The following is a 68069-nucleotide window of genomic DNA, read 5'->3' as shown; positions in this document are numbered from 1 at the left end:
TATGTGCTGTTCCAGATGGTAGTTACCTACCCCAAATCCATGTCTTCCCTTCTTTTTTATTATTGTACTTCTATTCTGAATTTGGGAGAACAATGATCACAGTCCTGAGTAATGCATAATGTTTGGTTTAATCCAATTGCTAGAATCCTCTTCTTTGCTTTCCTAATCTTTTTTGAAGTTAAGAATGGCCATTGAGACCTAAAAACTTGTATATTTAGAAGTTTCCTTTCTTAAATAGGGAGCAGTGGTGGCCAACATCATTCCTCCTAATATTTTTTAGTCTTGAAAGCAGATAGGATATCTGAAACTGCAGTAGACATATTTTGATCATAATCTGGTATTCATAGGAAAAGATCACATGATAAAGATGTCACAACAGAAGAGACAGAAAAAACAATTATTTGATGATGTTATAGAGCTGCTGAGCCAACTACAGCTATCTCCTACTTTCTTACTATGTGAGAAAAATAAGCCTCTATTAGCGAGTCATTATAAATTTGGTTTTCTGTTACTTATAGTGGAACACATTTCTAATACATAACATATACAAAAAGATCAATGGAGGGTGTAATATGGTAACATAATGGCAACTCTTGCAGAACAAATTTTGTATTTCTAACAAACACATACATTAAATGGATCATTGGTATGGGCTTGGATATAATTACTTATCACATTAATTTTTGTTTGTATTTGGATTTGAAATGCGGTACAAAATATTAGTAATTTATTCTTAATAGATGGTATAATCTCTTCTGTAGGGATCAGTGGTGGTGGCTACATATTTATATATTTTTTTCTACTGTCCTTTCCTTCAGAACTAAGAGCAAGTTTATTAACTAAGGATGAGAAAAGTTCAGTAACTTGAACTTCAAAGGTACTCAAGGTCTCTCTACAATACGAGTGTTTTTTTCTTTTTTTTGAGACAGAGTCTCGCTCTGTCGCCCAGGCTGGAGTGCAGTGGCATGATCTCCACTCACCACAACCTCCAGGGTTCAAGCAATTCTTCTGCCTCAGCCTCCTGAGTAGCTGGGACTACAGGTGTGCACCACCATGCCTGGCTATGTATTTTAGTTTTAGTAGAGATGGGGTTTCACTATGTTGACCAGGCTGGTCTCAAACTCCTGACCTCGTGATCCACCCACCTCGGCCTCCCAAAGTGCTGGGATTACAGGCATGAGCCACCGTGCCCAGCCTGCAATATGATTTTTTTTTTTTTTTTTTTTTTTTTGAGATGGAGTCTCGCTCTGTCACCCAGGCTGGAGTGCAGTGGCGCGATCTCCGCTCACTGCAAGCTCCACCTCCCGGGTTCACGCCATTCTCCTGCCTCAGCCTCCTAAGTAGCTGGGAATACAGGTGCCCACCACCACGCCCAGCTAATTTTTTGTATTTTTTTTTTTTTTTTTAGTAGTGACGGGGTTTCACCATGTTAGCCAGGATGGTCTTGATCTTTTGACCTTGTGATCCGCCCGCCTCGGCCTCCCAAAGTGCTGGTATGATTTTTAAGAGTAAGACATTTTATCACTCTTGTTCTGGGTCATGAACTGTTTTTCTTTATTTATATGATTATTTATGTGATTTATATGATTATGAGACATTTGAGGAAGAGACAAAGGGCAAGAATGGTGATTGCTATTTTGCGCTTATGAAAAGGGACTCAATTTGTGTTTTAAATTCCATTCCTTCATGGAAAATATTGATGAAGTGAGTCATTAGAGAAATCTTGCTTAACTGAAAGGCAGTTCCAACTTTATTATCAATACAAAGGACTCTATGGGATTTCTATATCTATTTATGATCTGGAAAAGCTAATGCTATATGTACTAAAAGTAGTAGTGTTAAACTTGAGATCTCATTAATGAGCACTTTTCACACTTATTAAAGAGTTAACTGCAAAAAAATAGTTCATATTTGAAGGAACTTTATTCAGTTAAAGCAGATGATAATTGCCATCGTTGTAAGTTGAGGGAATAAGGAGTTGTTGGTATATGTTATTTATATAACAGCTATAATGCTAAGAAAACTCAATAAAAGCTAGAAAGATAACCCTACTATAACTCTGAAGTGTTTTATTTGTGGTATAGGCTCTTGAGATCTCATGGAAATAAACCAAGAACTATTTGAAGTTATTTGGAAGTTATTTTACCTTTATTTAGAATATCGTCCTTTAAGTTGGGAATGTTCAGTTCTCCCCTGGGAGCACTTGTAAGCACATATTTGTTAAGCATGTAGTGTGTTTCAGCCACTGCTTGTGTTATTGGAGAAACACAGGTGATATACACCGCTGCTGGTTGCTCAGTGCTTACAGTTCCTATGGGAGAAAAACACTTTAAAAATCACATGACTCAGTAAGACAGTGGAGCAGAACTCCTGTGTCTGATTGGGAAGGTCAGAAATAGTCAACCACGGCCAGGTGCTGTGGCTCATGCCTGTAATCCCAGCACTTTGGGAGGCCGAGGCGGGCAGATCACCTGAGGTCAGGTGATACAAAAATTAGCTGGGCGTGGTGGCCTGCGCCTGCAGTCCCAGCTACTCGGGAGGCTGAGGCAGGAGAATTGCTTGAACCTGGGAGGTGGAGGTTGCAGTGAGCCAAGATCGCACCACTGCACTCCAGCCTGGGCGACAGAGTGAGATTCCGTCTCAAAAAAAAAAAAAAAAAAAAAAAGTCAACCACCTCTTTCATATCTTATTCAGAACACAATTCTCCATTTGTGCTCTTGATTCAAACTTATTCCATGTCCACTAGAACCCTCTGAGCCAAATTTGTTGTTGTGTTTCTTATCTGTATTTTGAAATGTTTTTTCTCTAGTGTTCTTTTGTCCCACAGCCTAAATATGATCATTCTCACCTCAAAAATATAAGATGTCTTGAGATGGGTCTCTCCAGAACAACTTACTTTTTCTTATCCTCTGCTTTAGGGCCATGATTCTCAATGTTTCAGGCTACAATTGAGGTCTTTACTTCCTTTCATTCCACTCCCACTACCATATTGCTGAGACTTTCCCCTCATCACTGCACTGAAACTGCTTTGTTCAATGTGAGAAATGGCCCACACAGATTGTGAGCTCTGTTAGAATATGAGCTTTTCCTGTTGTACTATGTATTCTCAGCCCCCAGAACAGCACCTCGTACAACGTCAGACCTTAATAAACATTTGTAAATAAATGGCTGATATCTTTTCTTACTTTCTGTTTATTGGTAATATCTTACTCATTCTCTCCTGGTCATTCTTTCTCTCCTTGATTTCTGTTACAGCGTCCTCTTAGTTCTCCTATTACTTTCCAGGGAATTTCCTGTATTTCATTTATTGGATAATTTTTCCTCTGCCCATACATAAAATATTAGTTCTCTTTCTGAATTTTATTCTTTTTTTATTATGACTCTCTAGGTGTTTGTGTTTCTCAAATTCATGGTTCTAACCCCCAAAGTTACTTTGAGTATATCCAGTGATTATTTGACATCTCCATTTATATTTTTTACACTTGCTTCAAAATTGCCTCGGCCAAATCTTCTTGAAAGTTATTTGACCCCTAGAATTTCCCGTCTAATGAAAGACATTATATCCAAAGCCCTGTAATCTATTGATAACCATATAATAATCTCCTTTTTGGCTGAACCCTCCTTCCCAGGCCAAAAATCATTAAGTCTTATAGGTTTCATTTTCTCATTATGTCTGATATCTGACTCTTCAATCAATTGCCCGCAAGAGGCCTTCCTCATCTCTCATGTGGGCTACTGCAGTAGGTTTTTGAGAGTCATCTGACTATAACCTTGTTCTTTTCAAATTCTTTCTATACCTGTGACTTGAATGGCCTTTCTAAAGCATAAGATGTAATAATACATCTCTAACTAAAATATTTCAGTGGCTTCTATGGGGTGCTGTATTAGAAAATTTAACACAGACTATATCTAAATGATAAAATGGACTGAATCTTCTCACTAAAATACAGGATGAGACTTCTACACTTTTTTCCTGCTTTTCTTTTGATTATCTCTTTTCTCTATTAGCTTCATCCTTAGGCTAATTTTGTTTAGCTAAACATGGGACAAGAAACTTTCTTTTTCAGAAGAGGAGTTTCAATCAATTGCCACAACTATGTAAAAAGCCCTTAGCTGCATACTGACTGGACCTTCTTCTTTAAACAAATCCCTTGTGTTTCTCTCTGGACCCTCTACTATGGCAAGGAGAGTGGTGGCCTCTACCTTTGAACTTGGAGTAAGTAAATACCACATGAACATTTTTCAGCAAAATGATAAGAAAATACCTGAGCTTCTGGAATCAGATTAGTTACTTTTTATGGGTGTAATGGAAAAATGGGCAAATTATTTCACTACTTTGCTTTAGATGAAGAAATTGTTCTAATTTATACAGCTGGGGAGCTGGGAAGGGACAGTGATAGTTCTCAATATATAGAACCAAGAAGACTACTTAAGTAGGTGATTCCTTCAGTGACTCTACCTAAGTGACTTGGAGATGTGAGCAATGGAATGCCTTGAACTCTGTAAAAAGGACACGGTATAAATAGAGATTATTAATAGGCATGTATCTTGCCTCAAATGCTTAATAAAATAGTATTTGTTACCACTTTTACATTTACTTTTTCTATTTCAAAACAGTCTTTCTTGTGCTGGTCAGACATTTCCATCTAGGGAGTATAATTCAAATCATCATGCACCAAGTCCACTTTCTTTAACAATTCAAAGGCTTATTCCTACCACAAGCCATTAAAGTAGGAAATAAAAGAGGGTTTAGCTCATTGTGATCTGGAAAAGATTTTGCCACAGCCGCTCAAATGCCACACTCGTGGCAATTAGATGTTTCGTTTTAGGAAATGTGATTATCTGCTTCTGAATAAATCTGAATAACAACTAAGTAAACAATGTGATAATAGACTCAAATGAAATAGCATACAATGCCCATCTTTTCTTCCCCTAGAAGCTCTAACGTAGCTCCTAGAAATTAATTTCAGTCTTTGGCTGTGTATCTGAAAAGAACTTCCAGAATATACTTCATGATTGGAGGAATTAATATGTGAAAATCTACATATGGAGCCGGAGCTGGGCCAGTGCTTACAGCACATTCACTTCACTTCACTGACAGGGACCTAACACCTTTCAGAAGCTCATATAGTGCTCATGTCTTAGAGCTTGAGATGGAGCAGAGACCCTCTTATGGGCCTACCAGGCATCCCCCCACCAGGCACAGAAATAAAGACAAATCTTGAATTCCTCCTAGGGAAATTGCAGACATCTAGCTAGCCCTAGGAATTAAATGAGCAACTTGATAAACAAGATGGTAATAGCAACTTAAAACAATAGCCAAGGAAGTTAGAGTCAGGAGATGTTTTGTTCTCTATAGAAACCAAAGACAACATCTTAACACATTTCCTTGAGTTGTTTTTTAGAAATCCAGATCCCCACCAAATTGGTCCACTGGCACACAGACCTCAGGTAAGGAGGAACAGAAGACTAAACTCTGACCACCATTCTTTGTTATGAATTTCTTCCTGAGGGACCTAGAGAAGGCTCACCCACCCACAAGCCAGAGCTATTCTTTTCTGCTGATCCCAAATTTTAGACAAAGCATCACCTTTTTAACCAATTACAAATCAGAAAATATTTGAATCTACCTATGAACTGTGCCGCTCTACCCTATGAGATGTCCTGCCTTTTCAAGTCAAACCAGTGGGTAGTCTCCATGTCTTGATTTATGACTTTGCCTATAACCTCTGCCTCTCTGCCTTTTAAAACCTCCACCTGAAAGCCATTTGGGAGGTTGGGACTTAAGCATTAGCTGCCTGATCCTCCTTGCTTGATGGCCTGCAAATAAAGGCCTTCTTTTCTCCCACTGCAAATCCTAGGGTGGATATCTAGTCTTAGCGTGTTGGGCAAACAGACTCCAGTTCAGTTTGATAACAAACTTTGTCCACAAGAATCCCACTGCCTTCTCTATATTTGTAAAAATACCAAGTTTAGCATTTGATAATAATTTATAATGTGCATCATTTCTATAAGTAATTGTAAAAATGTAAGAAATCTTATCAAAGATACATAGTCTTTTACCTAACATAAACATAAACAAACTCTCAGTTATTTTTCAGAATAAAAAAATAAAATTTGACAACTATTTTTCTAACTTAATTTTAACAGTGAGAGAGTTATGTTTTTCAGGTTTTGGAAGGGGTTGTTACGTTTCTATAACTTTAAATCTAAAAATAATGAGGCATAAATGAATATTATATCACATTATAATTTTTAATGACTAAAATGATAATCCTGGTTTACCAATACATGGTTAAATTTATTCCAAATACTTTGTTTAAGAAGTCAAGAACATAGGCAATGTATTTTTAAAAGATACCCTTTCCAAATATTTTAAAATATAATACATTTCAATGCTTTTAAAGATACTTCAGTAATCTCTTACACAGTATTCAAAAAGACATTTATTCTCTTAGAAATAGCACTAGTACAGTATTGATCATTTAGTTCAAATCCCTAAGTTTTTTTAGATTCAGGAATTTAAGTAACATGGTTACTTAACCTTATACTGATAAAGGGTTCTGAATGCCCAATTTATATCTAGGATTGTAGATTTCAAAGTCCAATTTATTTTCAGTACATAAGGTAGCACAGGCAAGATTCTCCTTTTTATCCCATCTTAAGGACAGTTAGAAGCTTAAAATTTCAAATAATAAATGACCAAAGAAAAATAATGAACAAACTTACAATTGTATCGTCCAAAATTTTAAGTAAAGCCGGAAAAATGAACTTTATTTATAAGAGCTTTTATAGTATACCAGGAACTGTGACAGATATGTTTGTTTCATTTGTGAGTTTCAGTAACATTATCCACATTTTCAGAGAAGTAAAAAAAAAAACCTGTAACACTGAAGGGTTCTGATTTTCCCAAGGTCATTCCTTTCTTAAGTGGCATATCTGAAATTTGTACCCACGTCTTTCAGATATACTCTATATGATTGCCAAGACCATGGTAGTGACAGAAACAAACTATGGTGACTTGTATCAGATCATGCTGGCCGGTTATGAAAATATGAACAATCCTACACACATTAGTTTAATTTCACAAATTTGTACCACTTTTTCTAAGTGAATGACTTCCATTGTAGGTAAAAATTCCCACATAATACTTGTGAATAATGGGTCAGTTATCTCCCCAGGAAGTTCCCCTAAGGAATTGAGAGTGACCATTTTGAGTAGATTTCCGCAGTCATCACTTACAGGTTACATCAATTAAAGATTGAGTTCCCTTAAAACACTTGAAAGCCTCATAACCACTCCTAAGTTGCACATCACCATAGTTTCTGTAAGGACTGGGCAGAGACAAAGTACCATGCAATTTGGTTTCTTCCATCTTTGGATAATGGCCCAACTTTTGGCAAGAGTCCCAAGTCTGGCATGTGTTGGTTGGCCTCTGCCTCAAGAACAGAATTCTTTCCTTTATGTTCAGCTTGTGATCATGGATGTGTCATGAATTAGTAAGGTGGTGAATCCATGTAGTGATTGTGGCAACCTGGACAATGCAGTCTTGATCAGCAGTGTAATTCCAGCTGGTTTCATCAGAGAATGTACACTTGGCATGGCCATCTACAAAAATGGCTGCAATAGTTCAATTAGCTGCCTGAATTTGTTTTCAAACTACATGGCACCAAAGAAATGTGTCTTTAATCTGACAGTCCATAGTTTTTCAAGTGGCTGGTTAAACCTCTAGCCTTTTGCAACAGGTCAAAAGTCAGTAAAAGTATAGCAAGGTTTATCAAGGGCAGTATTTGACTGATCCTGGGAATGGCTTCAGATCTGCTCACTGAGTTGACCAACCACATCTCTTTTGAGTTTGGAACAGGTGGCAGTGAGGTTGAACACCTGCAGAAGCCTTGTGCACACCATCAGCTTTCAGTTTAGCAGTGCCAGTAAATCAGGTCAGGTATTTTGGGAAATCTCAGCTACATGAGGACTCATTGGGCAGTTGAGTAAACAGCTTTTCTTCTGGCAGTGGAATGGGGAATAAAGTATCCCCTTTGCCTTTTGCCACGATTGTACATTTCCTGAGGCTTCCCCAGCCATGTGGAACTGTGAGTCAATTAAACCTATTTCCTTTGTAAATTACCCAGACTCAGATACTCTTTATGGCAGTGGGAAAATGGACTGATACAGAGTCTATGGCTAAAAAGACAAGGTGTACTCAACAAGCTTCTCTTGTCAAGTGGAAATGGCATATTTATCCTGCTCCCAGTAGAATTTTGGCTTTCCATGAGAAAGTGGCAACTGTACCATAGTTTCAGGAGGGGCTAAAGTTAATAATGGCATAAAAGTACCATCCCAAGAGTGGATATAGATTCTTGAAAAGAAAGTGTTGTTTACAATTTCAAGAATCCCCCATGTGGGACCTATATTAGTCAGGAGATACTAATTGACAATGTCCCTCACAGGGTCTCCCCACAATCTGGTCTAATTCCTACTTCATTCTGAAGAGCTGAGTCTAATTCTTATTCTTGGAGAAACTGCCTTGAGGCAATTTGACCAATTTTTCTGGTTCTGCGAGGCCAGCATTGGCTCCATAGAGCATCAGAGATATAGCTATAAGCATGGGTGTGGGAAAGATGACCAGAAGTATTGACAAATATTGTATGAGAGAGCTGTGGGAGATGGAGCCTTCCTCTAGTATTTCCAATAGACTTATTGGTATGGGTAAGAGAAATGGTGATCAAATCATCATCAGAACCCTTTCAGGAGGATAGAAAACCAACCAGTTTGGAGTTACAACAGAGCATTTTCTTTCACAGGGAAGACTCACAGGGCAATTCTGAAAGGCAAAATATTCATATATCATGCTCACTTTGGCAGCACATGTACTAAAACTGGAACAATATTGAGAAGATTAACATGGCTCCTGTGCAAGGATGACACAAAAATTCATGAAGCATTCCATATTTTTACTGCGACAGGATCAAATCTGGACATATCAGTATTAATCTTGAATGTAAATGGGCTACATGCCCAAATTAAAAGGCACAGAGTGGCAAGCTGGATAAAGAAGCAAGACCTAATAGTATGCTGTTTTCAAGAAACCATCTCGTATGCAATGACACCCATAAGCTCACAGTAAAGAGATGGAGAAAAATCTACCAAGCAATTTGAAAACAAAACACAGCAGGAGTTGCTATTCTGATTTCAGGCAAAATAGAATTTAAACCAACAAAGATTAAAAAAAGACAAAGATGGGCATTACTTAATGGTAAAGGGTTCAGTTATTTCACTGCAGATTATGCTCTCAAGGTTCATCCATGTTGTGGCATCTGTCAGAATTTTCTTCCTTCTTAAGGCTGAATAATATGTCATTGTATGAATGGACCACATTTTGCATATCCATCTATCCATCCACCCACCCATCCATCCATCCATCAGTGAGCATTTGGGCTGCTTCCAAGTTTTAGCTGTTGTGAATAATGTTGATTTGCAGCATTTTAAATAGTAGAAGTTATAGAAGGGATGAGAGAATTTTGATTCACTGGCCCTCTCTTCCATGGACATTCTAGGCTCAGAAAATTTGGTTACTAATAGGCAAAAGCTGAGAAAACACTTTTAAGTGTGTCTTGAGATGCCTGTTGGCTTCTCACCATTTTACTGAACCTGTGATTTAAAATGGCCTCTTCTACCTGCTGATGCTAACAGATGCTCAAAAAGTAGAATAGAGCAAATTCACCTATTTTTTCATGGCTGAGATTCAAGCTGTGTATTTTTAAGCACAAGCACAGGCAGATGCACCCTTGCTACAAGATAAACCAGAATTCTTCATGGCCAGGTAGCTTGGACCTCATTTAAAGGTACCTACAGTAAGTCAAATACCAAAGGGACTTTCTCCTAGGAGTTGTACTCTACAAGGTGGTTCTGGAGGACAGGATTATAGGGGGGCTCTGCTGCTTATGTTATACTTTACCTATAGAAACCTGTGCAATTTCAGAAACAGTGGCCTGCCAGGGGTGGGCCTTCTGGGATCAGTGAACTCTACCAGGGCACTTATATCAAGGATCACTTGGAATTCCTTGGGAAGGACAGTAGGGAGAAAATTTTCAGGGATGCAGACCTGAAGTTACCTGTGCTTCTCCTCTGTGTAGTGAAAACAGTGAAGTTCATAGGAGGATGTCTGTGAGTAGTCCAGCTTAGATAATTTGACTTTGGTGGATTGGAAAGGCAAAACCAGAAATAATTAGTGGTAGTAAGGAAGGAAACCACCCCCATATTGCCCTATGCCCAATTTCTGCCTCAAAGAAAAAGTAGGAGTTAAAGAAAAGACAAGAAATAAAATCAGTCAGACAGCCCTGTGCTGCATTCCAAGCCCAGTAGCTGAAGATCTAACCTAACTGGTTATGTTAATAGATTCCAGACAGCCTGGCACTGCATTCCAGGCCTGGTAACTGAAGATCAACCCCCTTAGAGTTGTGAGCCTTTAAAAGGGACAGGAATTGTGCACTTGGGGAGCTTGGCTCTTGAGACAGGAGTCTTGCTGATGCTCCTGGCTGAATAAACCCCTTCCTTCTTTAACTCGGTGTCTGAGGGTTTTTTTCTGAGGCTCTTCATGCTACATTTCTTGGTTCTCTGACTGGGAAGTGAGGTGATTGGCGGATGGTTAAGGCAGCTCCTTAGGTGGCTTAAGCTTGCCCTGTGGAACAACCCTGAGGGGGACTCTGACCAGCCCGAGCAATGTGGATCCTGAGAGGACTCCCGGGTAGGCATTTGCCCTGGTGGGATGCCTCGCCAGAGCAGTGTGTGGCAGGCCCCCGTGGAGGATCAACACAGTGGCTGAACACCAGGAAGGAACTGGCACTTGGAGTCCGGACATCTAAAACGTGGTAAGACTGGTCTTGGGAACTTGCCCAGTCCATTTGAGTGGAAGCATGACCTGATCACCCACGATGTGCCAGTGCCAGCACTTTGGTTTTTGTTTTTGACTTGACTTGGATTGCTTGATAGTTTGGTTTTGGTTTTGACCTGGCTTGGATTTCTTGATACTCGGATTCTGGTTTTGATTCTGGTTTGGTGTAACTGTAAAAGTGTGTGTGTGTGTGTGGCATTTTTACCCGTTCTTTGTTTTGTGGTGTGCGTGTGGTGTGAGTGTGGTGTTTTGTCTCGAGGAAACATGGGTGAGGCACAAAGAAAGCCTACCCCACTAGGAACTATGTTGAAAAATTTCAAAAACGGATTTAAGGGCTATGGAGTTACTATGACACCAGGAAAACTTAGAACTTTATGTAAAATAGACTGGCCAGCATTAGAGGTGGGTTGACCATCAGAAGAAAGCCTGGACAGGTCCCTTGTTTCAAAGGTATGGCACAAGGTAACCTGTAAAGCCAGGGCACCCAGACCAGTTTCCGTACATAGATGCTTGGTTACAGATGGTTTTAGATCCCTCCACAGTGGTTGAAAGAACTGCAGCATAAGTGGCTGAGAGAGGCAGAGAGGAGAGAGAGAGGCAGAGAGGAGAGAGAGAGGCAAAGAGGAGAGAGAGGGAGACAGAGAGAAAGAGAGAGATAGGCAGAGGGGAGAGAGAGACAGAGGGGAGAGAGAGAGAGACAGAGGGGAGAGAGAGACAGAGGGGAGAGAGAGAGGCAAAGAGGAGAGAGAGACAGAGAGAGAGAGAGAGGCAGAGGGTAGAGAGAGGCAGAGGGGAGAGAGAGAGAGACAGGGGAGAGAGAGAGGCAAAGAGGAGAGAGAGACAGAGAGAGAGAGAGGCAGAAGGTAGAGAGAGGCAGAGGGGAGAGAGAGAGAGACACAGGAGAGAGAGAGAGAGACAGAAAGGAGAGAGAGACAGAGGAGAGAGAGGCAGAGAGAGAGAGAGAGGCAGAGAGAAGAGAAAGAGAGGCAGAGAGAGAGAGAGAGGCAGAGAGGGGCACAGAGGCAGAGAGGGGCCAAATGAGGCCACTGACAACCTGTAGCCTTCTATCAGAAATCCTTAACTCAGTAATCCATGGATGGCCCAAATACATTCAACCTGTAGCGGCAACTGCTTTGCTAACAGAAGATAGTAGAAAAATAACTTTTGGAGGAAACCTCACTTTGAGCACACCTCACTAGTTCAGTTCAGAACTACCCTAAATCAAAAAAGCAAAAAAGTAGCTTACTAACTCAAAAATCTTAAAGTATGGGGCTATTCTTTTAGAAAAAAAAGAAAATCCCCTTAACCCAGCAGGTTTCCTAACAAGGGATTTAAATCTTAATTACCATAAAAAGACCTGGCCAGACCTAGAAGGAACTCCCTTCAGGACAGGACGATCGATGTTTCCTCCCAGGTAATTGAAGAAAAAAAAAAGGCCATCTATACCAATTCTAAGTTAATTTAGACAAAACAAGGTCTTATTAATAGCAAAGGATAATTAAAATCCCAAACTTACAAGGTTTTCAACAAAAGTAAATTTTGCTAAAAGTTAACAGTGTAACATGTATTATAGTAACTTCTAATCTTGTGGCCTTAAGACAGTCTAGTCCACAGACATAAAAGAAGTTTGCTTTGGAAAAGAGTGGTTATCATCTTCGAAAAAAAAAAGAGGGGGAGAAAATGGGGGGCAGAATTTATGTAAAAAGAGTGGTATATGGTAAATTCTTGTCCTGAAATAAATTAACTGGTTGTTTAAAGAAAGAAACGTTTGTAATAAGTCAGAAAGTTGAGATGTGTCGAAGAATTGTCTGTGAAAGTTGTGAAAGAGAAAAATGTTATAAAGAAAGAATTTATGCAAGAAATGTTGTATAATTTAAAAGTTACTAGAATGTTAATTGGAAAGAAAATTCTGTGTGTAAACATTGGTTAAAGTTAAAGAGGTATCATCCAGTTTTTCTGTAAACTGGACATTAAAATAAAAGCATAACAGGTTTTTCTTAAAGCACCAACCTGCTCTTTAGCAAAAATTATATAAGGTTAAAAAGAGTCTATAAAATCTTATCTTATGGTCAAACATTAAAAATTGAGTAAATATGTATACAAAGTTTTATTAAAACTAAGTTTAACATTAATAGCACATTAATGTAAAGGTGAAATTTAACTTATCTGGTATAAAAATCATACAAGAAGCATTATTAAATATAAAATGGTGTTTGGCTTTCTTTGGTCTAAAATCTAATAAAAATAGGTGCTAATGGAAATTTCTCAGTAAGAAGGCACCAAAGACTATAAGGTCCGCTGCTGATGTCCCCACATTTAAAACAAAAAGTCAATTTCTTAGAAATTATATACTTGGTTTATCTTCCACTTTCCTTTCCCTTAAAACTAAAAGTCTTTTAGCACATGTACCACACCTAGAATTTCCAGTAAACCAGCACCAGCCTGAAGATCACCTTCTTATCAAAGTGTAGAAAGAAGAAAAACTCAAGCCGGCCTAGGAAGGACCCTACCTTGTGCTGCTAACCACCGAGACTGCTGTTCCTACAGTGGAAAAGGGATGGACTCATCACATCTGAGTCAAAGTGCCACACCCTCCAGAGTCATGGGCCACAGTCCCAGGGGAAAATCCTACCAAACTAAAGCTAAGAAAAATTTAACCCTTTCATCTATTCTATTACTCTTTCTTCTTTCTTCGTTCTATTGCTGACCATCTGGTTATTAACACAACCAAGTCAATTTTGCCTCAAACTATTGCATTTAATGCTTGCCTTGTTATACCCTGTGGGGACTTGCCAAGTCAGAGACAGCTTTCTACTTCAGAAAAGTACTTCTGTCCCTCCTGACTCTCCTCAGACTGGGCATTAGTAAACTAGGACCATTTAATCTGGGGAGATTTTGATAAAGACCCCAGTGCCAACCAGGAGTCTTGCCCCCCGATGTAGAGCTTTCATGCCATAGTTGGTCCAACATTCTATGGACCACTAAAGAGCAAGGATGGACTGCCCCAACCTGTTTTTATAATTTCCTAAAACCATACATTCATTTTACTAGAGGATGATAGAAGTTAAAGACTTAAAACAAACTTTAGCAATTAAGACAGGATACCAAGATGCAAATGCCTGGTTAAAATGGATCAAATATTCCATCTGCACGTTAAACAAAAGCAATTGTTATGCTTGTGCACATGGCAGGCCAGAGGCCCAGATTGTCCCCCTTCCATTAAGATGGTCTTCTAGTTGGCCAGGCATAGGCTGCATGGTAGCTCTTTTCCAGGATTCTATAGCCTGGAGTAATAAGTCACCCCAAGCTCTCTCTGCTATATCCCAAAGTCCGGCACCCTGTGGGTCAGCCCCCGAGGGCCATCCAGCCTCCCTCTTCCGATACTAAGTTCACTTCGTGTCTCTCATGACAGGGAGGAAACTTAGCATTCCTTGGAGACCTGAAAGGATGCCATGAGCTTAAAAATTTTCAAGAGCTTATCAGTCAGTCAGCCTTTGTTCATCCCCAAGCAGATGTGTGGTGGTATTTTGGTGGACCTTTACTGGGCACTCTGCCGAATAACTGGAGTGGCACTTGTACTTTAGTCCAACTGGCTATCTCTTTCACCCTGGCATTTCATCAACCAGAGGGAGGAAAAATAAGACTTCATAAAGTGAGAGAAGCCCTTTATGGGTCTTTCGACTCTCACGTCCATTTAGACACAATTGGAGTCCCACGGGGAATACCGGATCAATTTAAAGCTTGAAATCAAATAGCTACAGGATTTGAGTCAATATTTTGGTAGGTGTCAGTTAATAAAAATGTAAATTGGATAAACTACATCTGTAACAACCAACAGCAAAGAGCTTTTCATGAGTTAAAAGAAAAACTCATGTTGGCCCCAGCCCTGAGGCTACCTGACCTGACAAAACCCTTTACACCCTATGTGTCAGAAAGAAGAAAAATGGCAGTTGGAGTTTTAACCCACACTGTGGGGCCCTGGCCAAGGCCAGTGGCCTATCTCTCAAAACAACTAGACGTGGTTTCCAAAGGCTGGCCCCCATGTCTAAGGGCCCTGGCAGCAATGACCCCATTAGCACAAGAAGCAGATAAGCTAACACTTGGGCAAAACCTAAACATAAAGTCCCCCTATGCTGTGGTGACTTTAATAAATACCAAAAGACATCATTAGCTAACGAATGCCAGACTAACTGGATACCAAAGCTTGCTCTGTGAAAATCCCTGCGTAACCATTGAAGTTTGCAATACCCTAAACCCCGCCACCTTGCTCCCGGTATCAGAGAGCCCAGTTGAACATAACTGTATAGAGGTATTGGACTCATTTTAGTCTGGTGGGCCCAACCTCCAAGACCATCCTTAAACATCAGTAGACTAGGAGCTGTATGTGGATGGGAGCAGCTTTGCCAACCCTTGCAAAATGACTCTGAAGAAGATGACAAGCCCTGCTCCAGTCACACCCGGAAGCTGACTGGTCCATGCATGGCCGAAGCATGAGGAAACTCATCGCGGGACTCATTTTCCTTAAAATTTGGACTCGTATAGTAAGGACTTCAACTGACCTCCCTCAGATTGAGGACTGTTCCCAGTGTATACATCAAGTCACTGAGGTGGGACAAAAAGTTGCTACAGTCCTATTATTTTATGATTATTATAAGGGTACCGGGACTCTAAAAAAAATTGTTTGTATAATGCTATTCTATGCAAGGTATGTTGCCCAAGCAATGACCAACCTGATGTGTGTTATGACCCATCTGAGCCTCCCATGACCACAGTTTTTGAAATAAGATTAAGGACTGAGGACTCGTAGAGGCTCATAAATGATATGAGTAAAGTGTTAGCCAAAACAAAAGAAAAAGGGGTGCCCAAACAAGTCATCTTAAAATTTGATGCCTGTGCTGTCATTAATAGTAATAAGTTAGAAATAGGATGTGCTTCTCTTAATTAGGAAAGAGGCTATATGGCAGAAAATAAGCACATTTGTCATGAATTAAGACTGTGTAGAAATGAATGTGGATGCTGGTCTTGTGTCATTTAGGCTACTTAGATAAAAAAGTAAAAAGGATCCTGTCACCTTCAGAAAGGGAAAAGTGGCCCTTCTTGTACCAGTGGTCAGTGTAACCCCTTAGAATGAGTAATAACCAACCCCCTTGATCCTCGCTGGAAAAAAAGGGAATGTGTAACCCTAGGAATCGATAGGGCTGGACTGAATCCTCGAGTAAATATCATGGTTTGAGAAGTTTATAAATGCTCTCCTGAGCCAGTATTTCAAACCTTCTATGATAAACTGAATGTGCCAGTACCAGAAATTCCAGGAAAAACAAGAAATTTGTTTTTGCAGTTAGCCGAGCATGTAGCCCAGTCTCTAAATGTCACTTCAAGTTATGTTTGTGGAGGAACTGTAATGGAAGGTCAATGGCCATGGGAAGCCTGAGAATTAGTGCCTATAGACCCAGTTCTTGATGAATTCCCAGCCCAAAAGAATCACCCTGATCATTTCTGTGTTCTAAAAGTCTCAATTATTGGACACTATTGTATAGCTAGAGAAGGAAAAGAATTCACTCATTCTGTAGGACGACTTAGTTGCCTGGGACAAAAACTGTATAATGGTACCACAAAAACAGTTACACGGTGGAGTTCAAACCACACAGACAAAAATCCATTCAATAAATTTCCAAAGTTGCAGACCGTTTGGGCCCACCCAGAATCCCACTGGGACTGAACGGCCCCCACTGGGCTATACTGGATATGTGGACGTAGAGCCTACACTAAGCTGCCTGATGAGTGGACAGGAAGTTGTGTTACTGGCACTATTAAACCATCTTTCTTCCTACTGCCCATAAAAACAGGTGAACTCCTGGGCTTCCCTCTCTATGCTTCCTGCGAAAAGTGAAACATAGCCATAGGTAATTGAAAAGATGATGAATGACCTCCTGAAAAAATTATACAATACTATGGGCCTGCCACTTGGGCACAAGATGGCTCATGGGGATACCGGACCCCCAATTACATGCTCAACCGAATCATATTGTGGCAAGCTGTCTTGGAGATCGTTGGTAAAGCCTTGACTGTTCTGGCCTGGCAAGAAACTCAGATGAGAAATGCTATCTATCAAAATAGATTAACTCTCGACTACTTGCTAGCAACTGAAGGAGAAGTCTGTGGAAAATTTAACCTTACCAATTGCTGCCTGCAGGTAGATGACCAGGGGCAAGTAGTCGAAGATCTAGTTAAAGACTTCATGAAACTGGCACATGTGCCTGTACAAGTATGACACGGATTTGACCCTGAGGCCTTGTTCGAAAATGTTTCCCAGTGCTAGGAGGATTTAAAAGTCTTATAATAGGAATTATAGTAGTAATAGGAACCTGCTTACTGATCCCTTGTTTACTACCTGTACTCATTCAAATAGGTGAAAGGTTTCAACACTACTCTAGTTCACCAGAATGCTTCAGCACAAGTGTACTACATGAATCACTATCGATCTGTCATACAGGAAGACGCAGGTAGTGAGGATACAGATGAGAACTCCCACTAATAAAATAAGTGAGAGTCTCAAAGTGGGGAATAAGGAAGGAGACCACCCCCCATATTGCCCTATGCTCAATTTCTGCCTCAAAGAAAAAGTAGGAGTTAAAGAAAAGACAAGAAATAAAATCAGTCAGACAGCCCTGCGCTGCATTTCAAGCCTGGTAGCTGAAGATCTAACCTAACCGGTTATGTTAATAGAGTCCAGACAACCTGGCACTGCATTCCAGGCCTGGTAACTGAAGATCAAACTGCTTAGAGTTGTGAGTCCTTAAAAGGGACAGGAATTGTGCACTCAGAGAGCTCGGCTCTTGAGACAGGAGTCTTGCTGATGCTCCTAGCCGAATAAACTCTGTCCTTCTTTAACTCGGTTACTGAGGGGTTTTGTCTGCGGCTCTTCCTGCTCCAGTATATTTAACATATTTATTAGGAACCAAAGCCAAGAATCCTAGTGATGCTAAATGGCCCTCAGTGGTGTTTGGTTTTGCATTGGGACAGGAAATGTTCCTCATGTCTAGCGATTATTAATTTTATTATTTATATCAGGTTTACATGTTTAATGTTACATCACTTTTTGAGATCATTTTTACTAAATCTAAATATTTTTTGTTGTTTTCTGTAAACATTGTATACAAAATCAATGTCACACTTGGCAAAAATGAACAAATTTTATTATTTAAATAACTTCAAACTGATATTCTCTATAGGCATTTTCTTATCACTGTTAAACACTATATGTTGCTGTTTATTCAGTTTTCTTTCAGTTCTAATAAATGCACCTGCTCCTTTTTGTATGCAAGTGACACATTTAATGTTCTTTTAATCAAGAATGATTAAGTGAAATTGCAGGATTTTCATCTGAACTGTTCAAGTTCTGAATTTGAGGTGATACTTTTTTTTTCTCATTTTCATTATTTTGATTAAAAAATAAATCTTCATTAAATTAATCATTTGTAGTATCCTGTATGCTAAACTTAGGTTGGTCATGTTTAAGTAAAATCTAGTTTCTTTCTTTTTTTTCACTTAAATAAAAATAAACAAGCTACCATTCTAAAGAGTTTTTTTATTGTTTTCAACTTCTTTGGCTCTTCACGTTTATGTATACTATGATGTAAACGTGAAGTTACTTTCAATCATCTAAAAGACTGTAATTGCTTTCCCAGTATAAGAAATTAAATACATTTTCACCAAAGTATAGTAATGTAAAAATAACTAAAACTTATTTTCCAAAAAGTTTTATCTTGAAATTAAAATGCAAAATATAACTTCTAAATAATAATTTCAAAAATTAATTCAAATAATTGTATTAAACTGAACATTTTAATTTAATATTCTCAAACATTTAGTTAAATCCTATTAAACATTTAATAAAATAATGTTCTTTTACATACTACATGAAAGTGAAGTATTCATATGATAAGTCTAGACCTAGTAATGAGAATTGTGTAATATAGTAAATTTGTCATGTCTACCTTCTATGACTGTTAGGGTTTATGTACTAATGGGAAATTTTTTGCTCTGTGAGAATGTATTGTGTTCATGCTGACAGGAAGGAATTGACTAGGTAATTATATCGGTTTTTCTCCTATTTAAGCACCTCTGCCATTCATATCTTCCTCCTTCTCAAGCTGTGTTTGTGTCAGATAGGGAAGCTATAGAATTCACAGACTTTCCTGGCGACTGGATGCAATCATCTTTTGTTTTGGAGGACATAGGCAAGAAATGTTTCAAAGCTTTCTCTTGGGGCCTGAACAATTGTTAGGCGTAAGAGTTGATGCTGATGTTTAGGGTTATAGATTCGGCTATCAGCACTGAGTGTTGAATTCTGAGAGTCAGAACCCATATGTTTTTTAATAAATGATATTTATGATATGTGAGACTCTTAAAAACTTATGACCCTGACCAAGGATTTCCTTTTGCCTAGGTCTATGGGCAACAATAGGGAAAATGTCAATTTTATTTTTTCTAGTATATAAGTGAATAAATTGATCTATTCATTTTATCATTCTATTTTTTTAATTGTTCAATATTACCTGTACCATGGAGAACATAGTCACACTTATAAAGGCTTTATTTTCAGAGAAATAGTTGAGATTCATTTCAAAGAGTGTGAAGTTAAGCAGAATTTGATGATAAAATCTGATTTTTCCCTCCTCATTTCCATTTCAAAAATAAAATCCTGCAAATTTTGGCTAATGTAAAATATTTTAAATATACTGTATGACGTTCAATTAAGTTACTGTATTCAATTTAGTTGAATAAACGTTCAATTCAATTTTTAAAATGAGTTAAAAATATTTCAGAATGTGTTTTTTTTTTTCCTTGATAGTGATTCTCCAAGGGCAAATGAATTTTGACCAGGAAGACAGTGAAGAAATTTCATAAAAGTGAAATACTAATTGGAAGCTCCTATCGGCATTGGTTGATCTGACAAGTTGTGTGTATAGAAACTAGCCTATATGGAGACACGAATGTCAAAAGAAGTTTTACCGATGATAGAAATATGAGAGGATCATTATGTATTCTTCAAGAAAAAGAAATATGGCAAAGGATAGTAAAGGTAATACTGCCAAAAATATCCAGATTGTATTGAAGAAAATTGTGAAAAAAAGGACCAGAGTCAAAGTTATTTTTCTAGGTAAGTACACTTGTTAAAACATAATCATGGCCGGGCATGGTAGCTCACGCCTGTAATCCCAGCACTTTGGGAGGCCGAGGCAGGCAGGTCACAAGGTCAGGAGATCGAGACCATCCTGGCTAACATGGTGAAACCCCATTGCTACTAAAAATAAAAAAATTAGCCAGGTGTGGTGACATGCACCTGTAGTCCCAGCTACTCAGGAGGCTGAGGCGGGAGAATTGCTTGAACCCAGGAGGTGGAGGTTGCAGTGAGCTGAGATTGTGCCACTGCACTCCAGCCTGAGTGACAGAATGATACTCCATCTCAAACAAAACAAAATAAAACATAGTCATATTGGCCAGGTGCAGTGTTTCACACCTATAATCCCAGCACTTTGGGAGGCCCAGGTGAGTGGATCACCTGAGGTCATGAGTTCGAGACCAGTCTGGACAACATGGTGAATACTAAAAATACAAAAATTAGCTGGGCATGGTGGCAGGTGCCTGTAATCCCAGCTACTCAAGAGGCTGAGGCAGGAGAATCGCTTGAACCCGGGAGGTGGAGGTTGCAGTAAGCTGAGATTGTGCCACTGCACTCCAGCCTGGGTGAAAGGGCAAGACTTCATCTCAAAAAAACAAACAAACAAAGAAACCAAATAAAACTATAATTATATAAATGGATGAGCCCACCAACCAATAATGCAAATAAAATGCAAAGCTAAATTTATTGCTTACTTAGGTAAACAATAGTTATGAGAGTCCAGCAAAGTCTTCTCAAGCAAAGCAGATAATTGATCTTACACAGGACTTTGGGGGATGCATGGTGTGGAGGGAATGGTAAATTTTCAAAGGTAGGAGTGGGCTAATGCCAGATTTAGAAATGTGATACCTCAGAAGAGAATGTTGTTAATTGGCTGCTTTCAGATTCAGGTTTATTGGAGTATGACTGTTGCTGATTTATTAAATACATTTAAGATGTGTTCTTCTGGTTATTTGTGATTCTAGAAAAAGACTAATTTTTCTATGATGAAGGAAATGAAAATATTTCATTCCAAAATATAGTTCTTTGACATATTTTGAGATGGTTATTCAGAGAACCAGCATACAGAGGTAATCCTGCAGAGCTGTCTTTTGTGAGGGATGTTTGCATCTGAAGAGAATCTGGGCCAGGTGCAGTGGCTCACGCCTGTAATCCCAGCACTCTGGGAGGCTGAGGCGGGCAGATCACAAGGTCAAGAGATTGAGACTAGCCTGGACAACATGGTGAAACCCCATTTCTACCGAAAATACAAAAATTAGCTGGGCATGGTGGTGTGTGCCTGTAATCCCAGCTACTCGGGAGGCTGAGGTAGGAGAATCACTTGAACCTGGGAGGCAGAGGTTGCAGTGAGCCGAGATCGCGCCATTGCACTCCAGCCTGGGTGGCAAGAGCGAAGCTCCATCTCAAAAAAAAAAAAAAAAAAAAAAAAAAAAAAAAAAAAAAAAGAGAATATGGCATTGATGCAATTGGGTTTTCTCTGAGACTCTCCCTTGTCCAGATTTAGGAAAGATTAATTGAAAGACTGGCACCTTAAAGGTCTGAAATAAATATTTACCATCTCTTCTCTCTGAAGGCTGCTACTTGTGAGGTTTCATCTATTTAAGAAGACTCCTTTGCTAGCCATGCCTCCTCGTTTCTCTCTCTTATAACCTGTTTTGTTACTATTACTATAACCTGACTTACTTCCATAACCTGGTTTTGGCCAAGATCCAAGCCCCTATTCTTTCTATAACCTCAAGGTGGTATACACGCTTCTGTACTCCATTGGGGGATGGAGTAATCACTCTGAGGTTCTTTCTATGCATAATAATTAATTTGTATGTCATTTCTCCTATTAATCTGCCTTTTGTGAGATTTTTTTTTTTTCAGTGAAACTTCAGAGGATGAAGAGAAAGCTTTCCCTTGGCCGCTAGAGTAGCCATATTAACAAATAATCACCAGAACCAGTCTTAAATCTATGTCATTATTATTTTAATAGAAATAACAACTGGCTGGTCACAGTGGCTCACACCTGTAGTCTCAGCACTTTGGGTGGCTGAGACAGGAGGATTGTTTGAGTTTAGGAGTTCAAGACCAGGGGTAACATGGCAGGAACATATCACTACAAAACATAAAAACAAACAAACAAACAAACAAAAAAACTAGCCAGGCATGGTGGCACACACTTGCTGTCCTAGCTTCTTAGGAGGCTGAGGCAGGAGGATCATTGAGCCCCGGAGTTCAAGGTTATGGTGAGCCGTAATCATGCCACAGCACTCCAACCTGGGACAGTGAGACCTTGTCGTTTTTTTTTAAAAAAAAGAAAGAAAAAAATAACAACTTATCAGTGACTTACAGAACACTATGGGTTAACTAACTGATTCAGGATAAGGAGTTTTGCATGAAGATGCATTCAAAATATTTTATAACAGATAACAAAGTTTTAACTTTTTGATTAAGGTTGAGTAAACAAAGTAAAAAAAATCTACATATCTTAGGACTAGAGGAGAAGAGGCTATGGAGAAGGAATTAAGAAATACTTTCCTTGTTCATGGGAAATAAGAGAGTTTATTACTTTTTCTAATGCACGAAGAATTTTTTTTTTTTAATCACAAAGAAGTGAGTTTCTGAAGATATAATTGATTTTCCTTTTGGAACCAAAAACTTTAAGGCTGTTCTATATGAAAAAATAAGCAGCTTTGAGAAGTGTAAATTAAAGATATCATTAATTCAAAAACCACAAGAAAGGGATCTTTCTTGCTCCTACGTCTTAAGGGCCTTTTTAAAGAAATGTTATGATAAGATTGATTTGATTTCAGTTTGAGCATATATCCAGTGATGTACCATAATTTATATACTGAAGATAGAAATCTGTGTTTCCTTTTTAAGCCTGTCTTTATTCTGATTGCAGAAGTGATTTTTTCTATTTAATTCTATCTTCATCTTATTGGTGGCTTTTTATTACTATGTGATATTCTAAAGTAATTTATATTTTTATCAGTATTTAACCATTTATTAATTTATTTAAACAACCTGGTGTTGATGAAAAGACTTAAACTCCATGAAACACTTAAAGATTATTTATTCTGAGCCAAATATGAGTGACCAATGGCCCATGACACAGATCCCAACAGGTCCTGAGAACATGCGCCCAAGGCAGTTGGGCGACAGCTTGGTTTTACACATTTTAGGGAGACATAAGGCATCAATTAATACATGTAAGATGTACATGGGTTTTGTCTGGAAAGGTGGGACAACTGGAAGCGGGGGTTACCAGGTCATAGGTGGATTCAAAGATTTTCTGAATGATAATTGGTTGAAAGAGTTACTATCTAAAGACCTGGAATCAATAGAGAGGAATGTCTGAATTAAGATAAGGAGTTGTGGAAACCAAGGTTTTATCATGCAGATGAAGCCGCCAGGTAGCAGGCTTCAGAGAGAATAGCTTGTAAATGTTTCCTATCAGACTTAAAGAGTCTGTTCTATCAGTCTTAAGGTTCCTGTTTTAATGTTAATGCTGGTCAGCCGTTTCTAAATTCCAAAGGGAGGAGGGCATAATAATGCATGTTCGACCCCTACTTCCCATCATGGCCTCAACTAATTTTTCAGGTTAACTTTGGAATGCTCTTGGCTAAGGGGAGGGTTCTTTAGTTGGTTGAGGGATTTATAATTCTATTTTGGTTTACACTGGTGAAGTAGGTCACTATATTTTGCAAGAATTTATTATTTATTTTGATTTGGGAAATTTGAGCAGACAATTTAGACATTTTTTTCTAGGATGCAAATAAGATAAAATGTTTTGGCATTTTCTCCCTAAGCCTCCAAAAGGTTTTCATATGTAAGATAGTCTACAATTTGTTAGCTTATATTTCTATAAATATAATGAGTTCTTTATTCATAAAATTATTTGGTATATTAGAAATTGATCTAACAATATTCCCCCATGGCAGCTCTCATGTGTTGGAGTCACCCGCCTGTAGCTCTCTCAGACTGGAATCACACACTAGGATCCTCTGTTGGTTTGGAGTCTCAGGGGTGGCCTCATTCTCATGGCTCCATCAGCATTGCACTAGTGGGGTCTTTCTGTGGTAGCTCTGCTCTCATGGTGGCTATGCACCCAAGGCTTCTGGTGCCTCTATCCTTGGAAATGTAGGTGAAGGTAGCTACATCCCTGTGGCTAATGTACTCTGTGTGCCATCAGAGAAGTGGCCACTGATGTTGCTGCTGTATGTGGGCCAGTTGGAGCAAAACCTGGGGTAGGTGAGTAGTGCTGTGTCAAAATGTGGGGATCAGAGTCTTGAGACAGCATTGGGTAGTGTGTGCTAAAGTCCCTCAAGTGCCTCTGGGCCCTCTTTTGAAATCATTTTGTCCCTTAAACCCTGACTTCCTGTGCTTGTGATGGAAGGGGCCACCCTGATAATCTCCAAAATGCCCTCAGGGTCATTCTTCCATTATCTCAATGATAAATACATGTTCATTCTTCCATTATCTCAATGAGAAACACCTCTTCACCATGGATGCTGCCATCCCTCACTTGAAAACCCCACCTGGGGTTTAAGGACTGCCCCACTCCCACACACCATGAATGATTCCTACTTTCACCATTGTGGGGCTTGAGTACTAGCCCACCTGGACCATCTTTGCCCTTTCCTTTGAGACCGAGCACATAGTCCAGGGTCTTGGGGATTGCCCAACATAATTCTCTACCTTGGGCACCTGAGCACACTTCCTGGGGATCAGAGTTTGTGTCTAAACTCCTACCACTAACACCTCAGCTGTAAGAGCCACCTATGGGCCTGAAGACTGGGCTGCCCAGCCGATCACAGCTACTGCCAATGTTAATGCACACTGCTTGAGACCAAGAGAATCATCTCACCATTGCTACTGCCATCACCCATCACCCAGAGGCCTGACAACCCTCCCAGCCACCTGATCCACCACTGCCACTATTGGCATCTGAGCAAACCACCTAGAGGGCCAAGAATCAACTCACCAATAACTGCCAACACAAGTCGTAGCATGCACTTTCCTGGGGCACAAAGGTAGGCATGGTCAGTCCACCAATGCTCCCACTGGGTTCTAAAGACTGGCCAACCTGCAATCCTAGTCTCTTAGCACAATTTCACCACAGTTTCTGCTAATTACCATAGCCTCACCCACCCAGGAAATAGTAGATATCATTAAAGCTTTTTATAGCCAAAGAAATTATACAGAGACTACACTACTGCATGCACCCAGAATCAAAGCCAAAGTACCCTATCCAACCAAAACCATAGATACATCTGCAGGAAAATGTTCTCCCCTATAAAAGGAAGTTCAAAAATAGGAGGAAGTGACTGTTACACCAGATAAACAGATATCTTCTAAATACACAGCAATCATGAAAAAGCAAGGAAATATGACACCTCCAAAGGAACACAATAAATCTCTAGTAATAGATCAAAATCAAAAAGAAATTTTTGAAATCTCAGCTAAATAATTCAAAATGTTAATTTTAAAGAAGCTCAGTGAGATACAATCAAATTCAAAAACAAAAAATCAGAAAAATGATTCAGGATATAAATGAGAAACTTACCAAAAGGATAGATTTTTTTTTAAAGAACCAAATAGAAGTTCTAGAACTGGAGAAGTCATTAAAGGAAATACAAAATACATTTGACAATTTCAACAATACACGAGATCAGGCAGAAGGAATATTCTCAGGTCTTTTCAAATTATCTAGTAAGACAAAAATAAATAAAAACAAAAAAGAATGACTTTTGGGATGACATAAAGTGACTGAACTTATGAATTATTGGTATACTGCAGGGCAAAAAAACAAAGAAATTATTAGAAAACCTATTTAACATAATAATAAATAAAAACTACCCAACTTTAGCAAGAGATTTGCTCATTCATATACAAGAGGCTCAACGATCCCCAGGAAGATACAACACCAAAAGGTTTTCTCCACAGCACATTATAATCAGATTATCTAAAATCAATGTTAAACAACAAATACTAAAAACAGTAAGAGAAAGCATTTAGTCCCCTATAAAGAAAACCCCATCAGACTAACAGTGGATTTCTCAGCTGAAACCTTAAAGACCAGAAGATAATGGGATAATATACTTAGAGTGCCAGAAGAAGAAAACTGCCACCCCAGTACATTATAGTTAGCAAAATTTTCCTTCATAAATGATGAAGAAATAAAGTAATTTCTAGGCAAACAGAGGCTGTGAGAATTTGTTACCATGGGACCAGTCCTACAAGAAATCAAGGCAGTCCTAAACCTGAAAGTGAAAGGACAATATTTACAATAAGGAAAAAACACATGAAATTATAAAACTCACCAGTAAAGCAATTATACAAAGGAGAATGAGAAAGGACTCAAATGGTACCATTACAGAAATCCACCAAACCACAATGACAAACTATAAGAGAAAAAGAGAGAAACAAAGAATATATACAGCAACCAGAAAACAACAATGTGACAGGAACAAAGCCTGACATATCAACAATAACCTTAAGTACAAATGGATTAAATTCTCCTTTTAAGAGATATAGAATGAGTAAATGGATGTTAAAAAATATGATTGAAGTATATGCTGCTAATGAGAAACTCATCTGACCAGTAAAGACACATATAAACTGAAAATAAAGGGAGGAAAAAAATATTCTATGCAAACAGAAATGAAAAGTGAGCAGAAGTAGCTATATTTGTATCAGATAAAACACACTTTAAGTCAAGAACAGTAAAAATGACAAAGAAGGTCAATTATATAATGATAAATTGATTAATCTAAGAAAAGGATATAAGAATTCTAAATATATATGTGCCTAACACCAGAGCACTTAGATTCATAAAGCATTTATTGCTATATCTCAATTAAGAGATTGACTGCAATACCATAATAGTGAGAGAATTCAACATCCTACTCTCAGCATTAGATAGACCCTCTAGAAAGAAAATCAGAAAAGAAACATTGGGTTTAAATTGGAGTTTAGACCAAATGATCCTAACAGACACTTATAGAACACTGTATCCAACAACTGTAGTATATACATTCTTTTAATCAGCAATTGAAACCATCTCCAGGACAGAACACATGTTAGGCCACAAAACAAGTTTCAAATATATATATATTTAAATGAAATAATATAGGCTGGGTGTGGTGGCTCATGCCTGTAATCCCAGCACTCTGGGAGGCTGAGGTGGGTGGATCACAATGTCAGGAGTTTGAGACCAGCCTGACCAGCATGGTAAAACCCCGTCTCTACTAAAAATACAAAAATTAGCCGGGGATGGTGGTGTGCACCTGTAATCCCAGCTACACAGAAGGCTGAGGCAGGAGAATGGCTTGAACCCAGGAGGTGGAGGTTGCAGTGAGCTGAGATCACACCACTGCACTCCAGCCTGGGTGACAGAGTGAAACTCTGTCTCAAAAAATAAACTAAACTGAACTAAAATAAAATAATAATAAATAATATAAAGTATCTTCTCAGTCCACAATAAAATTAAACTAGAAATTGGAATCAAGAGAAACTCAGAAAATGATATAAATACAAGGAAATTAAACAACAAAATCTTGAATGATTATTGGGTCAAAAAAATTAAGTTGCAGATTTAAGAATTTCTTGAAAAAAGTGAAAATGAATACACAACATACCAAAAATCTGTGGGATACAGCAAAAGCAGTGCTAAGAGAGAAGGTTATAGCAATAAGTGTCTATACCAGAAAAGTAGAAAGTTTACAAATCAACAATCTAACAGTGTATCTCAAGGAACTAGAAAAGCAAGAATAGACCAAAACCAAAATTAGCAGCAGCAAAAAATCACGAAGATTCGAGCAGAGCTAAATGAAATAGAGACAAAAATTAAAAGGGTCAACTAAACAGAAAGCTTGTTCTTTGAAACGATAAACAAAATTGATAAATCACTAGCCAAGAATAGAAGAGAGAAGACACAAATAACTAAAATCAGAAATGAAAAAGGAGATATTACAACTAATATCACAGAAATACCAATGTTTGTGAGAGATTATTATGAACAACTATATGCTGAAAACTGGAGAAATTGGATAATGGATAAATTTCTGGAAATATAAAACCTGCCAAGATTAAGTCAGGAAAAACCAAAACCCTAAATATACCAATAACAAGTATCAAGATCGAAACAGTAATAAAAATCCTCCTATGAAAGAAAAGCCTAGGACTGGATGGATGCATAGCCAAATTCTAGCAAAGATACAAAGAACTAACAATAATCCTCCTGAAACTATTCAAAAAAATTGAAGAGGAGAGAATTCTTCCTAACCCATTCTGTCAGCATTATTACCCTGATACCAAAACCAAGGATACAACAACAACAGCAACAAAAACTACAGGCTGATTACCCTGATAAACATAGATGCAAACATCTTCAACAAAATACTAAAAAACAGCATTCCAGCATATTAAAAAGACAATACATCACCATCAGGTGGGATTTATACCAGGGATGGTTCAACATATGCAAATCAATAAATGTGATACATCACATTAACATAATGAGAGACAAAAACCATATGATCATCTCAATAGATGGGGAAAAAGCATTTGATAAAATTCAACATCCTTTCACGTTCAAAACTCTCAATAAAGTAGGCACATAAGGAACATAACTAACAGTAATAAAGACCATATATGGAAAACCCATAGCAAATGTCATACTGAATGGGAAAAAGTTGAAAGCCTTTTCTGTCAGAACTAGAACAAGACAAGAATACCCATTTTCACCACTCCAATTTAACATAGTACTAAAAGTCTTAGGCAGAGCTATCAGGAAAAAGAAAGCATAAAAACGTATTCAAGGTCGGGCGTGGTGGCTCACACCTGTAATCCCAGCACTTTGGGAGGCCAAGGCGGGCAGATCACGAGGTCAGGAGATCGAGACCATCCTGGCTAACATGGTGAAACCCTGTCTCTACTTAAAATACAAAAATTAGCAGGGCATGGTGGCGGGCGCTTGTGGTTCCAGCTACTCGGGAGGCTGAGGCAGGAGAATGGCGTGAACCCGGGAGGCGGAGCTTGCAGTAAGCCAAGATCATGCCCCTGCACTCCAGCCTGGTGACAGAGCAAGACTCCATCTCAAACAAACAAACAAACAAAAAATTATTCAAACTGGAAAAGAAGTCAAATTGTTCCTCTTTGCTGATAATATGTTCTTATGTCTAGTAAAACAGATTTGATAAATAAAGTCAGTAATGTTGCAGGATACAATATCAACATACAAAAATCAGTAGTGTTTCTATACACCATTAATGATCTAGCCAAGAAAGAAATTCAAGAATGCAGTCTCATTTATAATACCTACCTAAAAAAATAAAATATTTAGGAATAAATTTAACCAAAGAGGTAAAAGATCTCTGCAAGGAAAATTACAAAACACTGATGAAAAAAATTGAAGAGAATACAAACAAATGAAAAAAATCCCATACTTCTGAATTAGAAGAATTAGTATTGTTAAAATGACTATACTGACCAAAGCTATTTACAGATCAAATGCAATCCCTATTAAAATACCAATGTCATTTTCCACAGAATTGGAAAATTATAATCCTAAGATTCATATGGAACCAGAAAAGAGCCAAATAGCCAAAGCAATCATAAACAAAAAGAGCGAAGCTGTAGGCATTATATTACCTGACTTCAAATTATATTACAAAGCTATGGTAAACAGCACACCTGGTTCTGGTATAGAAATAGACACACAGATGAATGGAACAGAACAGAGAGACCAGAAATAAAGCCACATATCCACAGCTAACTGATCTTTGACAAGGTTAAGAAGAACATAGACAGGGAAAGGACAACCTTTTCAATGAATAGTGCTGGGAAAATTGGATTGGCACAAGCAGAAAAATGAAACTGGACCTAAATCTCTCACCATGTACAATAATCAACTCAAGTTCTATTAAAGAATTAAATGTATTTATCAAATCTGTTTTACTAGACGTAAGAACACATTATCAGCAAAGAGGAACAATTTGACTTCTTTTCCAGTTTGAATAATTTTTTGTTTGTTTGTTTGAGATGGAGTCTTGCTCTGTCACCAGGCTGGAGTGCAGGGGCATGATCTTGGCTTACTGCAAGCTCTGCCTCCCGGGTTCACACCATTCTCCTGCCTCAGCCTCCCGAGTAGCTGGGACCACAAGCGCCCGCCACCATGCCCAGCTAATTTTTGTATTTTTAGTAGAGATGGGGTTTCACCATGTTAGCCAGGATGGTGAAAATATAAAAATCCTAGAAGAAAATTTAGGAAAAATTCTTCCAGATATTTGTCTAGGCAAATAATTCTTGACTAAGACATCAGAAGTATAAGCAAGAAAAACAAAAATAGACAAATGTGATTTAATTAAACTAAAAAGCATCTGCACAGCAAAAGAAATATTCAACTAAGTGAACAGACAACCTGCAAATGGGAGAAAATATTCACAAACTATAAATCTGACAGGATGTTTTCTTTTTTTTCAGATTGTTCACTGTTGGAGTGTATAAATGCTACTAATTTTGTACATTTTGTGTGTGTGTGTTCTGCATCTTCACTGAACTCATTTATCAGCTCTAACAGTTCTTTGATGGAATCTTTAGGTTAGAATCCTGTTGTCTGAGAACCAGAATAATTTGACTTCTTCCTTTCCAATTTCTTTCTCTTCCCTAATTGTTTTGGCTAGAACTTCCAGTACTATGATGAATAAAAGTGGAGAACGTGAACGTCCTTGCCATCTTCTAGATCTCAGATAAAAAGCTTTCAGTTTTTCCCAATTCGGCATGATGATACCTGTGGGCTTATCATATATGGCCTTTATTGTTTTGAGATATATTCCTTCTAGAGCCAGTTTGTTGGGAGTCTTTATCACAAAGAGATATTAAATTTTATTGAATTATTTTCAGCATCAATTGAAATGACTTTATGGCTTTTATTGCTGGCTCTGTTAATATGATGTAAAAAGTTTATTTTTTGCATATGTTGAATCATTCTTGAATCCCATTTGATCATAATAATTAGACTTTTTAATATGCTGTTGAATTTGGTTTGCTAGTATTTTGTTGAGGACTTTTGCATCTGTTTTTATCAGGAATATTGGCTTGCAGTTTTTTGTTTGCTTTTTGTGTGTTTATGTCTTGTTTTGGTGTCAGGGTACTGCTGGCCTCATAGAATATATTTGGAAGTATTCTCTCTTCTTCAATTTTTTGAAATAGTTTGAGTAGAATTGGTATTAGTATAAACATAAGAATAGAAAAGTTTGGTAAAAGTCCTCAGTGATGCTGTAAGATCCTGGGCTTTTCTTTGATGGAAGACACAATTACTGATAAATCTCATTACTCATTATTATCTGCTCAGGTTTTCTATTTCTTCATAATTGAATCTTGGCAGGTTGCATATGTCCAAAAATTTATCCATTTCATCTAGGTTTCCCAATTCGTTTGTGTATAGCTATTCTTAATTGTCTCATTATTCTTTGTATTTCTGTGGTATCTGTTCTAATGCTTCCTTTTTTGCTCTGATTGTATTTATTTGGGTCTTCTGTCCTTTTTTCTTTAGTCTAACTTAAGATTTGTTAATTTTGTTTGTTTATTTAGAAAACAGACTTTTTGTTTTTTGATTTTTTTTTTTAGTTTCAATTTCATTTACTTTTGATCTGATCTCGTTATTTCTTTCCTTCTACTAATTTGGGGTTTGTTCTGTTTATGCTTTTCTACTTACTAGAGGTGCAACATTAGGTATTTATTTGAAGTCTTTCTACTTTTTTGATGTAGGCATTTAAACTTTCCTTCTGGAACTGTTTTCACTGTATTCCATAAGTTTCGCTATGTTGTATATCTATTTATGTTTGTCTCAAGAAATTTTAAAATTTATTTTAATTTCTTCATTGGCCCATTTGTTATTCAGGAACATGTTGTTTATTATCCATGAATTTGTACAGTTTTTAAAGTTGTTTCTGACATTGATTTCTTGATTTATTTCATTGTGATCAGAAAAGATACTTGCTATAATTTCAGTTTTTAAAAAATGTGTTGACTTTTTTGTGCTGTAATATGTAGTCTATCCTAGAAAATGTTTTATGTGCAGTTGAGAAAAATATGTGTATTCTGCAGCTGTTCAACAGAATGTTCTGTTAATGTCTGTTAAGTTCATTTGGTCTAAAGTTCAGTTTAACTCTAACGTTTTTTGTTGACTTTCTGTCTGGATGATCTTCCCATTGTTGGAAGAGGAGTGTTGAAGTTCCCTATTATTATTGTACTGGATCAATTTCTCCCTTAATTTTATTAATATTTGTTTTATACACTTGGGTGCTCCATTGTTGGGTGCCTGTGTATTTATAATTATAAATTATGCACGTATGTATGTATCCTCTTATATTATGTTTAAGAGGGTATCTCTTGCTTTTGATCCCCTTATTATTGTAGAATGGACTTTTAAAAACCATTATTGTGTTAAACTGCATTTTATCTAAGTATGGCTACTCTTGCTCTATTCTGGTTACCACTTGCATGAATATATTTTTCCTTCTCTTCACTTACAGTTTGTACTTGTCTTTATAGGTAAAGTGAGTTTCTTGTAGACAGAATATTGTTGGGTCTTAGTTTTTATCCATTCAGCCACTTTATGTCTGTTAATTGGAATATTTCATCCATTTATATTCAAGCTTATTATTGATAGATAAGGATTTACTACTGCCATATTGTTTCTTATTTTCTGTTTGTTGTATAGATCCTTTTTTTCCTCTTTTCCTCTCTTACTGTCTTCCTTTGTGGTTAAGTGATTTTCTCTAGTAGTATGTTTTGATCTTGTGTTATTTATTTTTAGTGCACCTATTATAGGTTTTTGCTTTGTGGTTACCATGAGGGTTGCAAATAATCTTAAAACAGATTATTTTAAACTGATTATGACTTAACTAATTGCAAAGAAAAGTAACAAAAACAAACTCTACACTTTAACACAAATCCTCCCTCCCATATTTTGACTTTTTGAAGGTTATGATGCTACAATTTACACCTTTTAATATTGTTTATCTATTAATCAATTTTTGTAGTTATAATCATTTATAATAGTTTTGTCTTTTAATCTTCTTACTTAAGATATAAGTGGTTTTCTTACCTTAATTATAGTATTAGAGTATTCTGAATTGCCTTTTTTCAATTTTATTTTGCTTTTAGCTAGGGATAGGGTCTCATTCTGTTACCCAGGGTAGAGTACAATGGTGTGATTGTGGCTTACTGCAGCTTCAACCTCCTGGGCTCAAGTGATCCTCTTACGTCAGCCTTCCAAGTAGCTGGGACTACAGGCTTACACCACTATGCCTGGCCAATTTTTGTATTTTTTGTTGCTTTCACCATATTGCTCTGGCTGGTCTTGAACTCCTAAGCTCAAGCAATCCTTTGATCTCAGCCTCCCAAAGTGCTGGAATTATAAGCATGAGCTGCCGTGCCTGCCTGTATTTTTTTCCCCCAGTTAATTTAATATGGTCAGATGTTTTCTTGTTACACAGTAACCTCCATTTCCTTCAGTTTGAAAACCTAGTTTAGCATTTCTGGTAAGATAGATCTGGTGTTGGTGAATTCTTTCAGCGTTTGTTTGTCTGAGAATGACTATCTTTCCTTCATGTTTGAAGGATAGCTTTTTTAGTACACTGTTTTTGGCTGGTAGTTTTTCCTTCAGCACTTTAAATACAGCATCCCACTCTCTCCTGGCCTGCGGAGCTTCTGCTGAGAAATCTGCAGAAAGCTGTACTGGGGCTCTATTGAATGTAATATATTTATCTTTTCTTGCTGTTTTGAGTATTTATTCTTTTTGTCCTTGATTTTTGCTAATTTGATTATGATGTGCCATAGGAATTTCCTGTTCAGGTTGAATTTGATTGGTGTCCTCTGAGCTTTATGTACCTGGATGGTGTCATTTTTCTCCAGATTTGGAAATTCTTCAGCCATTATTTCCTTAAATATGTTTTCTAGGACTTTTCATCTCTTTCAGAAATTTCTATTATCTGTTGGTTAGTTTGTTTGATCATGTCACATCAAGGCCAATTCTCATAGGCCTTCTTCCCCTCTTTTTAATTCTTTTTTTCCCTCTTTTGACTATATAATTTCACATATTCTATCTTCAAACTTGCTAATTCTTTTATCTGTTTGACCAAGTGTGGTGTTAGAGCATTGGAATAAATGTTTTCATTAGTTATTGTATTTTTTATGTCTGGGATTTCTATTTTTTGGTCAAATTTCTCATTTTGTTCCCAGATTATTTTCTAAATTTTATTAATTTTCTGTTTGCATTTTCTTATTTTTTTCTGAACTTATTTAAGATCCTTATTCTGAATTCTATGTCTAACATTTCATAGATCTTCAGTTCTTCGGGGCCAACTGCTGGAGTTTTGTTGGTTTCTTTTGATGATACCATGTTTCCACGAGCTTTCATGATCCTTGCATCTTTACATCGATGCCTGTGCGTTAGAGGAGGCAACCACCTCTTTCATTTTATGCAGTGTTCTTTGCTGGTGTTAGAACTTTACTCCTTACTATTGGAACTTAAACATTGGCCCGTTGTTTCTTTCCATTCTGAAGAATACGCATAGTGAGTAGCAGAACTAAAACACTGCCTTGGAACTAACTTACTGCCTTGTCATTGTTTTCTGGTCTGGAAAAAAACTCACAATGAACACCAAACCTTAAACTCTGCTCTGGAACTAAATCGCTGCCCTGGTATCTTTTCCCAGTCTGGAGGAGACTTGTGGTGAGCACTGGAATATAAATGTCTCCCCAGAATTGTACTGATGCCGTTTCATTGTTTACTAGTCTGGGGAAACCTTAAGCAGGAATTGGAACTTAATCCTGATCTTTTAGTAGTTCCAAGCCAGAAAACGGCTCCCTAGGAGCATCTGGGCTTTGTTGAACGTCTGGCCAGGGATTTGGGCCTTCTTGTGGACTGTGCCTCGTACAGTGGCATAGCACTAGCCAGTCTCTTCCACATGATGCCCTGCTGATAAGAGCACAGAGTAGCTGCCAAGATCGGCATGCTCTTCACTACTATCAGTGTCCTCTCTGTCCCCAGTTTACTCCATGTGGGTTATCCCTCATGGCACTCCCAGTGTTTCCCATGTATGCAACTGGAGTTGGCTTTCTATAAAAATTCCCAAACTGCTGGGGAGATCAAATATCCACCTCCATTTTCCTCCTCTTCCCTTGGAAACTATGGTTCTAGGGAAATTCTCTGTGAGTGGTGTTATGTGGGCATGGCTGATGCTCCAAAGTGACTGTTTCTCTTACCAGTTGTGGGTTCTCTCCATTCTGTTGGCCTGGGGGTGGTTTTCCACTTCTCTCAACTGAGTTCTGGTGAACTCAGAATGGTATTCTTGCCTTGGAATAGTTTTTAGTTGTATTTTTGTTTGAAGAGATGCTAGGGGATTTAACATTCTGCCATTTTGCCAATGTCCTAAAATATCTTATTAATAATGTTTCATTGATTGCATATTGAGATATTTTTGAGATACTGGGTTAATAAAAAATAGAAATAAAAATCAATTTCACCTGTCTCATTTATACTATTTAAAATGTGACTACTAGAAAATTTAGAAATGCATATGTGACTCATATTTGTGGTTCACGTTCTATTACTTAGCACTGGTTTTTTACAATAGGGATTGGCAAACTTTATCTAAAAAGGCACATAGTAAATATGTTAGGCTTTGAAGGCCACATATAGCCTCTGTAATATATTCATTTTTTCACAACCTTTAAAAATATAAAAACCATTTTAGCTTGTGAGCAAAAAACAACAGGCCACATGGCATATATGGTCCATGAGTCATTGTTTTCCAACCCATGGTTTGGAATATCATGTCTTCCACAAGGCAAGAAAATTGGGCTGACAAAACTAAAGAGAAAGTTTCATGTTAATAAAAACCATATCATTCAGACTTTATTATTTTAAAAGTTTCGAATTATAGTAAGTAACAATTATACTTCCTGGTTCACACAATTCGTAACTGGTGGTGAAGGGATTTGAACTTGGGTAGTCTCTCTTCAGATGCCATGCTCTTATCTAAAACCATATATACTTTGTGGTGGCTTTTTCATGTGTCAAACTGGCTGAGCTGAATTATGTTTCCTAGAATTCCCTTTTGTATATTTCCATTTAGGTGACTTACAAGGGATATTCTTGGGAAATTTAGAGGACAGAAAGGAAACAGCAGACATTCTGTAGCTCATACCAATTGTTGCTGATTTGTAGACTCTCCTTGGTGGCCTGAATCAACTGCTGGACTTGCAACTGCTTTGTTATCTCCTGAATCTCTCAGCTTCTCTGACAAGTCATGGTGTATTGTGTTTAGCTCCATGAGGATGGTCCTCAATTTCTGCAGGATACTCAGACCATGCTCTTAGAAGAAACTGCTGGTTTCAAATCTTACTGATGGAATTCCACCTCATGTATGTGGTTTTTAACCTTGTGAATTCCCTTGTTTTATATCCATCTCACTTTCTGGCTATGGGCTCTATGGACTAGCATCAGGTGTGAAGACAGCAGCCTTGCAGAGATTGCTTAACCACATATATGGATTTACTAAAGGGATTTGTCTTATAGAAGTTTTTTAACTATGGTATAAAATATGCAAAAAATGTATAGTTTTAATAATATACAATTATATATTCCAGTATATAATATACATTATATATAACATATCAGTGTATTTTACATATATATATACCCACACCAACACCCACACCCCCACACACACGTATAGTTTGTTTTTCCTTAGTGTATTTACTTTTCTTATTGAATTCTGAATGATACACTTTCTATGAAACAAAAAAGAGCTATATTAATACAAATTAAATTAAAATTGAAGTCACTATTCAATTTGTTCTAAAAGTTTGCAATGATTGAAATAGCTTGCTGTAAGGAGAGAGAGCCATTTACAGTTGAGATCTAATTCAGCGCTGTGAAGTCACAGGATTATTTTGCATTTGTCCATGTTTCAGTTATTAGCAAGCAGCATTTAAAAAGAAAGTTATAATAAGAATATATTTATTAATTAAGTAGTCAAATATATTGAACTCCAAAGATTGTGCATTTTAAGACATTTATGCCTTGATTACTACAGATATTTGAAATCTCTTATATTTTTAAAATTTCTCTTGAAATTTCTCAAAAATAATGTATGTCTAAACTTGTAATATCCATTTTCATGCTTACACTGTGATATTTTATTAACAGCTTTTGTGTATTCTTTCACATTTCCACTGTCATATAAAAATGCACATATGAAGGAGTTTTTTAAGAATATGTGGGCCTATTGTTTGATTTTACAGAAATAGGATCAACATTATATAACATTAATCAGCAACTTCTTTCTCCTATTCAACAATTCATCATCAATATTCCTTTAAATCAAAAGAAACACTTCTTTTCCAAAGTTATTTTGTTATAATTGCATAGTATTGCATAGAATAAATGTAACACAACTAATTTTTTTATTCTGTTCTTAATGGGTTTTTCAGATATTCCTTGGTCTTTTATTTCACAGAAATACTTCCAGAAATCTTTAAAATATAATCTTAAGTATTTATTTCAATTTCTGATATAGAGTTATTTCTAAACATGGTTAAAGGATACTATATATTTTTCACAAAAGTGTATTAGTTTGTAGTTCTGACAGTGAAGTATGAGAAAGCAGTTTTCATCCTGTTATTCCTCAGCATTGAATGTATTGCACTTCCTTTTTTAAAATTAATATCTAAAATATGGTATGTATTTATTGCTTTAATTTGCTTTTCCCTGAAAGTTGAGCATCTTGCTTTGTGTTTATTAGGTTTCTGCTTCTTGAGTGGATGATTCTCTTTCTGGATAAATCACAATATCAGTTTTGGTTTTGCCATTTTATCATGGATTTTTAAGAAGGTGTCCCTCAGTGTCTTTATAATTAATATTTGTTTAATACTTTGCTTATTTTTCAAGCTTTCTTATATCACAATCGAGCAGGAAATATTGCCCGCCAAATATGTATTTTATTGAAATCTTATTAAATTTTCCTTTGTAGATACAGAATAGCAATACATAACATGAAGAACAATACTATTTTTATGGGTATGCTAAATTGAGCTTGTTTATTGTGTCTTCTGTATTTATTCATGGTTTGATGGACCTGTCAAATTCTGAAAGTGGTGTATTAAAACCTCACACTATAATTGTACTTTTATTGCATTGACCTTTTATTTCTAGGGGTGTTTGCTTGATATATATATAACTGCAATACAATTTGATGCTTAAGAGAATATTGCTATACTTTCTATGTAGATTACACAGTTTATTCTTAAATACTTTTTTTCTCTATTTTTGATGCTTTTGACCTTGAAATCCTCTTTCTGGTAATATGTTTTTACTTCTTCTTGTACTCGTTTGAAATTTCTTTATCTGTGTTTATTCTTTTCATTTTCAACTTTTTTTTTTTTACTGCTTAATTTGTTACCTGTAAACAAATATAACTGGGGTTAGTTTTTAGAACCCTATTTAACAGTCTAGGATTTTTATAGCATAACTCAGCATGTTTGGATTGCATCAATATAGATTTAATTGGTTTTATTGAAAGCACTCTTTTTAAGCTTATGTGTTCCTTTGTTTATGTTTATTGTTGTTTTTGCTTTTTTCTCCCTCATTTTACTTTTTCTGGCTTGTTCAAGCTCCAATTTATTCCTTTATTCCATTTTCATTTGAACATGCTACTGTAATTTTCAATTCTGTAAGTAGTTCCTTTTACTTTTCTAATTAAACAATATTTCTCCATTATAATATTAAAAGAAAATAGTAAGTTTATTTCAGTTTTCTCTTCTGTCTCCCCAGATGAGACCTTTAAATTATCTTACTTTCCCACATTCATTGTTTCTTGCCTCCACTCCTCTTCTCTTTCTCTCCCACCTCCACATCTGTTCCAGGTTTTGCTGAGACGATTTAGAACACTAAGTACTAGGCCATTATTAGGTGTCCATTTAGAGTATATGAGTTTCAAGAAATAGTACTATATTGGTGAGAGAAATCCAGATTATACTATAGTCAACGAAGCTTTGTTTATTTATTTCTCAAGTGATATGCTTGGTTCTGTGTCCCCACTCAAATCTCATCTCGATTTGTAATCCCCATAATCCCCATGTGTCAAGGGAGGAACCCAGTGGGAGGTGACTGGATCACGAGGGCAGTTTTCCCCACGCTGTTCTCATGATAGTGGCTGAGTTCTCACAGGATCTGATGGTTTTGTAAGGGGCTCTTCCCCTTTCACTCACACGCTTCTCTCTCTTGCCACCATGTGAAAAAGGTCCAAACTTGCTTCCCCTTCGCCTTCCACCATGATTGCAAGTTTTCTGAGGCCTCTCCAGCCATGCAGAGCTGAGTCAATTAAACCTCTTTCCTTTATAAATTACCCAGTCTCTAGATATTTCTTTACAGCAATGTGAAAGTGGACTAATACACCAGGTGTAGGGTGAGTCTCAGGGTAGTTGCCCTTTATGTGAGATTCTGCATCGTCACATCAATACATGTTTTCATTTTGCAGGAGGAGAAGAACACATTGCAGAACAGAAGATGGCAAATAAATGCTTTTCCATGAAAGAGGCACAGATTGCTTCTACTTACCAAAGCAAGTCACATGGCCATGCCTCACCAAGGAGTTAAGAAAGCAGAGTCCTCCCAAGGAAGCATGTGTCCAGGAAAGAACTGTATATTGTTGACTAGCAACAATGTCTGACACCTTGACTTAAACTTTACGTTACAAATTTCTGATCACATTAGCTATAACCTTTTGAAACTTACCAATAGGCTGGCCACAGTGGCCCACACCTGTAATCCCAGCACTTTGGGAGGCTGAGGAGGGCAGATCATGAGGTGAGGAGATTGAGACCATCCTGGCTAACACTGTGAAATCCCGTCTCTACTAAAAATACAAAAAAATTTCCGGGTGTGGTGGCGTGCGCTTGTAGTTCCAGCTACTTGGGAGGCTGAAGCAGAAGAATCACTTGAACCTGGGAGGCAGAGGTTGCAGTGACCCGAGGCCGCACCACTGCACTCCAGCCTGGGTGACAGAGTGAGACTCCTTCTCAAAAAAAAAAAAAAAAAAAAAACGGAAAAAAAAAAGAAACAACAATATACACCAATATTCTTTTTTTATTATGTTTATTTCATTTATTTTTCCCAGTAAAACAAATTATTTAATTTTTATTTGGTAACAGCACTTCACCTATAATTTTCTTCAGAATAAGCATATGAGCCACATAATTTCTGAATCTTCACATGTCTTTGGGATGATTAATATTTTGATTGGGCATAGGCTCTTTGGAATGCAATCTTCTTTCTTTCAGTAGTCTATAGATATTATTTCAGGTTTTTTAGCTTTCAGTGTGGCAGATATTGAGCCATCCTATGACAGATTCTTTTAGTTTTTAAAATAATCCATTCTTTCTATTAACCTGTTTTTCTCTTTATCATTAGTATGTAAATTTTACCCAAATATGTCGAGTTTACTTCTTTCCTTATCAATCTGTTTTAGTGTTTTCTATTGCTTATAACAGAATACCTGGCACTGAATAATTTATACTGAAAAGAATTAATTTTTTACAGTGATGGAGGCTGAGAAGTTCAAGGTATAGGAGCTGCATCAGGTGGGAGCCTACTTGCTGCTGGGGACTCTGTAGAGTCCTGAAGGGGTGCAGGGTTTCACTTGGCAAGGAGGCTGAAAGTGCTTATTCCGGTGTCTCTTCCTCTTTTTATAAAGCTATCAGTTCCACTCTCATAGTAAACCAATACTTTGTTAACCCAATGGATTAATCCTTTAAGATCTGATCACATTTTAAAGGCCTTATTTCTCAATACTGTCAAATTGGGGATTAAGTTTCAACATGAGTTTTGGAGGGAAATTCAAACCATAGCACAATCCTTAGTAAGATTTGGCAACATTCTTTTTTCCTGAAGGCAACACAGATTTTTTCTTTTCAAGTCAAGAAAAAATATCTTATGTTTTGAATTTTGTTTCTTTTTTTTCATATGTTATTATCAGTACTGTAAGGCTTTTGGAACTGTACTCTAATGCTTTTTTAAAATTTCATTTTCTGTCTTTGTGCACTGACAGTGTGTGTGTGTGAGTGATGATGTTTCCCTCTGGTTGTGATATTTCTTACACTAAGTCTTACCACAAATCTGGTTATTAGTGGTGAACACATGCCAATTTGTTTATGTAATTTTTAATTTAAAAAGTCAAATGTTTCAGTTGCTAAGCTAGTCTCTCTGGAGATCCCCTTGGGAGTCTTGTTATGTTTTCTTCTGAATTCTTAGTTCCCACATGAGAACCACTTGTTTCAAATTGGGGTTGGTGGGGAGCAGGGGTAAATTTTGTTCCTCATTTGCTAAAATTCCCTTAAGTGACTTTTTTTTTTAAATTTGATCATGAATGTTGCGACCTGCTAGTTGTGTGGTAGAAAACCAACATGGTGGTTAACGAGTAGTAGATGGCAGGATAAATATGACTTTTGTGGGCTGTAGTAAGTAAATTGAAAGGGTCTTTGATCCATTTTTCCACTCAGCACATTCTTATTTATTTATTTATTATACTTTAAGTTTTAGGGTACATGTGCACAACGTGCAGGTTTGTTACATATGTATACATGTGCCATGTACGTTTGCTGCACCCATTAGCTTGTCAATTACATTAGGTATTTCTCCTAATGCTATCCCTCCCCCATACCCCCACCCCATGACAGGCCCTGCTGTGTGATGTTCCCCTTCCTGTGTCCAAGTGTTCTCATTGTTCAATTCCCACCTATGAGTGAGAACATGCAGTGTTTGGTTTTTTGTCTTTGCGATAGTTTGCTCAGAATGATGGTTTCCAGCTTCATCCATGTCCCTGTAAAGGACATGAACTTATCCTTTTTTACGGCTGCATAGTATTCCATGGTGTATATGTGCCACATTTTCTTAATCCAGTCTATCATTGATGGACATTTGGGTTGGTTCCAAGTCTTTGCTATTGTGAATAGTGCCACAATAAACATATGTGTGCATGTGTCTTTATAGTAGAATGATTTATAATCCTTTGGGTATATACCCAGTAATGGGATGGCAGGGTCAAATGGTATTTCTAGTTCTAGATCCTTGAGGAATGACCACACTGTCTTCCACAATGGTTGAACTAGTTTACAGTCCCACCAACAGTGTAAAAGCATTCCTATTTCTCCACATCCTCTCCAGCATCTGTTGTTTCCTGACTTTTTAATGATCGCCATTCTAACTGTTGTGAGATGGTATCTCATTGTGGTTTTGATTTGCGTTTCTCGGATGACCAGTGATGATGAGCATTTTTTCATGTGTCTTTTGGCTGCATAAATGTCTTCTTTTGAGAAATGTCTGTTCATATCCTTTGCCCATTTTTTGATGGGGTTGTTTGTTTTTTTCTTGTAAATTTGTTTGAGTTCATTGTAGATTCTGGATATTAGCCCTTTGTCAGATGCGTAGATTGCAAAAATTTTCTCCCATTCTGTAGGTTGCCTGTTCAGTCTGATGGTAGTTTCTTTTGCTGTGCAGAAGCTCTTGAGTTTGATTAGATCCCATTTGTCAATTTTGGCTTTTGTTGCCATTGCTTTTGGTGTTTTAGACATGAAGTCCTTGCCCATGCCTATGTCCTGAATGATATTGCCTAGGTTTTCTTCTAGGGTTTTTATGTTTTTAGGTCTAACATTTAAGTCTTTAGTCCATCTTGAATTAATTTTTGCATAAGATGTAAAGAAGGGATCCAGTTTCAGCTTTCTACATATGGCTAGCCAGTTTTCCCAGCACCATTTATTAAATAGGGAATCCTTTCCCCATTGCTTGTTTTTCTCAGGTTTGTCAAAGATCAGATGGTTGTAGATGTGTGGTGTTATTTCTGAGGCCTCTGTTCTGTTCCATTGGTCTATATCTCTATTTTGGTACAAGTACCATGCTGTTTTTGTTACTGTAGCCTTGTAATATAGTTTGAAGTCAGGTAGCGTGATGCCTCCAGCTTTGTTCTTTTTGCTTAGGATTATCTTGGCAATGTGGGCCCTTTTTTGGTACCATGTGGACTTTAGTGTTTTTTTTTTTTTCCCAATTCTGTGAAGAAAGTCATTGGTAACTTGATGGGAATGACATTGAATCTGTAAATTACCTTGGGCAGTATGGCCATTTTCACAATATTGATTCTTCCTATCCATGAGCATGCAGTGTTCTTCCATTTGTTTGTGTCCTCTTTTATTGAGTTGAGCAGTGTGGTTTGTAGTTCTCCTTGAAGAGATCCTTCACATCCCTTGTAAGTTGGATTCCTAGATATTTTATTCTTTTTGTAGCAATTGTGAATAGGAGTTCACTCATGATTTGGCTCTCTGTTGCTCTGTTATTGGCGTATAAGAATGCTTGTGATTTTTGCACATTGATTTTGTATCCTGAGACTTTGCTGAAGTTGCTTATCAGCTTAAGGAGATTTTGGGCTGAGACGATGGGGTTTTCTAAATATACTCAATACATTCTTTAAAGTGATGATAACATTTTAGGTTGGAAGTTATTATTCTTCAGAGTTTGGAAGGTACTTTGCTCTTGTATTTCAGCTCCCCATATGTTAGTGACTGAATTATGTCCCCCTCAGTTTCATATGTTGAAGCCCTAACTCCCAATGTAACCATATTTGGAGATGGGGCTTTTAATGAGGTATAAGGTTAAATGAGATAAGCATAGGGCTTTAATTTAATATGACTGACCATGTGAGAATGCAGTGAGAAGGCAGCCACCTGCAAGTCATGGAGATTAGCCTTGGGAGAAAGTAAACCTACCAACACTTATATCTTGGACACCTAACTGCCAGGCTGTAAGAAAAGAAATTTCTCTTGTTTAAGCTACTGTATTTGTCCATTTACATAGCTATAAAGGAATATCTCAGGCTGGGTAAGTTATAAAGAAAAGAGGTTTATTTGGCTCATGGTTCTGCAGGCTGTACGAGTATGACATCAGCATCTGCTTGACTTCTGGTCAAGCCCAGGAAGCTTTTGGTCATGGTGGAAGGGAAGGGGAGCTGGCATATCACAAGGTGAGACAGGGAGCAACAGAGATGCCAGGCTCTTCTAAACAGCCATCTCCTGCGTGAATTCATTACTGTGGGGAGGGCACCAAGCCGTTCATGAAGGACTGACCCTGTGACTTGAACACTCCCCACTCTGACATCAGGGATCACATTTCAACATGAGATATGGAGGAGACAAACATCCAAACCATCTCAGCTACCTAATCTGTGGAATTTTGTCATGGGAGCCCTGGCAGCCATGTTACTGTGGAGAATATGAAGTCACTCTGGTCTCTTTTATTTTGCACTGATTGTAGTATGTCTCTGACACAGGTGTTCAGAGAGTTGTGACGTACCTTGGCTTGGAACTATCTTTATGCATTTTGCGGGGATCAGTCAGGAGGCTCATGTCCTTTAATACTAGATGTTCTCGAATTTTTCTCAAAAATTATCTTGTAATATTTCTTTTATCCCTTGTCCTCCTTAGTTTTTTATCTTTTTCAAGAGCCCCTATTTAGAGGTTGTGCCTCAAAAACTACTCTTCTGGATTTAATATATTTTCTCAACTATTTTCTCTTCGCTTTAATATATTTCTTTAATATTTAAACTTTGTCTTCTAATCCATCTATTTTTTCCTTCAATTTGTCTTATTTTTAATTTTCAGGAACTCATATTTGTTCTCGATAGAGATTTCTAAAGACTTCATGACTGCTGTATTAAAGCAATGACTAATCTCTCAAATTATATTAAAGATATTTTGAAACTTTCTTCTCATAGTCTGTTTTTCTATTATTTTTGTTCTTTGTTTATTTTGATTTCTATTTTCTATGTAGAGATTTTCTTCAGATACTTGGTATTTCTAATTAAGGTGAGAGTGGGAGATGTGGGAAGATGGTTAAAGTGTCACTCTAAGGCACTGATTCTTAACGAAGTGTAATTTTGCCTCTCACAGGATATTTGGCAATGCCTGAAGACATTTTTCATCATCATGAATCAGAGAGGGGAAGTGCTACTGGTATCTAAAGGGAAGAGGCCAAGGGTGTTATTAAACATCCTGCAATGCCCAGGACAGCCCCATACAACAAAGAATTATCCAGTCTAAAATGTTAATAATGCCACTGTTAAGAAACGTTGTTCTAGGATAATCTAGGTGATAACTTTATTGGAAACTTAGGTCTGTATGTGTAGGTGTTTCTCTTGGGCTTGACAGATTCCCCAGAGAATTTTTTTCTGTATTTTACATGGAGACTAACAGTTGGGCTATCAGCTTTCTGAAAGTTTTTTTAGAAGGTGTGTTAGTCAGCTCTCGTATTGATATATAGAAATACCTGAAACTGGGTAATTTATAAAGAAACGAGGTTTAAATGTCTCAGTTCTACAGGCTGTACGGGAAAGCACAGCATCAGCATCTGCTCCTGGGGAGGCCTCTGGAAGCTTACAATCGTGGAAGGCCAAGTGGGAGCTTGCATATCCCACAGTAAAAGCAGGAGTGAGAGTGAGGTGGGGAGGTGCTACACACTTTTAAACAACCAGATCTTGTGAGAACTCACTATCATGAGAACAGCATCAAGGGGATAGTGCTAAACCATTCATGAAAAATTCACCCCCCATGATCTAATCACCTCCCACCAGGCTGCACCCCCAACACTGGGGATTATAACTGGACATGAGATTTGGGCAGGGACACAAATCCAAACTATAAAAGAAGGGGTCTTTGGTCTTTGGCATTTGGCATTCTGGATGCATATGTTCACTAATCCCTCTGTTTTAGGTTAGAGCCCGTCTACCATAATCCACTGCAAAGACTTTTCATTACATCCTTTCTAATGAATACATCTTCAGAAAAAGTAATGATGATGAGGCAATGGGGAGGGAGACTTTTCTCAAGAAATATAAAATGGCAAGTTTAATGCTTCTCAAACAACGTTAACCTAATCCTCCTTATATTTATGCTTCCCTGACTTCCCAGTTAGAGAGGTATCTGATGTATAAGTCCATAAAACTTAAGCATTCTTTGATATAAACTAAATTATTTCTCAGCTTTCTTCACTAGCTGAACTAAGGTTTGGTTTTCTTGGATATTCTCTATCAATCACCTTTTCTGCCACTTGTCTTCTGCTGTATCATTTGCTGTTCCTCCGTGCTTCTCAGGTTATGCTTTAAAAAAATTCTTTACTGTAGATTTATTGGATTTTCAGGAGAAAGTGACATTATATGTGCCATTTAGTGCAGAAATCAAAGTTCAATTTAAATGCCAGAGTTTTGTCAGAGGAAATCTATAGGGCATTTTTTCCCTCCGATTTGCTGTGAAAAATGCTGCACATTTCACAGAGTTGACTTTATCTCTGTTTATGTACATCAAGAGCGTTCTCGGCCGGGCGCGGTGGCTCATGCCTGTAATCCCAGCACTTTGGGAGGCCAAGACGGGCAGATCACAAGGTCAGGAGATCGAGACCATCCTGGCTAACACGGTGAAACCCCGTCTCTACTAAAAATACAAAAAAATTAGCCGGGCGTGGTGGCGGGCACCTGCAGTCCCAGCTACTTGGGAGGCTGAGGCAGGAGAATGGCGTGAACCCGGGAGGCGGAGCTTGTAGTGAGCCAAGATCGCGCCACTGCACTCCAGCCTGGGTGACAGAGCGAGACTTCTCTTTTCATTTGATCTAAGTGCTCTGTGATCCCTGGCCACTGCTCCTGCGTTCTGCCCATGCTGTGGAGTTGGGCAGGAGTGTTTTCTACCCCCTTACAGGAAGAGTATCTTCCTGACTCAGATTTGCTGGACAAAGGAACTTCTTTGAGCTAATGGATGGCTGATACCACACTTCTTCCCTAAGTGTTTTATGTATCTTTCCTGGCCATGGTGCTCTGGATACACCTAATCAATAATTTCATACTCAATGTAAAACGAGTTGTAAAAACTTGAGACAGATGAATCTAAATGTTTAGAACTTTTGACTTCGGTTTTAGGAAAATTGTGAGATAAATGTCTCATCAATATCTCTCAAATTATGGAATATGAATGACAGCCAACTCTCTCTTTTTATGTGTTTTGCATGCATGTGTGTGTCTGTGTCTGTGCAGGTGTATACATTTCTACCTAAGTGGGAAGGTTTCCCCTTTCTCCTTATAAGAACTTTTGGATAGCAATAGAACTTTCTGTTCTTTTTAAAAAAATTCTGCTTATGTTACTCTCATGTTATGTGAGACTAATATGTTTCCCTCCATCTTTCTCTCTTTCTCTGTCTCTCTCTCACATGCACACACACACACCATATATAATGTCAAATATATTTACACAAATCTGCCTGTGGGTTTGGAAAATTGTAAAGAAAATTATGTAAAATTATTAAGATATATTTCAGTAGTTAATAATTGGTAATATTATAGTTTCTAACATTTAGATTTGTCTTCTGACTCCCTCCTTTCCCCACTGGATCCTATACAATGTAGAGGAGTTATAAATAAAGTTCTCTAAAATTTTGATGCATAAGCATCAAGGTTTTTAAATCCTCTTAGCAGAGTGGAAAAGACAGGTCACAGAGGAATTCTCCCAGGATTCACCACCACATCTTCCTGCACAAAAACAGTCTTTGGTGGTATCTGGTGAGCAGCAGCTATCCTCGCAGAATTGTGGCAGACCTGGGTGGGTAATGGAAGCACCTCACAGGAACTGACTGGATAGTGTACCAATTGTCAGAGGTTTTCTGGTCACTCACAGGATAATTAAGCAGGGAGAAGGAATATGGGGCAAGCATTTTCAAATTACTGAAATTCTTATATGGCTAGATGTGGGTGAGAACCAGCGAAATTTGAATTACTGTTAGAAATGTGATTTCATTTATATGAATAGGTTGAGGAAATCCCAGTTATGCTAAAAGAACTTATGGTTATTAGATATGAATAACTTTTTCCTTGGGTGATGGTAATTTTCGATCGAGAAGCATTTACATGAGAAGGGATCATTTTAGGAGGCCAATGCCCTATCCATTAGGCCACTGGGTCTTCCAGAAGGTATCATTCTATAGGGTTTTAAATAAACTTTTTTTTCTTTTGAGGGGGAAGTATTTTGTTTTCTTTAAATTTCATCATCACTTATGAATATTTGTTAGAAGATTCTTTCTAGAATTTTAGTATTAACAAAATACTGGGGTATGTAATCTAATTGAAAGCTGTTTCTCCAACTCATTCCCTTTAAACGTTCAAAATATGATGTTGAAAGATAATATTTAGAGTAACATTAAAAAATGTTCCAACTGCCTAAGAGAAAATCAAATAAAATATTAGCAAAAATTGTATACAGAAACTATTATCAAGAGAAACTAAAGAGATCTCAATGCTTACATTAGAAAATAAGAAAGGTCTAAAGTCAGAAGTTTTAAACCAACACCTTAGAAAGATAGAAAAGGAAGGGCCGAATAAACTTAAAGTAAGAACCCTCCAAGACTTCCCTGAGCAGCTGCTCTGTGCTGCTATGGTATTTGAACATTGTGCGCATATTTGGATTTAAAAATTCTCTTCACGTAGTAGCCACCATTCCTTTTTCACCTGCGTCAACTGCCATGGTGTCCTTGAAATATTTCTCTCTGGAATGCAACTCTAAAACAGTATTGTGACATTTGCTGTGTGTGTGTAGTAAGACAGCTGTTTATGCTAGATATATATTTGCTCACAATATTCTTTAAAAGGTAAATATTTTCATTTTTATAAGTTATAATGTAATTCAGAAATAAGTAATTTTTCATGATTTACCTACCTGGAACCCCCATCACTAGAAATTATGAACTCTACATCTGACTAATAATTTGAAAAATTTTGTAGAGATTGTCTAATGCTATACGTAATCAGACAATATGAATATCTTGTGCATTAATTTAAAATATGATTTTTAATAACCAGACAAATTATTTGCTCAAAAACTCAGTTCTTCAGTCTAATAAACACATCTTTCCCCAGCAAACTTTTCAGACTCCAAACTTTTCAGGGACTCCAATTTTTCACTTAAAAATTGCAAAAAATAATACTCTGTAATGTTCCATATGTACAAAAAGAGTGAGACTTTATCTCTGTTTATGTACATCAAGAGTGTTCTCTTTTCATTTTATCTAAGTGCTCTGTGATCCCTGGCCTCTGTCCTATGGTAGGACAGAGGTGATTAAGCAATTGTTTTCTGTTTTTGCAGAACTGAGTATTTTCTTCATTTACTTATGCAAATTTTAAGTTTACTTACTCTTCATGCTTTGCACCTAGCTTTTTCAAAGACGTATATATATTACCTTTAGAATGAGAAAAGTCATTTTAAAAAGAACAAAATGATTGAAAATTTCATCATTATTAGTTAAGTTCATAATGTATAATTTCTTTGAGTAGATAAGATTCTGGAACTTTCATTTGACTTTAGGAATACTTTATCAATGATAAAGAGAATACTATTTGAAAGGTATTGGTTCATTACTCAAACCTGAAAAACACAACACAAAAGGAAACAGGAAAATATTACTATATTACTATAGCATTGCAGTAATTTTACTTGGTACATATTTCATATTCTTACTAGTTCATTTAGATGACTAACCATGCCATACTGTTATATTATTAGCATCAACATCTGTGGCCATTGTAAGCCCACAAGACAAATTCAGCATCCGGATATGTCTAGGTCCCACAATATGCCAATAGTGAGGATTGCAAATTGTCATAATAGTCATGACTCCAATATGTGAAGAAAGTTTCATAATTGAAACAACAACAAAAATATGTTCTTTGAGAGCAAAAATTTGGTTGAGCAGATGTTTTTCAAAGATAATTATATTGGAAAGGCAATTACATAATTTTTGTTATAGATAGGTATACCAATTGAAAACAAGTATTAAAGAATCTGATTTTGTGTGGGTATAAAGCCACAAAAGCGTGCTATGTATATTGTAAATCTCACAGTTGGTGAGTACATGATTAACAAGTCTTAACTTTAAAAACTATGAAATACTTACGTAGAAGACATTGTTTTCAACCTTCTACATAGCCAAATGATAGATCCTAAATATACTATTTGTGTTTTTATTATAACTTATTTGCAGAATAGTAAGGTCAAATTGATATCTATTAAACTTTCTGACAAATGTACGTTAATCCAGGTTTATGTAGCAAACACCTGAGTATACACAAAGAGTCATGTTTTTACTCTGTTTCCAGCTCAGGCCTTCATTTTCTGAGGACCTTATTGTTTTAAACTTACCAACACATTCTGGACAAAGACTGTAGGACCAGCTCTGATAAACCCAAACCCTCTCTTATGAAAATCAATCCTCCCATTTCCAAAAACAATATGAGAAAGTGGTTCTTGCCTCAAAGCAAGATGGAGGAAGTCCCAGATAATTTGGATTATCTGTATTTGGTAAATTTAAGTGTTTTAGGATCATGTAGTTCTGCCATAAGTGAACGTCACAGAATAACCAAATGAAAAGTATCTGCATCTGACCATGAAACTTCATAGAATTACTTACTTATCTCAATTATTTACACCCAATGAAGCTTTTCTGTCAGTTTTTGGCACCTTGTCTTTGACCCAATCTTAGTCTGTCTCTCATTAGATCATTAGAATGCTCACTTGGTTTCTATCACTATCTGACACTTCCAAACTATAATTCCCAGCTGTCTAGTTGTCTACCTCAGTCACGACACCAATTTAAATTTTACTTTGCTGCTCTCTCTGGGGGTCTCCCCTAAGATAATTCATTAGCGAATGCATTTTGGTACTTGTTTATGTTTTTTTCCAGTTAGTTTGATGTGGCTGGCAAAGATATTGTCTGTGGTGGCAATGTAGATGATTTGGAAAGCTGTTACAGCATTTATTTTGAACAGCAAAGCAATACTTCATTGGCAGAGGATTCTAATAAAACTCTCAATGTGCGTTATGTGAGATCCTGGAAACCTATTTCTGATTTCCACATATTAGGCTAATATTTTTATTTTCATTTAGTTTGATTTTTTCTTTTGTTATGGAACATTACAGAGTATTATTTTTTGCAATTTTTAAGTGAAAAATTGGAGTCCCTGCACAAATTTTCCTTAAACAGAACCAGGTAATATGTAGAGATAAGTGATGCTTGTCTCCATGTTAATGCAATAAGAGCAGTTGTGTTCAACCCTTCAATTGTCAGTTCTTAGCTAATGGAGATGACTGCAATTTAGAGAAAATTAAATTATTTTCTAATAAAAAGAATAGATTTGAAGAAATTTCATTTTAAGTATTTATCTACAGTGGGCTAAATGTGGAGTAAAGGCTTTTAGAATCATTGTCTTTCAAAATTGGAAGATAACTCAGTAATAAAACAGTCTAAGCCCTACTTTTTTGATGTACAAATTCTGTCTTCCATAAACTCTAATTTTGTCCTGAGTCCCTCCAGTGGAGGGAGACTTGTAAAATATAAACTTTCCATAGAATATTATTCATGTATACAGGCATCTTCTTCCAATACATGTCTCATCTACACTGAAAGTTTGTTGTTTAGTGTGCCACCTTCATCAATAATCTTAACTAGATCTTCTAAATAACTTGCTGTAGCTTCTCCATCATAACTTGCTGCTTCATCTTGCACTTTTATTTTATGGATAGAGCTTCTTTTCTTAAACCTCATGAACCAACCTCTGCTGGCTTCAAATTTTTCTTCTGCAGCTTTCTTACCTCTCAGCCTTCATAGAATTGAAGAGTTGGGGCCTTGCTTTGGATTAGGCTTTGGCTTAAGGGTGTGTTGTGGCTGGTTGGATCTTCTATCCAGACCACTAAAACTTTCTCCATATAAGCAATATGATGATTTTGCTTTCTTATCACTCGTGTATTCACTGGAGCAGCACTTTTCATTTCCTTAAACTTTTCCTTTGCATTCACAACTTGGCCAAGAGTTTGGTGCAAGAGGCTTAGCTGTCAGCCTATCTCTGCCTTTGACACACCTTCCTCACTAAGCTTCATCCTTTCTAGCTTTTTTTGTGGGGGATGGAGTCTCACTCTGTCATCCAGGCTGGAGTGCAGTGGCACGATCTCTGCTTATGGCAACCTCCGCCTCCTGGGTTCAAGAAATTATCCTGCCTCAGCCTCCCTAGTAGCTGGGATTACAGGTGCATGCCACCACACCTGGAAAGCTAGAGACAGGAAACTCTTCTTTTCATTCCAAAAATTAGAGACCATTGTAGGATTTTCACTGGTCTAATTTTAATATTGTTGCATTTCGGGGAAGAGGGTGACTCTATGAGAGGGAGAGAGATGGGGGCATGACTGGTCAGTGGAGCAGTCAGAACACACACAGTATTTATTTGTTAAGTTTGGCATCTTATATGTGTGCATTTTTGGCACCCCAAAACAATTACAATAGTAACATTGAAGATCACTGGTCACAGATCACCATAACAGATATAATAATAATAAAAATTTGAAATATTACTGGAATGACCAAAATGTGACATGGAGACACAAAATGAGCACATGCTGTTGGAAAAATGATACCCATTGACTTGCCTGATGCAGGGTTGCCACAAACCTCCAATTTGTGAAAAATGCAATATATGCAGAAAGCAATAAAGTGAAATGCAATAAAACAAGGTATGCCTATCCTCACTGCCAAAGCAGTGGTTCTCAAACTTCACCTGGCTTAGAAGCAGCTGAACAGCTTGTTAAAATACACTGAGCCCCGGTGTCTCTGATTCAGTATTTCTCAGGTGGGGATGATAATTTGAATTTCTTACAATTGTCCAGGTGATGTTGATCCTGCTGAACCTGGACCACACTTTGAGAATCATTTCTCAAGATGTAACTTTCATATCTATTCTCTCACCTAACTTTATTTCAGTATTTTGCTTCTAGGGTCCCTAGCTGGCTAAATCTAGCACCTACATCAGGCAGTTCTATGACGTATCTCTTGTACTCTGAATAACCACTTTTTGTTTTTGCTTTTAAATTTTATCCACACTATTATGCCACTCTCTAGATCTCGGTTATTCATATCTCCAACTTGAGTATGCTTTACTGGAATTGCTGAATTATGTGGCAAAGTCATAAAGTAGTATTCATTCAACAACTATTGTTTGGGCTCATAGCCCCTACCAGACATTGTTCTAGACAATGGGGATATGCAGTAAGAAAGATAGGCAAGGTATCTACTCTTCTGGATTTTATAAATTAAGGATGGTAGGGAGGTAGGAAATGAGCGTGTAAATAAACAAGATAATTTTAAATACAGGGTGTGATAAAACAGGATGATGTGAATTGGGGAGACAAGGTGGTGGGTATTTTACAAGGAAATATGGAATGGCCCTATTAGAAGGTAATATTTTAATGTAATGTCTGATTTATAGGAATAAAACTCCTCATTTGGAATACAAAAATAATGTGAATGAATCCTAGTAGAACTCTTCTATTGAAAACATCTCTATTCTAAACTCTCCAAATTCCTCCATCTTTTAATCTTGACACTTTCCTACATACCCTTTCCAAAAGTCCTTCTGTTCTGTTATACTTTATTGGGAAGAAGCTCTTTCAGATAAACACTCTTATAGGAAGTTTTTGTGTACCTTTTTGCTCTATATCTTCACTTAACTCTTCTGCTTTTCCATCTATTACAGTGGGGGAATAAGCAACATTTTTTCCCATAGCTCAGCTGGCCACTTGTGGCACTGATTTTCTTTCCTTCCTTTTAAAAATATTGTATACCATCAAGTTTCCCTCTTTCATTTTTCCTTTTCATTTTCTCTCCTTCAAACTTAATCTTCTTTTCTATCTCCTTTTTAATCTTTCTATCTCTATTGATCTATCCATATGTATATATATGCCCATCTCCACATTTATCCATCTACCTACATATCCATTCATCCATCTCTTCATCCTGCTTTACTGCTATTTTATCATTTTTCCCCTTTCCTAAAACATTTTCAAAATGGAGGAATGGAAATAATAAATTTGGAGAAATAATAAAACATCACTGCTTAAAATCCTACCTCTATCACAAACTAGCTACAGGAATTTAGCTATGATAATTTGCAGATAAAACTTCCTAAAATCCAGAACTGATTATAACTCTGCTCTGTTAAAATATTTAACTAGCATCTCATTATTTATAATAAATGCCCAGTGTACTTAATTTCACCCTGTACTATTTCCAACCTTAGTTTCTATTTTCCAATTATCGAACATTGCTAGATCAAGCAGCTGTCAATCTTAATTTTTTGTGTTTCTGTATCTTAAATTATATTCAGTGATTCTTAATCCAAAGAATGCCTTGCCCATAAAATTCTAAAAGTCCAGATTGTATCCACAGTTTGTTAAAAGCACAACATTGACTCCTCCCCAAATTTCAATTCATTTTTTTCATTTTTCTTCCATTATTATTTGAAATTTCACTTGAATCTTGTAGCTAGAAATAATGTATCTGCATTTTGAATACCTGTAGTATTAATTTTGTACCTTTTTTGATGATCATTTTCTAACTCACACATATTTACGTAGTTATAAAGAACATGGCTGTGCTTTGGTCAAGGATAGGCCAAGGTAGATGTTTACATCCTGTGTGACTCAGCAAGTTTAGAGTGCAGGTGTATGACTCCATTTGTTATCATAGCCATCTAGACATAACATAGAGAAGCTCACCACCATAGCCATAACATAGGGAAGGCCATCACTTGACTCTAAGCCACTATTGTCTATGAAAGCTCTAATTGCCCTGTTGACACTGTGTAGGCTGCTGGCACCCAGAGAAAGAGAGAGAAAGCCAGAGATGTCCATCTTTGCAGACAGACAATGGAGAGCCAGGACAAGCTCGGCTTGCTCGTGCTCAGAGAGAAAAAGAGTTAAGCTGCTGGCCCTGAAGGCAAGGGAGAGCCAACTGCACAGCTGTGTGTGGAGGCCACCAGACTAAGCAGCCGAGACAGGGCAGACAGTGTGAGAGAAAGCTGTTGATGAGAGCTGCTGCTGAATAAAATCATCTTTCACCTGCCTGTGTCCCTCGAGTGTTCATTCTGCTCATTCACTCACTCCCTCTGGACCTCAGCTTGACCTTTGGTGTGGCCGTGAACTTGACAGTAGTCATTGTAGTTGCCCAATAGTATGTAAGTTTCTAGGGAAAAAAATACTATCAAATTCATTATAGTTTCCAAAATAGTATAATGGCTAGTATATTCAGAGTCAGTGGCTTTCAAGAGTACTGCCTGGAGTAGTATCATTAGCACAGTCTGCATACTTGTTAGAAATTCACAGAATCAGAAGCTCTGGGGTGGGGGGCCTAACAATTTGTGGTTGAACAAGCCCTCCTGGTACTTCTGATGCCAGCTAGAATTTGCGAACAACTCTGTAAACATTCAGCAAATTCTCATTAAATGGTTGAGTGAATAAACAAATGATAAATTTAATTGATTTTTAAATAAAACATGACAGTTACTGTAATTATTTTTGCTAAGAAAACAATATGGTTGTGATTTGGACACTAAATTATGAAATATCTTTGAATTCGGGTAGGACAAATCTGATATCCTTTACTTCCTAGCAATGCTTTCCAGAATGCTGCTTTTCTCAAGCCCTCCTTCTTAGTTTGCATATTACTGAAAGTGTGAATGGTATGTTTGTATATGTTTGCAAGTAGGTCACTGATTTTAATTCACTGGCAGGATACAGAAGCTCCATAAGGGTCATTTAAATTGCTTTCAATGAAATAGTGTTGTGCAGTACTTTTTTTTTTTTTTTTTTTTTTTGAGACAGGGTCTCACTCTGTCACCTAGACTGGAGTGCAGTCTGGTGACACCACAACCTCTGCCTCCCAGGCTCAAGCAATTCTCCTGCCTCAGCCTCCTGAGTAGCTGGGATTACAGGTACACGCCACTACCACCTGCCTAATTTTTGTATTTTTAGTAGAGACATGGTTTCACCACATTGGCCAGGCTGGTCTTGAACTCCTGACGTCAAATGATCCAGCCACCTTGGCCTCCCAAAGTGCTGGGATTACAGGCATGAGCCACCGCTCCAGCCTGCAGTACTTCTTTAGTGGCATGAGCATATGGCTTATGTGAGGATCTTGTTAAAGTGCAGATTTTGTTCATTTTACCTCGGGTAATACCTGAGTTTCTGCATTTCTAAAAGGTCTCAAGTGATGCCATTGCTGCTGTTCTGAGGGAGCATCTTATGAGGAGAGGGTTACAGCATAATGTGGTTTCAAATCAACCAGGCCAATTCAAATCACTGTGTAGCTGGAAAGGTGGGCAGACTATCTCTTGTGAGCTTCGGTTTATCTGTGAATCATAAATAATATATAAAAATCTGGTAAGATGCCTGACATATAATAAGTACTTAATTAAAGATAGCTATTATAATTCAAATAAAAATTAATGTCAAATATTAAAAGGAGTGTCAAAAAAATTATGGCTTTCTGTAAAGCAGCGGTGTCTACAGTCTGGAATGCAACTGGTTAACCCTATTCCTGATGTACTCGCTTGGAATGTGAGGACAATAAAATTGAGTTCTGCTGTCAACAGTTTTATAGCTTCTGTAATTTCAGCTTGAGTGTCTGCCATTGACCTGCAGCAGCTGAAATCACAGGTGCAACTTCTTGAAAATTGAACCCTTCTTCTGGCACTATCCTGATTATCAGTTATTCTTGACAGAAACAAGCTGCAAACCATTGAAATAACACATTTTGATTTCTTTATTGAATACTTAAGGGTATTTTTTCATACTGGTCTCTATCTTGTCAGCATGAATGTTAGTAACTGATATTTAAATAAGAAATTTATTGTTAAGTGATTTCTCATTAACATCACATATTAGCTGAAAGTTTTGTGCATCTATTATGTACTATTAGCATTATGCAAATAACTGGCATTTGGAAAACTAGTTATTTAAATTGTATAGCTTATAGGACAGCCTTTGTTTTCAGTTTACAAAATCAAACGCAATAAATTCAGTAGGCTATTTTATTGTTAACTGAAGGAGAGTTACCACTCACAGAGATTAATTTCTGAGTGAATGTCAAATTAGATCATTTCCTAAGGAACTCTTTGGAACTTATTTTGGGAATTATGGACATTTAACTGTAATAGCTAGATGCACAATTTAAACTATAATGATTCATCTGAAAAATATGTGCTTAAAATGCAAAGGAGAATAGATTTACCCCCCAAAATTATTATAATAAATTTTAGGAAAGATATACAATATATCTTTGTATATTGATATGTACAAATGTAATATGTAACAGTTATTACATTTTATTCCTTTATGAAAATTGAAGAACAGAAAAACAAATGCAATTTTCTGGATTTGGGGTGGCAGTGGCGTTTGGAACATAAAGGATAAATAAAAATTTAAAAATAATTTTAAGTGTAATACCCATAGTTAAAGATCTAATTATCATAGAATGCCTTTATTGCTTTGAATATTCCATAGGCTTTTATTATGATATTTTGAATTTGTTTATTTATTAAAATCTATTGGTAATTAATTACTAGTGCTAGGTTTAATTAACACAAGTTTTTATAAGTATTTGGTTGAAGTTATGTAATAATTCTATAAGTAGTCAGAACCCACCATATCTAGACTCAGTAATAAGGGCTACCTTATCACCTGGTGATAAATTGATTGATTATCACCTTCAGATATTAAGTGAGCAGATAATGGTTTTCTGATAAGAGGACATTTGATGTCATTTTAAAAAAATAAGGCAGATTTTAATCTTTGCTTTAAGTTACTGAAATGAAAAAAAGTAAAATCAAACAAGATGGGGATTTTTTTTTTTTCATTTTTGATGGCCTCACTCAACTTTAAGAACATCAGACTTGAGTATTAAAATGGAAATTCAAATTTTTTTCTTTTGTCATTGCCTTAAATTCTTTGGTCATCTCCTTAATTTTATGTCATTCATGTGTAGGATTTTTCATATCTTAGTCTTCACATATTTCTAATATGTTTTAAAATTAATTATTTAAGCTTTTCAGAAAGGGAATATCTTTTAAAAGACATTGGCAATCACATTTTAAAAGCCCATTGTGATTTCCCTAAGATGAACTTTATTTTCATACATCGATTGATTTCTCCCTATAAAAAGTCTTATTCAAAATTATTTTCTTAGGCTGGACACATTGGCTCACACCTGTAATCTCAGCACTTTGGGAGGCAAAGGTAGGTGGATTGCCTGAGGCCAGCCTGGACAACACAGGGAGACTGTCTCTAAAAAAAAAATACAAAAATTTAGCTGGGTGTGGTGGTGCATGCCTGTGGTCCCAGCTACTCAGGAGGCTGAGGTGCGAGGATCACCTGACCCCAGGGAGATCAAGGCTGCAGTGAGCCCTGGTCATGCCATTGCACTCCAGCCAGGGTAACAAAGTGAGATCCTCTCTCTCTCTCAAGAAAAAAAAAATATTTTCTAGTCTACTTTTATTCTCTCCTCTCCTGTCCCCCAATCCATTGTCTACACCACTTTGATTTTTCTGACTTAACGTTTCCTGTATAGCAGGAGTCAAGATGGCAATATCAATGGCTAAATAACTAAGGAAAAGAGTACATGGCCTAGTATGAGATAACTGTCAATGGTGACATAGAAAGCACATTATCAGTTTCTGGGGCCATGCTGAATTGGCCTTGTTGTCTGGGGTGACACCCAAGTTTCGTTGTCTCATGGCCACGGAGATCAAGGACATGGACACACACAGAGTGAAGTTAAGAGCAGAAATTTAATAGGTGAAAGAACGAGAATAGCTCTTTGCTACAGAGAGGGGTAATGGAAAAATGTGTTGCCATTCTGTTGTGAAATGCAAGGGGTTTTATAGATGAGCTACTGGGGAGGCGGTGTCTGATCTACACATGGTGTGAAAAACAAGTTAGGACCAGGTGTGCCATCTGCATACGGCACGAATCTCTGGCAGTCCCCACCCCAATCTTTTATTTTGCAGGTGGTTTCTCTGCCTGAGTTTCTCCATGTTGCCCATTTCTTTCTTACTGTACTTGTGCTAACAAAAACAGGGAAGATGGAACTTCCATGGTGGACATGCCTGGCCCCCAGGTAGCCGTTTTCTATCAGTGCAGCTGCAGGCATCCCCCATTGCAAGCTTCTGGCTTCCTTATTTATGCTTTCAGCTCGATCTTTCAGGCTGCTTTTTGTTAGGAAAAAAAAATGATTTATTGGGCTGCCTTTTATTAGAAGAGAAGTTCTGCTGAGGACTCTTTTGCCCTCACTATCTACCTAAATAATTACTTTCTATCTTCTTTATCAGTTCTTGAAAAATTGGCACTTCTAGCCTCTTTACCCATGAGCGAGCCCATCAGCTGTTAAATGGGGCCATAATTTAGCTAAGCCCAGTTAGGTCCTGCACCTTCATTCTCCTGAAGACATAGGCAGACAGCATCAAGCTCTCACGTTTCTGAATGTTGCTGTTAGAAAGATGAGTGGATTCAGAAATTTGTTGAATTTCGAGGGCCTTCTTTAAGAAAAAAGAATACATTTTTTCCCCAAAAGTATTACAAAAACCATTTGACCATGGGAACATGTTGCTAGGGCCTCTCCTAAGGGGCTAATGCAAAAAAGGAGCACTGAATCACATGCCTTGTTAACTTCATTGTAAATGGCTTTTTTTTTTTTTTGGCAGAGAGTAAAAAAGGATCAGAATTTCTGATTCTATCTCAGAGAAAAAACCCAAATATATTCTGATGGTCCATGATTGGCCAGCCTGATACCATAAATATGTTATTTTATTTTATTTTATTTTAATTTTATTTTTTGAGATGGGGTCTCACTTGGTCATCCAGGGTGGAGTGCAGTAGCATGATCTCAGCTCACTACAACCTCCACCTCCTGGGCTCAAGCGATCCTCCCACCTCAGCCTCCCAAGTAGTTGGCACTACGGGCACACGCCACCATGCCCAGCTAATTTTTTGGTGTGCATTTTTGGTAGAGATGGGGTTTCGCCATGTTACCCAAGCTGGTCTTGAACTTCTGGGCTCAGGAGTTCCACCCGCCTCAGCCTCCGAAAGTGCTGGGATTATAGGAGTGAGCCACCATGTCTGGCATGATTCCACAAATATGTCTTATAGATAGGTATTTATTTAGTCATCTGTTACTCACCCGTTAGTTCAATGTTCAGTCAATTAGTAGGCAAATACCTTTTCTAAGAGTAGGTTGAGTTATTGCATAAATTCCCCACAACCAGTTACAATTATTCTCTTTGAAAATGCTCATCAAAAGCCTGTAGAAAGGCAATGTGCCTGTGAAATTTGCTTTTCCTTTTCTCTTGTTCCAGAATACACACTTACTAATTAGATCTCAAGAGTGTTTTCAGTGGCATTAAGGCAAGATGGGAGGTTGAAAGTGGGGCAAAGGAATACCTAAATCCCAAATCTCTTAGTTTTATAGTTTCAAAGTTGTGACTCTACCATATTGTATTTATAAACTAACATTATAATCTATAGGAAGAGAAACTAGAGTCATCAGGAATTAATAGTCCCTGTTTTGAACCATTGAGAAACTTCGTGCATAACTTCAAACTTCCATGGCATTCTCCCCATGTCTTTTTCTGTCCCCAAACTTCTCCTGTTTATAAAGATGCCAGTCATATTAGATTAGAGGTCTACCCTACACCAATATAACCTCATCTCAATTTAACTAATAACATCTGAAATTATCCTATTTTCAAATAAGATTACCTTCTCGGTACTGAAGATTAAGACTTCTACAAATGAATTCTGGTGAGGAAGGTGTACAATTCAACCCATAACTGTGAAGCTAAGATGCTTTTCAGGAGCTTCACTTATTTAGTATCTTTTATTTGAGCACCTTGACTAATTTGATATAGATCTGTTGGAAAGGTAACTTAGATGGCATATTAGTTTGCTGGGCCTGCCATAACAAAGTACCAGGGACTGGCTGGCTTCAACAATAGAAACTTGTCTTCTCACATTTCTGGAAGCTAGAAATCCAAGATTAAAGTGCCAACAAGTTTGGTTTTCTCTGAGGCCTCTTTCCTTAGCTTTCAGACAGCTGCCCTCTTGCTGCTTTGCCTTCATGTGGTCCTGTCTTCGTATGCACACATCACTGGGGTTTCTTTCTGTTCTTATGAGAATGCCAGCCATATTGGATTTAGGACCCATGCATATGACCTCATTTAGCTTTAATTACCCCTATAAAGACACTTTATAAAATATGATTACATTCTGAGGTACTAGTGATTGAGATTTCAACATACAAAATTGGGACAATAGATAGCCCACGATAGATGACCTGACATATTTTATTCTTATTAAAACCTGTCCCTACCAGTGAAAACTTACTCCTGCTATTGCCATTTCCAGTTACTACTTCTCATGTTAATTGTGTTAATTCTACTAAGCATGCAACAGTCTTACTGAGCACTCTTAGTGTACAGGTTTTCTCCACTCATTAAGAAAAACAAAAATAGAATAAGAGATAATCCTTGACCTCAAGGAATTTTAAAATCAAAAGAGCGCACAAAACTGAGTAAGATCAGTGAATGAACAGACTTTTTCCCAATGGGATAGTAATTATGTCATGTTACTGGAGTTAGTTGGGGGTAGACAGAATTGGGGGTTGGTGGCAAAAAATACTTCATTGAAAAGATATGTTTAGGTGCACATTGAAGGGTATGTGGAATTTAAATAGGCAATGACCATGTCTCAAAGAAACCAAAGTATCATAGAAATACTCACAGAATGAAAAGCAACGCTAAAAACTTTGTCTCTGATATCCATCAATCACAAAATAATTGCAAATGTTTAATGCAAAGTCTATGCAATTGCTTCTATCATAATGTGAACATTGGGATCCATTGGATCAACATTTAGAACACCATCATAATAGCTAAACACCATCATAATAACAACTAAAGTTTATTGAAAAATTATTACATGTCTGACACTGTTCTGAGAACTTTACAGTTATTAACTTATTTAATCCTCACAATAAATACGTGAAGTAGATACTACTATTATCCGCATTTTGCACAAACACACAAAAACCCAATTTCTTCTGGATCTCATTAAGTATCTTCTGAATATAGAGTGGTATTTTTAACTTAACAGGTTAGGTAAATAATTCTTAATTTATGACTTGTGAAGAAAATAAATGGTTGTCTGTGAGCTGAAATTCAAGATAGTTTCATTATTTTGTTTTGGATTTGAGTATGATACCAACGACTTTTTTTCCTTCTTCTTTTCTTTTTCTTTAGGCCATTTTGAAACATTATAACTTGATGTTACTTTACTAATTATGTTGGTAGTTAAAGTCTGTTTAAGAAAGAATTCCAATCTATTGAATTAACAAACTTGTTCTATGGTGTGTTTTAGCCACAACAGAATGATCTCTGTTCCTTAACCCAAAACCTTTCCATCTTTCAAAATGATTTCTTAGGTTTTTCCATACATCTGGAATACTCTCTCTCAAATTTAACATCCTACGGCTTCTATGCTATGCCAGAAACTGTCCTAGGGACGAAAAGTCTAGGTGGTGAGTTATGTACTCTACAGATATTATCTTGTTTCATACTCAAATTTATGATGTGGATATTATCATCTCCACTTCATGAAGTCAATAATTTAAACAGTATTCACACTTCTGTTATTAAATGCTCCATTTATTAGTTACCTATTTCATGAAGCTTTTCTAACATTTCCTTTTTAAAAAAAAATCATGGCCGGGCGCGGTGGCTCACGCCTGTAATCCCAGCACTCTGGGAGGCCGAGGCAGGCGGATCACGAGGTCAGGAGATCGAGACCATCCTGCCAACACGGTGAAACCCCGTCTCTACTAAAAATACAAAAAATTAGCCGGGCGTGGTGGAAGGTGACTGTAGTCCCAGCTACTCGGGAGGCTGAGGCAGGAGAATGGCGTGAACCCAGGAGGCGGAACTTGCAGTTAGCCTACATCGCGCCACTGCACTCCAGCCTGGGCGACAGAGCGAGAATCCGCCTCAAACAAACAAACAAACAAACAAACAAAATCACTTTATTGAGGTATGACTGACATATATGAAGTGGTATATATTTAGTGTGTACATCTCTATGACTTTGGGATAAGTATTTATTTACAAAACCATCACCACCATCAAAGCCATAAACGTATCTATCACCTCCCAAAGTTTTCTGGACACCCGGTTTATTGGCGTGATTATTGTTGTTGTAAGAAGAATTAACATAAGACCTACCCTTTTAGCAACTTTAAGTATAAAATGCAGTATTGTTACCTGTAACGGTAAACAGACATGGTTGTTACCTTTAACCATCATATCCTCATTTTCCTCTCCACACTGCCCCTGGCAACAACCATTCTGCTCTCTGCTTCCATAAGTTTGACTATTTTAGATTGCACATTTAAGTGAAATCATGCAGCATTTTTCTTTCAGTGTCTAACTTATTTTACCTAAGATAATGCCCTCCAAGTCTATCCATGTTGTTGGAAATGGCAGAATTTCTTTCTCTTTTAAGGCTGCCTAATATTCCATCATATATATATATATATATATACACACATATATATATATATACACACATATATATATATATATATATATATATATATATATATATATATAATGCAATGTCTTTTTTTTTTTTTTTTGAGACGGAGTCTCACTCTGTCACCCAGGCTGGAGTAAAGTGGCGCGATCTCGGCTCACTGCAAACTCTGCCTCCTGGGTTCAAGCAATTCTCTGCCTCAGCCTCCCAAGTAGCTGGGATTACAGGTGCTCGCCACTACACCCAGCTAATTTTTGTATTTTTTTTAGTAGAGATGGGGTTTCACCATCTTGGCCAGGCTGGTCTTGAACTCCTGACCTTGTGATCCACCCGCCTCAGCCTCCCAAAGTTCTGGAATTACAGGCATGAGCCACCACACCCGACCAATACAATTTCTTTATTTATCCATCTGTAGACATTTAGGTGGTATTCGTATCTTGGCTATTGTGAATAATACTGCAATGAAACATGGGAGTGGAGATATCTCTTTGAGGTCCCGATTACAATATCTTTGGATATATACAGAGAAATGGAATTGCTAGATTGTGTATTCCATACTGGCAGTATCAATTTACATTCCACAAATGGTGTACAAGGGTTACATTTTCTGTACATTCTCACCAACACTTGCTATCTTTTGACTTTTTAATCATAGCCATTCTAACAGGTGTGAGGTGATATCTTATTGTGGTTTTGATTTACATTTCCATGATGACTAGTGATGTTCAGCATTTTTTAATATACAAGTAGGCCATTTGTTTATCTTCTTTTGAGAAATATCTATTCAGGTCCTTTGCCCATTTTTGAATTAGATTTTTTTTTTTTTTTTTTGCTACTCAGTTATCTGAGATTCTTGTACATTTTGGATATTAGCCACTTATCAGATCTATGGTTTATAAATATTTTCTCCCATTTCATAGGCTTCCCTTTCATTTTATTATTTCCTTGCTATGCAGAAGCTTTTTAGTTTTATGGAATTTAATTTGTTTATATTTGCTTTTGTTGCCTGTACTTTTGGTGTCATATTCAAATAATATCTAATCATTGCCAAGTCAAGATGCTTTTTCCCTATGTTTTCTCCTTGGAGTTTTACAATTTCAGGTTTCATGTTTGTCTTTAATTTTTAGTTAATTTTTGAATATGGAATAAAAAAGAGTTTAATTTCATTCTTTGCATGTATACAGTTTTTCAGTACCATTAATTGCCAGTACCATCATTACTTTCCATTCATTGAAGTGACTGTCCTTCCCCCATTGTGTTTTCTTGGAGCCTTATAGAAAGTTGGTTGACCATACACACATGAATTTATATATCAGCTCTTTATTCTGTCCAATTGCTCTATGTATCTGTTTTTATATAAATACCATACTCTCTTGACTTGTAATATAAGTTGAAATCAAGAGGTGTGTTGCTCCAGCTTTGTTGTTTCTCAAGATTGCTTTGACTATTTGAGATCATTTGTGGTTCCATATGAATTTTAGAATTGATTTTTCTGTATCTGTGAAAAATGCCATTAAAGTTTTGCTGGCGACTGCATTTGGGTGTTATGAACATTTTAATAATACTAATTATTCCAACACATGAACATGAGATATATTTCCATTTATTTGTGCCTTCAATGTTTTTTCATCAATGTTTTATAGTTTTCAGTGCACAAATCTTTCATCTCCTTGGTTAAACTTTTGCCTGAGTAATTTACTTTTTTGATGCTAATATAATGAGATTGTTTTCTTAATTTCTTTTTCAGATAGTTCATTATTAGTGTATAGACATGCAACTGATTTTAGTATATTGATTTTGTATTCTGCAACTTTACTGAATTTGTTAGCTCTTACATATTTTTGGTGGAATGTATAGAATTTTCCCAATATAAGATAATGTTATCAGTAAACAGAGACAATTTTACTACTTCCTTTTAGATTTGGATGCCTTTTTTTAAAATTGCTCTAAATAGGATGTCCAGTACTATGTTGAATAGTAGTGGCAAGAATAAGCATCCTTACTGTGTTCCTGATCCTAGAGGCAGAGCTTTTAACTTTTCACCAGTGAGTATGACATCTGTAGGCTTGTCATAGATTATTATGTTGAGGTACAGTTCTTCTCTATCTAGCTGTTTTTTATAATGAGAGGATGTTGAATTCTGTCCTATGCTTTTTCTGCTATTGAGATAATCATATAATTTTTATCCTTCACTATGTTAATGTAGTATATAATATTAATTGATTTGCTTATGTTAAGCTACCTGTGCATCCTAGGGATAAATCCCATTGAACATGGTGTATAATGTGCCGTTAAATTCAGTTTGCTAGTATTGTGTTGAGGATTTTTCTTTTTATGGTTATCGGGAATATTGGCCTGTAATTTTCTTTCCTTGCCATTTCTTTTTCTGGCTTTGGTATCAGGGTAATGCTGGCCTATAAAATAAGTTTGGAAGTATTTCCTCTTTTTCAATTTTCTAGAAGGATTTGAGAGGAATTGCTATTAGTTCTTCTTTAAATGTTTGGCAGAATTCTGCCATGAAGCTATCTGGAACTAGGCTTTTTCTGTTGTTGAGAGAATTTTGATTACTGATTCAATCTCCTTACTCATTATTGAGTTGTTCAGATTTTATATTTTTTTTGATGATTCAGTCTTGGTAGGTTGTATTTGTCTAGGAAGTTGTTCATTTCTTCTAGGTGATCCAATCTGTTAGTGTATGATTGTTCATAGTTGTCTTTTGTGATCTTTTGTGTTTCCGTGGTACCAGTTGTAATGCTTTGTCTTTCATTTGTAATTTTATTTACTTGAGACTTCTTTTTTTCTTAGTCTAGCCAATGGTTTGTGTAGAGACTGTCTCCTAGATCATTATTCTGAAGCTCAAGCAGAGTTTGATCTATCAGAGTAAAAACTTGCTAATCACGAGGTCAGGAGATCGAGACCACCCTGGCCAACACGGTGAAACCCCATCTCTACTGAAAATACAAAAAATTAGTCAGGCATGGTGGCGGGCTCCTGTAGTCCCAGTTACTCGGGAGGCTGAGGCAGGAGAACGGCGTGAACCCGAGAGGCGGAGCTTGCAGTGAGTAGAGATTGCGCCACTGCACTGCAGCCTGGGCGACAGAGCCAGACTCCTTCTCAAACAAACAAACAAAAAAACACTTACTAAGCTTCACATGATAAATAAATATCAAAGTAAAGTGGGTTTTCTAGTATCAAGTAGGTACATAAACAGATACTTTTGTCCTTGGTACAGTTCTAGAAAGGGGCAGATGACTTGGATACAAATTCTTATCTTCAAGCAAGTTTTCTATTTGGGGTAGGAGATGGCCAGAGTTTCAGACAGCTTCAGGATACAGTGTATTGCTGTATTTCCTTTGAGATGCTCTAACCTTCCCTACAATAGCATGGGGGAATGTGTGCAGCTGGGCTTTCTGCACATTTATTGATAAGAACAGGGATGTGAAATACCTTAGTGTACATCATTTTAGACATTTCAACCTATTTCAGGTTTTAACTCCAAAGGCATATGATGATATCACAGAGATGATTATAAAAAATGAACATCAATCACAATCAGTGAAAACATTCTGCTGTCATCCTGCAGTTATTCAAGGGAAGATTTATAAAGACTTTAATGAAATGATCTTATATTTAAGTTACTATAGCCAGTGTCTTCTCTTCATTTTGATTATTTCTAGTGAAGTATCCTATGATTAGATTCATGCAGAATGTGAAACAAAAGTAGTAGCAAAACTTACAGTGCCGGCACAAGAACCAACTATTAAATCCCATAAGAGAAAAACACCGCTCATTCCAGCAATCTAAAATACAACTTAAGGGCAAGTTGTTGGCACACTTCTGTCACTGCTGTCATCTCACTAGTACTCAAGGTCCATGGAAATACTTCTATTAAAAATAATCATCTGTTCATGGGAGAGCAACATCCAGATTATAGTCCCCTTTATGTCACGAGTGAACAAATTTTAGAATTACTTATTACCTTGACCCACTTATAGCCTCAAACAGTGGTGAGCTACTTGCATTATGATTGAGGTCATGTCTGGATATTTAGGACAAGACTGTTCTAAATTCATAAATACTAGGTATTTTTGAAACTCTTTTTGGTAATTACCTAAATCTATGAACAATCTTCTGAAAATGTTACAGCTAAATCCAAAAATAGTATCCTGTTTGAAGAGTTAATCCAAACATAAAGTGATTTTTTTGATATAGAAAAGATAGATTATTTGAGTAATATTCAATATTCCTAACAGTGCTATTTTATTTATTTATGGCATTTCTTAAACATAATGTAAATGGCTTGTCATTATATTTTTTAATGTATATGTGTATAGCTTATATTTTCTGAGTTTACATGTTGTTATATGATGTCTGGACCTCTTTAAGTGTGACAGATAGGATGTCAATAGAAACTAAGTTATGTCACTGCAAGATAGTGCCTTGGTTCAAGCCATCAAA

The 68069-nt window shown here is 37.1% G+C and overlaps 1 long non-coding RNA gene and 1 pseudogene across 1 annotated transcript, besides 2 other annotated features; both read left to right on the top strand.

Moving 5' to 3' along the window:
• On the top strand, nucleotides 8850-8956 carry RNU6-873P (RNA, U6 small nuclear 873, pseudogene; annotated as a pseudogene).
• LOC105377198 (uncharacterized) lies at nucleotides 10482-40201 on the top strand. The gene is made up of 3 exons (XR_941033.3): nucleotides 10482-10871; nucleotides 19749-20057; nucleotides 39620-40201. It is a non-coding gene; the product is annotated as an uncharacterized LOC105377198 (long non-coding RNA).
• Nucleotides 23077-24068: an enhancer, noted in NCBI's record as "OCT4-NANOG-H3K27ac-H3K4me1 hESC enhancer chr3:87776581-87777572 (GRCh37/hg19 assembly coordinates)". NCBI's record gives its function as "activates a minimal SCP1, AML or CMV promoter by ChIP-STARR-seq in naive and primed H9 embryonic stem cells {active_cell/tissue: H9 hESC(naive and primed)}" and the evidence as "EXISTENCE:reporter gene assay evidence [ECO:0000049][PMID:30033119]".
• Nucleotides 24069-25060: an enhancer, noted in NCBI's record as "NANOG-H3K27ac-H3K4me1 hESC enhancer chr3:87775589-87776580 (GRCh37/hg19 assembly coordinates)". NCBI's record gives its function as "activates a minimal SCP1, AML or CMV promoter by ChIP-STARR-seq in primed H9 embryonic stem cells {active_cell/tissue: H9 hESC(primed)}" and the evidence as "EXISTENCE:reporter gene assay evidence [ECO:0000049][PMID:30033119]".
• Nucleotides 40202-68069: the final 27868 nt, after the last annotated feature.

This window comes from Homo sapiens, chromosome 3 (genome assembly GCF_000001405.40).
Source record: "Homo sapiens chromosome 3, GRCh38.p14 Primary Assembly".
In the NCBI taxonomy this organism is placed as follows: Eukaryota; Metazoa; Chordata; class Mammalia; order Primates; family Hominidae; genus Homo; species Homo sapiens.
The sequence above is the reverse complement of the archived record's forward strand: the minus strand, read 5'-3'. Positions and strand labels throughout refer to the sequence as shown.